Source organism: Schistocerca serialis, chromosome 6 (genome assembly GCF_023864345.2).
Source record: "Schistocerca serialis cubense isolate TAMUIC-IGC-003099 chromosome 6, iqSchSeri2.2, whole genome shotgun sequence".
Taxonomy (NCBI): Eukaryota; Metazoa; Arthropoda; class Insecta; order Orthoptera; family Acrididae; genus Schistocerca; species Schistocerca serialis.
In genome coordinates this window covers 351,512,029-351,584,117 of record NC_064643.1, presented here as the reverse complement: position 1 = coordinate 351,584,117, position 72,089 = coordinate 351,512,029, and positions in this window count along the sequence as shown.

Sequence of the window (72,089 nt, the reverse complement as noted above, 5' to 3'; positions counted from 1 at the left end):
AAAACTCCCTTATCATCGTGCGTCATCAGTTTCCATTGACTGTGACAGCTTGTCCTGCATCGTCATCAAAAAAATAGGGGTCGATGACGACGCCGACCAAAAGCTGCACCTAGCTGTGACTCGTTGAGACAGTTTGTTTTCTTTCAGTTTGTGACAATCTTTCTTTGATAATGCGAGGATTTTCTGACCCCAGATACTGCAGTTCACAAATCCATATAAATGGAAATGTGTTTCATCGCTAAAGGTGATTTTTTTTGTGAAGTTTTTGTCCTCTTATCATCCTCTCAGAAATCAGTCAACAACCCGCCTGGTGCGTCGACTGAATTTTATAGGTTTGGTAATGGAGACCATTCCGAAGAGTTCTCCAGGCTGAAGAACAATTTAAGTCCAGTTCCTGAGAACGGCGAAGAAGCTAATAGCCATAATGACACGAACAATCGCAATATTCTGGTTACTTTGGCCAAAACGATTACGCAAAGGACTTTAAAGGTTTACTATTGAACCAGTCTCAAATAACTTTTTCACAGGTCTGCAAGCTGTTGACTCATTCTGTACCTCATTGCCCTCTAAAATCGCACGAAATCACCTGACAATTGTTGCATAACTTTTTCCATTCGGATAAAACGTTTCCACGATTAACAGACGTTGTGCGCAAGTGAAATGCTTCATGGTTAGACACAGAATGTGAGAAATTCAAACTGCATCAACAGTAGGACTATTCCAGGAAATAGAAACGAATAGAAACATTGTCACCAACTGACAGCCGGCCGAAGTGGCCGAGCGGTTCTAGGCTCTACAGTGTGGAACCGTGCGACCGCTACGGTCGCAGGTTCGAATCCTGCCTCGGGCATGGATATGTGTGATGTCCTTATGTTAGTTAGGTTTAAGTAGTTCTAAGTTCTAGGGGACTGATGACCTCAGAAGCTAAGTCCCATAGTGCTCAGAGCCATTTGAACCATTTGAACCAACCGACAAATAAAAATTAGGCAGCCGCTTCAAAACCGGCACTGTTTTTGAAGTACCCTTTGAGTCAGACCTTAACAAGGGGTACGATCAGGATCCCTTGTCAGACGATTCTAAACCGTTAACTGTACTTGATCCGTGTTGGAATTTATTTAAACTTAATACAGAACCATATGGGTTGTCAACAGGTTTTACATCATTATTACAATTATTAGATACTATGTTTATGGACTTGAAGTTTAAAATCGTATACCACTACTTACAGGATCTTGTTATCTACGATAGAAATTTTTATGAGCACGTCAAACCGCTAGAAGAAATTTTTCCAAAGGTCAAGTCGGACTGGGCTTACTATTAAGGCAGAAAAAGTGACCTTTTCCTGTTTCCTGTCTAGGTAAGTTTCTTTGGGATATACACTGTTTGATCAAAAGTATGACACCTGGCTTAAAATGATTTACACTTTCGTGGCACCCTCCATCGGTAATGCTGGAATTCAATATGGTGTTGGCCCACCCTTAGTCTTGATGACAGCTTCCACTCCCGCAGGCATATGCTCAGGTGTTGTGAGGCTTCTTGGGGAGTGGCAGCCCATTCTTCACGGAGTGCTACACTGAGGAGAGGTATCGATGTCGGTCGGTGAGGCCTGGCACGAAGTCGGCGTACCAAAACATCCCAAAGGTGTTCTGTAGTATTCAGATCAGCACTCAGTGCAACCCAGTCCATTACAGGGATGTTACTGTCGTGTAACCACTCCGCCCCAGGCCATGCACAATGAACAAGTGCTCGATTGTGCTGAAAGATGCAGTCGCCATCCCCCCAATTGCTCTTCGACAGTGAGAAGCAAGAAGACGGATTAAACCTCAATGTAGGCCTGTGCTGTGATAGTGACACGTGAAACAACAGGGGTTGCAAGCCCCTCCTAGAAAGACAAGAACACAGCATAAAACCACTGGCTCCGAATTTTACTATTGGCACTACATACGCTGTCAGATGACGTTCACCGGGCATTTGCCATACTCATAACCTGCCATCGGATCGCCATATTGTGTACTGTGATTCGTCACTCCACAAAACTTTTTTTCCACTGTTCAGTCATCCAACATTTACTCTCCTCACACCAAGCGAGGCATCTTTTGGCATTTACTGGCGTGTTGGGTGGCTTATGAGCAGGCACTCGACCGTGAAATCCAAGTTTTCTTACCTCCCGCCTGACTGTCATAGTACTTGCAGTGGATCCTGATGCAATTTGGAATTCCTGTGTGATGGTCCGGAGAGATCTCTGTCTATTACACATCACGCGACGACAGGTATTCTCTGCCAGTCGACAGACGAGGATGGCCTGTACTCTTTTCTGCTCTAGGTTGTGAGCGTGTGGGTGCTATTCTGTCATTCTGCGCAACGGATTAATCTGAGATGTACCCTTTAGCCTGTGGCTCCTGCAAGATGCAATTTCCACCCCCACACTACTACAGAAGTCACACAGACGCTCCTAACGTTCTAAAGAGAAATATCTGAAAAACTTTCAGCAATAAATATCTTCTGGAGTCGTCGGCTGTAAGGAAATGACACAAAAATTCACAAAATTTCTTATGTAACTAGTGGGATAATTCGGTACTGAGGTAGAGCTAGTTAGTGTAAGAAACACAAGAAACTAACGAAAATTATTATTTATTTGCTAAAATTCTGATAAATCACAATGGCACTTTTAGTTATGAATTTAACATGTTATTTCTGGCTTCTTTTCGGAATGTGAAGTTACCTCTCAAGAATATTATTCGCTAATGAAATTTCTATACAAAGTTTAAGATTGTTATTGACTTGGCAGAATGGCTGAGAGCCGCGCCTACTCAACTCGAATAATTATCCGTTACGATGTTGCTAGGTGCGGTCGAGGCAGTCGCATGTGAAATGGAGTGAAGTGTACTGTTGTGGAGGAAATATGGGGCTCGCAAGATCTGTAGCGCACAATACCGTAAGCTGCGATGACTGCTATCTGCGCCGCTCGCTGCTGACAAATAAGATAACTCTCGTTCTATCTGGATTGACCTTTGCCAATCAAACTCTCCCTACGCATTGAAGTCAAGGACTCCTATTCGCCCCTAGTCTAACTATTGGCGTGGTACACCGGTCAGATAACCAGTCCACCGCGATGCCACTCAAAAATTCGCTTGCAGGCATTTAACTATTACTCTGTCCATTGACACCGCACAATAAGTGTGGCGGCCAACACAGTGAACAACGCTTAATCGCAAGGACTCAGTATAGAGTCGCATTCTGACTCGCTCTCGACAGAGGTGGTCTCCCAGTGAAGTACTGAGGAGAGATTTGTTCCTCGCTCTTTTAGTACACGTACGAGTGCACACGCTCTCGTTACATGTTCTCGCTCCAAGAGCGACAATGGAACGGGACCTCTCCACGCCAAACGTGAAGGAGTATATCTTTCGGTCTCTTCCATTACTCCTTCAGCTCAAGGCGTCAGAAATATCATTTGCCAATCAGCATAGCTCTTCTAAAACGGGAGAATGACGTTTCGTTTAAGGTGACCAATCCGGAAATCTATAGCATCGGCGTTTGGCGTTTGCTGTCTCCCTGTAAAAATCTCTGAAACTGCGTGCTATATTTGTAAAGAATGGGTAGGCTGGGCGCTCCCCCAATGTAGCGGAATTTACTTCTAAGCCGAACACGGTGTCGTCCTTTCACTCGGGCAAACGCTCTCTGCTCTACGGGCGATCACCGGCTAATGTAGATAGGTTGGGACTGGTCTCCTGGCATGCACTTGCTCTCCCGAACTAAAAGCTCCTGTGACCGTCGTGTCTGGAATGTGTGTGTGTACGCCAGCCACGAGTATTTCAACCGCGGTGCGCTTGCTTATTATTTGCATATCGTTTACATGAATTCCTAAAATATTGGCTTTATCTTATCGAGTTTGGGTTCGAATAAAGCGTCTTGATGTGCGGAATATGATTGTGAGGGCGGAATATGTAAGCAATGAAGGTCAGGAGACCACGACGTCTTACAACGTGTCCCTCCATGTTTCCACTGCACAATCACATCGGAAGCAGTGGACCTAGGGATGTTTAGCAGTGTGGAAATCTCCCATACAGCCGTATGACACAAGTGACACCCAATCACCTTAACACGTTCGAAGTCATGTGAGTTCCACGGACCGCCCAATTATGCTCTCTGATGATGTCTTAATGACTACTCAGGTATGGAGTACCTCGCAGTAGGTGGCAGCATAATGCACCTAATATGAAAAACGTATGTTTTAGGGCGTGTTCGGCTACTTTTGATCTCATAGATTACAGTTTCTGCTCAAGAAGTTAGGACTGTTGCTAGACACACACCCTCGATGACAAAATGTCGTACAGCTAAGGATGTTTATCCAAAATTACACATATAGGGTCGTTCGTTGTAACATGTTGGGAAAGAAGAATCAGATACTTGAGTGGGGCTTGCACCAGCGATCCACTTATGAGCATCTTAAGAACGCCTTGGCTACCTCACCCTTTTCGATGACTCCTAAGTTCAACAGGGCGTTTGACGGTTGATGGATGCTTCGTTTTCCGACTTGGTACCGATATTGCACCAGCAGTGTGAAAAGACACTCTATGGTTTACGCTGGCAAAACAGTCAACTCTACAATTCTGCCACGAGTGAAAATTTCGCACAAAATACTAAAAAAACATTACGGCCCTCACTTGTTCACTTTTTTTTTTGTCTTTGGTCCCAGTAGGAAAGTTATAACAGGTAATGTTCCAGAAAATCTGTTTTAATGGGTGGGAGAGACACACTATTAATAACACGTACAACCCCAATCAGTCTACGTCTTTGTGATTAGAAATCTGTGTGCTGCTCTAATCGTTCAGGAAGATCAAACGTGTTCGGACCAAATGTTAGGCTACACAAAGTATGATTTTTCTCACGGCGATACACGACAGCCGCAAGACCACTACCGCGTGGATGATGTTTGCCTTTTACCCGAGAGTCTCTCTCTCCAACATATGATCGATTGACGGCCTGTTGGCGGAAGTTATTATATCAAAGCAATTGGCGGAGCAGTGGAAGAAAACCAACAGGTAATTGAAATGTTCATATAATCGAGAAGAGAAACGATACTATAGCAGCCAGCTTTCGACCATCTTAAAATGGAGAATGGGTCTATGTTCCAAATTAGGGCAAGAAGAGTAGAGACGCAGACAAGATTTCGATTAAACTGTTTGCTTGGATTCGGAGTGAAGCCAGAATTCTTGATTTCCACACTTCCTTTACCCTGTTAGTGACGGACTCTCAGCAGCAGCTGGCTTCTACACATTCCCCATGTTAAGCCACGGCACGTTCATCACTTATTGCCTTATCTACCTGGTCATAACTTTTAAGTAGGGTGTTGCAAACGTGGGCTAGTCCTTTATTTTCTATCCTGTAATTACAAACATATTTTCATGTGTGTTGGAGATCTTTTCTTATAACGTATGAGTCGTACAGGCAGGCTTAACTAGTGCTCTGTGTGAATCTGAGGAGCTGAATAGTAGAATTATCCTATGCCGTGAGTGTTCGGGTTCCGGCGTAGGAGGATGTGCCATATCTTCCGATACATTTTCAAATTCCCACTCGTCACACAACCACAGCGATGCTCTAACCATGTTGCACCGCAGCCTGCTGCCGATCAGCTAACTCAGCCGTCAGCACAGCATGAGAGAAAGAAGTTGTATTCAACGCCGTGCAGTGAGTATTCACCAGCAATAAGAAGTACCGTACCGGGCCGAAAGCGAAGAACTGGTCAGACAGCAACCATTCGGAATCATGCCTCTGGCCAGTGTATACACTACTGGCCATTAAAATTGCTACACCACGGATGCGAAATTTAACCGACAGAAAGAAGATGCTGTGATATGCAAATGATTAGCTTTTCAGAGTATTCACACAAGGTTGGCGCCGGTGGTGACACCTACAACGTGCTGACATGAGGAAAGTTTCCAACCGATTTATCATACGCCAACAGCAGTTGGCCGGCCTTGCCTGGGGAAACATTGTTGTGATGCCTCGTGTAAGGAGGAGAAATGTGTACCATCACGTTTCTGACTTTGATAAAGCTCGGATTGTAGCCTATCGCGATTGCTGTTTATCGTATCACGACACTGCAGCTCGCGTTGGTCGAGATCCAATGACTGTTTACAGAATGTGGAATCGGTGGGTTCCGGAGGGTAATACGGAACGCCGTGCTGGATTCCAATGGCCTCGTATCACTAGCAGTCGAGATGAAAGGCATCTTATCCGCATGGCTGTAACGGATCGTGCAGCCACGTCTCGATCCCTGAGTCAAAGACGACGTTTGGAGTAGCATGGACTATCAGCTCGGAGACCATGGCTGTGGTTACCCTTGACGCTGCATCACAGACAGGAGCGCCTGCGTTGGTGTACTCAACAACGAACCTGGGTGCACGAATGGCAAAACGTCATTTTTTCGGATGAATCAAGGTTCTGTTTACAGCATCATGACGGTCGCATCCGTGTTTGGCGACATCGCGGTGAACGCACATTGGAAGCGTATGTTCGTCGTCACCATACTGGCGTATCACCTGGCGTGATGGTATGGGGTGCTATTGGTTACACGTCTCGGTCACCTCTTGTTCGCATTGACGGCACTTTGAACAGTGGACGTTACGTTTCAGATGTGTTACGACCCGTGGCTCTACCCTTCATTCGATCCCTGCGAAACCATACATTTCAGCAGGATAATGCACGACTGCATGTTGCAGGTCCTGTACGGACCTTTCTGGATACAGAAAATGTTCGACTGCTGCCCTTGCCAGCACATTTTCCAGATCTCTCAGCAATTGAAAACGTCTGGTCAATCGTGTCCGAGCAACTGGCTCGTGACAATACGCCAGTCACTACTCTTGATGAAATGTGGTATCGTGTTGAAGCTGCATGGGCAGCTATACCTGTAAACGCCATCCAAGCTCTGTTTGACTCAATGCCCAGGCGTACCAAGGCCGTTGTTACGGCCAGAGATGGTTGTTCTGGGTACTGATTTCTCAGGAACTATGCTCCCAAACTCCGTGAAAATGTAATCACATGTCAGTTCTAGTGTAATATATTTGTCCAATGAATACCCGTTTATCATCTGCATTTCTTCTTGGTGTAGCAATTTGGATGGCCAGTAGTGTATATACATTTCTCCGATTGTCACACATTCTTAAGAAAAGCTCTCGTATGGTCTCGGACTGCGGGGGCCTTTTCGGCCAAGTAGTGGAATTTTAAACACTATACTACAGCTCCGTTCTTCCATCTCGCTGCACTGCGGTTGCTCTGCAACGTGCATACCACTTTTATTTTGAGCACCGTACTGTATTCTCGCCGTCGTAAACTGTGGCCCGCGCCAGAAATAGACACCAGCCGATCCGGATAACAATTAGTGGACATTAATATGGGGTTTGTTCACCCTTCACCTTTATGGCTCTGCTGGGGAAACTTTTAAAGAGTCGTCCGAATTACGGAAGAAGAGCAGCTTATTCTTCCTCAAAGGTCGAAACCAGAGTGGATAGTGATGTTGGACGCTGGGGGTCTGCATCTAAGTCGACGTTCTAGCTCACACAAAAGGTGTTTCATAAAGTTCAGGTCGGTATTGTGGGAGGGATAGCCCATCCCATTAGCATTGTCGTTCACAAACTATTGTCTCAGAAGTGCTGCTTTATGAAACGTTGCGTTGTCACGAGGATACAAATAATGATCGTCTCCGCACTGTTCGTCTACTTTGTCAGTAAAAAATGCCGTAAAATGTGTTCACATCCTTCGGCATTCATCATTTTCTTAAGTGCCATAAGGTGACGCACAGTTATTGTTGTAGCAAGATTACTGGCAGCATTTTCCAACTCATAATTGATTTCTTCCGCTGATTTAATGCGATTTTTTACAGCTACCGTCTTCAATGCCCAGCGCTCCTTATCCGTCAGTACTTCAGATCCACTTGGTCTTGGTTTAGCTGTGGGTGTTCTTTCGCGTGGCCACTTCACAATCACATCAACAGCTGTTGACCTGGATGGAATTAGAAGAGATGAAATACTCCTGATGTATTTGTTACTCATGTGACTTCAAATGTCTAGTCCACTTTCGGACTCACTAAGCACTTGCGACCAGCCAATCATATTTTTACTGGTTCTGTTTTATGACAATCAATCTCGTGTGATATCTTGTGGTCAGTTCCGCATCGTATACAGATGTACGAATACTTGTTATCATATCATATCACACAGGAGTGTAAAATAAGTATTATTAAAGTATTCAACAACTGTATGTGCAGGTTAACCAACTGGCAGTTTGTACATGAATCTTTAACAGAATAGTTTTTGCCGAGGTCTTCTTTGTTCAGACCTGTATTTGTTGCTTATTCGGATACCGGAAGCGCAGAACACATTTCGAATTATTATTTTAAGAGATTTATTAAAACTTTGTAAACATTTTGGTTTCACCAACAAAACTTATTTTACTACAACAATAAAAGCTCCCGTATAGTTACTCAATCTTCAATATATGAGAGTTTAACGGCGGTCCCCATTTTATGCGTTTATCCCAGCTACCCACTTCCTTTCTTCTTGCAAGTAAAGTTCTTTCTGTTTCACTATCAATAATACACAGGTGTTAGCCAGCGAACATAAGCACCACACTGTACCCTGTAGTGTGATATTTAATTTCGTCGTCAAGAAGTTCCGGTATTCTTTTTTAGCAACCTGAGTCTACAAAACATTAACAGAGAAAAATACCAAATACACTTTCAAGTGACTTATTAGTGTTAGTGTAATGGCTCCCAGTGAGAATTATGGGGATTTTAGAAATTTCACACTCACCCGCGAGCAGATACACACACAGATAGACAATATCAGATGCTTAAGTAGAGTTACTTATATGATAACATGGAACTGTGTCGGTATCCTCGTTAAAAACTCTTCATCTTAAAGTATCATTCATGATTTTGAACTACGTTTACAAGGACATCAAACAATGAAATAACTTCAGCTGATTTCCACATAAAAACAATTACCATCAATTTATAACTACACAAAGAAACTGATACACTTGCCTAATATCGTGTAGGGACCCCGCGAGCACGCAGAAGTCCTGCAATACGAAGTGGCATGGACTCGATTAATGTCTGAAGTAGTGCTGGAGGGAATTGATACTTGAATCCAGCACGGCTGTCCATAAATCCATAGGAGTACGAGGGGGTGGAGATCTCTCATGAACAGCATGTTACAAGGCATCTCACATACGCTCGGTAACGTTAACGTCTGAGGAGTTTAGTGGCCAGCTGAAGTATTTTAACTCAGAAGAGGGTTCGTGGAGCCACTCTGTAGCAATTCTTGACATGTGGGGTATCGCATTGTCCTGTTGGAACTGCCCGAGTCCGTCGGAAAACACAATGGACATTAATGGATGCAGATGATCAGACAAGAACCTTACGTAAGCGTCAGCTGCCAGACTCGTATCTAGACGTAACAGGGGTCCTTATCACTCCAACTGTACACGCCCCACACCATTACAGAGCCGCCACCACCTTGAACAGTTCCCTGATGACGAGCAGGGTCCATGGACTCATGAAGTGGTCTCCATACTCGTACAGTTCCATCCGCTCGATATAATCTGAAACGAGTTTCTTCCGACCAGGCAACATGTTTCCAGTCATCAACAGTCCAACGTCCGATTTGACGGGCCCAGGTGACGCGTAAAGCTTCGTGCCGTGCAGTCACCAATGGTACGCGAGTGGGTTTTCGGCCCTGACGCCAATGTCGGTGATGTTTCGTTCAATGGTTCGAACATTGACACTTGTTGATCTCCCAGCATTGAAATCTGCAGCAATTTGCGTCTCGGTTGCACTTCCGTGACATTAAACGATTGTCTTCAGCAGTCGTTGGTCTTGTTCTTGCAGGATCTTTTTCCGGTCGCAGCGATACCGGAGATTTGACATTTTACCGGATTTCTGATATTCACGGTTCACTCGTGGAAAGGTCGTATGGGTAAATTCCCACGTTATCACTACCTCGTAGAAGCTGTGTCTCACCGCTCGTGCGCCGACTATAACATCACCCTCAAACTCACTTAAATCTTGATAATTGCCCTTATAGCAGCAGTAACCGATCCAACAACTGCGCCAGACGCTTGTCTTATACAGGCGTTACCCGTTATCATATCTCTATATTTGATGACGAATGCTTACACCAGTTTCTTTGACGCTTCAGTGCACATATATGAAACTTCCTGACTGTTTCTGAAAACAACAAATATATTGCTAGCTGCAGGCATCTGAATCCTTATACTAACAATGGCTCTAAAAGAAACAAATATTACGTTTTTACATACAAAATTCAATTCATTCGTTTGAATTTGAATCCTTGTGCCACATACATATAAGACGAATTTCATAATCACAACTAGGAATTTTCAGTCCCGCAACGCTAAAGGGAAAGTTTTGAACAATAGATAAGAAAGCGGCACGGCGAAGTCAGTAATTGACGCCGCAGCACGGATTAGCACTAAAGTCAAAGTTTGCTTTCAGTTGGAGGCACGTGCGCTGAACCTGCTGCGGATCGAGTGAAAAACCCCCTCCCACTACTTGCCGACTTTTCCATTACCGCTCACCAACGCAAATTTATTTATCTAGTTCAGTTAGCCGGAGGCGGGTGTTCGCAAGCCCTACAGCAACGTAATGATGCTAGTCCATCACCTTCCGGCCATCAGCACACAGCCGAAATGTTTTCAGAACGTTTACGGAATACCTGAAAATGCAGTTCTAAAGTTAAGCCATTGTATCTGCAGCATTCATAAAAACTGCTTACTTCAGTGTATCCATTTTGGTTGACGAACTGCGACTATGATTTAAACTGGCAATTTATCTGGTAATAAATGTGCAACCAGTCACTTTTCTTAGTTTTTTGTTACGATCTATGCAACCATAAAAAATGTTTCGAGTGACTACAGGCTCATAATCAGGTGGAGGTATTTCAGGAACTTTATGCTGTGGACCAAGTGCAGCTAGATGCATTGATGATGCTACTGGCGGAAATGACGGAAACTTTGTAATCGGTGACGAAGCGTTTATGAAGCCGAAAGTCTGTTATGTTTGAGATTCTTACAGTGCACTGCCCTGGGTTATTCATATCAAATCTGTTCCTATAATGCACATTGCCAAGCTATGTACACAAATATACATACACATCATTTATCTTCACTTGGTTTTACACTGATTCACAGAAATTGAACACATGATGTTTCTACATAGAATATGGTATTGATAGACACTACTCTTTACTACATCATGGGTCCTTGGAATGAGATACATTGTATTGCAGGACAGATATTACTAGTACAGATATTATACTAAGGAACGTTTTTATATTGGCAATATGAATGTAATATGCGTTCAAAGTTATACAATAGGTAAACAAACTGAGCGGAATATTTAATACGTAATTTAAAAAAATATTTTAAGTTACAGAATACCATAGTTGTTACACGAGAAGAAGATCACGAAATACTTCATCCAGCTAGTAATCGCACGACACAGGAAACTATTCTTTCTTCTAAGCGATCTGCAATAGATCTCACCTTAAGAAACTATGTATTCTACCAAGATAACTAACCGGATTGTAAATACTTTTGGTAGCAAACTTGCCAAATAATTGTGTGTACGTAGTATATCATTCACATTTTGAGGGCCTACAAAACTTTTACCTTTGTCTCTGAAACAATAAGCGCTGAACGACGGAATTTAAATTCTCCTGACACACTTAATTAACATCGCAATTATACACGATTACTCTGTAATTCACGGCTAAGTGTTTCGCAAAGGATTCACAGAATCGCTCCGATTTATTGGTCGTTCCACTCACATAAGAAGCTAGACAAAAAACAACACCAAAATCTTTATGTACTAATTCTAATTTCTCTCGTGTTATTGCGGTTCTAATATCATCCTTGTACAGGGGCGACAACAAAAACTACAAATCAACTGACGTCTTTCAACATTTCCGATGTCCTCCATCAATTATGTCAGGTAAAGTTCTCTCTGTGCTGAGCAACATTACAGAAGAGGTCGAACAACCGTAGCGCTGGCAGCCTCCTTAGTAGACTTCTTGAGTCTTGTAAGGATTGTGTCAATAACGCAACATTTGTTTCAGCTTTGTAACAACATTTGATGTTTCCCAGTTACGTAGTTTACATTTGTAAGCCCTTGGATTTTCATTAGATCTACAATTCTCAAATTACTTTTACTCATTAATTTCTCTAAAATTGATGAAATTTTCTTAGTAATCACGTTGAAAACATCATATATTTTATTGTTTAGGGTGAACTGTTTCGTTTTGCTACTTGAGGAAATATTTTCAACATCATTTTGCACTTCGCTTTGCTCTTCCGAGGAGTTTACTAGACACCAGCATTACTTGCTACAAATCTGAGAGAAATGTCCTGATTGTCCGCTAAATAGTTTATATATATTAGAAGTAACAGAAGGTCTACATCACTTTCTTTGCGGAATCACACTCATCAGTTCCGTTTCAGTACGTGACATCCCGTCAGTTACTGCAAACTGTGACCTCTCAGATGGGCAGTCACGAATTCAGTCGCAAAACTGAGACGATAGTCCATAGGAAAGCAATGTGGTTGGAAGCCGCTTATGAGAAAAAGCTTTTCTAGAAATCTATAAATACGGGATGAGTTTGAGATCGCCTGTACGCATTACGTTGTGCGAATAAAGTGACAGCTCTCTCTCACAAGAGAGACACTTTCCGAATCGATGTTTGTTTGATGTCAATAGGTAATATATTTCGGGGTGTTTCATAACGTTGGAACAAAGTATTCGTGCCCATGTCTTGCAACATGTCGATGTTAATTAAAATTATCTGTAACTCAGGCGATTATGTTTTACTTTCGGATGTATTGCGTGGTTTGTGCCACTTTCTATTCGTCTCCTTCGCCATAAACACTGGAATACTCCTCACCAGGTCTTAGGAAAATTAACTACAGTGTGTTTAAAATTAGTTTCGTCTCTGGACATTTAAGTGCGGAACGAGTGGAGGGAAGTGTAGTTGCCAGCGTTTGCTGGGCGCGTCAGCAGCTGACTGCGTGAACAGAAAGCCGCGTAAGCTGACCGATCTGCGTTCTTTCTCAGACGACTGTAAAGAAACTATCAGCTAAAAACATCTTATTCTAGCACATATTGTAGGTTAATTCGTCAGCTTCATGATGAACTGAATATCATCTCGTTAGTGCTCATGCCTATTGCGGTATTTCGATATTACCGCAGGAAATTCTTAAAGTTTGCAGCGAAAAATAAAGGTCGCTATGAACTTACACTTCGCGCGTACTAGGTCATATGTTCCCTCATATGAAATGTAGAAACATACTGAATTATTATTTCAACTTTGAGGGATCTGTCTGCAGTCTCGAGGAAATTGAATGTATGTACACCACTCGGTCAGGAAAGCACACGCCAGCGGGAAAGTCCGAAAGAAATAGTTATAAATCCCACTTATCAAATAAACCGTTCGAGGTACCGAAACAAGATTTTGCCAAATGGTAGCAGCACTCAAAAGGCCGAGTATTTTGCCCTATGATTAATATGCGAAGCTTTCATATCCGCCGCTATAATCGAGCAACTATAGAATTCTTTTTTGAGCTAAATAATTTAAATTTGAAGGACCATCGATGGCTGCTGAAATGAGAACTGCTGTGAGTTTTGTGACACTATAAGTGAAGTTACGCTTTTACTTCATTCTGAGAATGGGCTGTTTCATAAACTACTGACCTGACTTGCCTTGTTTAATAACACACTATTTCATGATTCCGTCGCATTTTCAACTGCCTTAGGATGTTAGTGAGATGAAAGTTTGTTAACTGTGCTCTGTTTTGAGAAAAGAAGCATATTTTAACATGGCAACAAGAGAAGTTATGTGTTACTCAAAACTCGTGATAGCCCCACGTGAATCCATCTCTCCTCAACTACCTTCTTGGTATGGCTAACATCTCGAGACCGGTCCTGTGGTGCAACTTTTCAAATGGCTTCTTTTTTCAGCACTTTAGTCTCACTGAACGTGTTCTCAGTCGGATTTAGATTAGCGTGACATGGACTAAGCCTGATTAAACTATGTCCTTTAGCGCAGGCCAATTTGTCGACCTGGTACCTTGGGTTCTTTGGGTTGTACAGCACTTGAAGTTCCGTTAACTTCGCCTTATATATACTACGTCCTACTTTATCCAGTGGAACAGTTCTTTGTACCCAGAGTCAAATATCCGCGTTCAGCCACTGGATTGTTGTAGCTTTATCCATCACAACAGAGTGGTATGACACAATGTCCATTATTATTGTAGAATTGAGAGGAATATTTTGCAGCAGAACATTATTTTAAAAGCCATAGAATGTGTTCCTGATTGTCCAGTTTCATTGTGGATCTTGTGTTTTCAGACGTGGTGCACTGTTTTTATTCATAAAAATGCTACACAAAACGCTTGTTAACAATGCCTGATGACGGTACAACACTTCAGCGCCACAAAATACCACGTTCCAACGAGAGGTGACGAACGTAGTTGCATCTATTATGCGACACCACGTGGTAATGATTATCAACGGTGTGGCAACAGAGGCGCTTTACCTTCAGAAGCGCTGGTGGCGCAGTAGGGAAAGCCTGCTCGCCATTGGTGTTACCTGAGCAACGGTATCACGTCCCCTCTACTGAGCCAAACGTCAAAAGTCGCAACTAATTTTAAACGCACTATAAGCCGCTGCACTCCGAAGTTGTTCGCCTACTCAAGAAAAACATTGCCTGTAGAAACATAGTTGTCCTGACAGAACCATAATACACTCGTGACAACGCATTGGAACGAGTCTGGTGATGCTGAGACAGTTTAGTTACTTCCTGAAATGACAGGACATTATATGGCAAGATTTACTCGATATTCTAAATGAATTCCACTTTGGTGTTTACCCGACATGGTTTTGGTGTTTACAGACGGGGGAGATAACTTTTATGCAGAAATTATAACTAATCTTGTTCTTTACATTGCGAACTATCCATGTCATCCAACAGAAAGGCAATGAGGAGGCCGATGAACGATTTCTCCATGAAAATGTCGACTCACTGTACGGAGTAAGAGCCAGTAGCTCTAAGTTACAAACTGGCGGAGAAGTAACATTTTACTGCCTCTGTGACAAACCTACTAACAGCTACATCGAAATTAGGACAGCTTTAGCAATTTAGTCATCATAAGACAATTCGCTGCGTTCAGTAACCAGTAGATCTTGAGGTAAGAAACATGAAATACTGTGGAACTGCTACTGAAAATATACAAATCTGTTTATGGAATCGTGTCACTGAATACTCTGTTAACTGTTTTTCATTCAGCAACTACTATCACAGCCACATTGTCATATTTACGTTTTGATCACTAAACCTATTCGAATATCACAAAAGACTTCACGTTGCACGGTATTATGATGAGACACCAATTGTATTAGTGTAGAGCATATTAGTAGCGTTTCCTGTTAGACTATTTAACAAAACAAACAGAATTATCAGAGAAATTGTCAACAATATATTCCACCTTGTTGTCGAAAAACATCTGATGATGCGCATGTAGCTGTTCGACACCACTTATGTAGCCATCTCTCTCTCTCTCTCTCTCTCTCTGTTTTTTGTCATGAGTCTTCTGACTGGTTTGATGAGGCCTGCCACGAATTCCCCTCCTGTGCTAACCTCTTCATCTCAGAGCAGCACTTGCAACCTACGTATTCAATTATTTGCTGGTTGTATTCCAATCACTGTCTTCCTCTACAGTTATTGCCCCCTACAGCTCCCTCTAGTACAATCGAAGCCATTCCCTCATGTCTTAACAGATATCCTATCACCGTGTCCCTTCTCCTTATGAGTGTTTTCCACATATTCCTTTCCTCTCCAATTCTGCACAGAACCTCCTCATTCCTTACCTTATCAGTCCACCTAATTTTCAACATTCGTCTGTAGCACCGTACCGCAAATGCTTCGATTCTCTTCTGTTCCGGTTTTCCCACAGTCAATGTTTCACTACCATACTGGGCTGTACTCCAGACGTACATTCTCAGAAATGTCTTCCTCAAATTAAGGCTGATATTGGATATTAGTAGACTTCTCTTCACCAGGAGTGCCTTTTTTTCATAGCTAGTCTCCTTTTGATGTCCTCCTTGCTCCGTCCGTCATTGGTTATTATACTGCACAGGTATCAGAATTCCTTAACTTCATCTACTTTGTGACTATCAATCCTGATGTTAAGTATCTCACTGTTGTCATTTCTACTACCTCTCGTTACCTTCGTCTTTCTTCGATTTACTCTCGATTCATACTGTGTACTCATTAGACTGTTCACTCCGCTTAGCAGATCATGTAATTCTTCTTCACTTTCACTCAGATAGCAACGTCATCAGCGAATCGTATCATTGATATCCTTTCACCTTGAATTTTAACTCCACTATTGAACTTTTATTTTAATCATTGCTTCCTCGATGTACAGATTGAAAGTAGGGGGGGAAAGGCTACATCCTTGTCTTACACCCTTTTCAATATGAGTACTTCATTCTTGGTCGTCCACTCTCATTATTCCCTCTTGACTATTGTACATACTGTATATGATCCATCTCTCCATATAGGTTACCCCTACTTTCTTAAGAATATCGAACATCTTGCACCATTTTTCATTGGTGAACGCTTTTTCCAGTTCGACGAAACCTATGAACGTGTCTTGATTTATCTTTAGTCTTGCTTCCATTATTAAGCACAACGTCAGAATTGCCTCTCTTGTGCCTTTACCTTTTCTAAAGCCAAACTGATCGTCATCTAGCGCATCCTCAATTTTCTTTTCCATTTTTCTTTGTATTATTCTTGTAAACAACTTGGATGCATGAGCTGTTAATCTGATTGTGCGGTAATTCCTGCTCGTGTCAGCTCTTGCTGTCTTCAGAATTGTGTGGATGATGCTTTTCCGGGAGTCAGATGATATGTTGCCAGACTCATACATTCTACATTCCAACGCGAATAGTTGATTTATTGCCGCTTCCCCCAATGATTTAAGAAATTCTGATGGAATGTTATCGATCCCTTCTACCTTATTTGACCTTAAGTCCTACAAAGCTCTTTTAAATTCTGACTCTAATACTGGATCCCTTATCTCTTCTAAATGGGCTCCTGTTTCTTTTTCTATCACATCAAACTAATCTTCTCCCTCATAGGGGCTTTCAATGTATTCTTTCCACCTATCCGCTCTCCCCTTTGCATTTAACAGTGGAATTCCCGCTGCACTCTTAATTTTACCCTCCTTGCTTTAAATGTCACAGAATGTTGTTTTGACTTTCCTGTATGCTGAATCTGTCCTTCCGACAATAATTTCTTTTTCGATGTCTTCACATTTTTCCTGCAGCCATTTCGTCTTAGCTTCCATGCACTTCCTATTTATTTAATTCCTCAGCGACTTGTATTTCTGTATTACTGAGTTTCTCGGAACATTTTTGTATTTCCTCCTTTCATCAATCAACTGAAATACTTCTTCTGCTACCCATGGTTTCTTCACAGTTGCCTTGTTTGTACCAATGGTATCTCGTCATTCCCTAGTACTTCTGTATCCCACTTTTTTGCGTATTGATTCTTCCTGACTAATGTCTTTAACTTCTGACTACTCTTTATGACTGTAATATTGTGATCTGAGCTTATATCTGCTCCTGGGTACGCCTTACAACCCAGTATGTGATTTCGGAATCTCTGTCTGACCATGATGTAATCTATCTGAAATCTTCCCATAACACCTGGCCTTTTCCAAGTACTCCTCCTCTTGTGATTCTTGACCAGGATATTCGCTGTCACTAGTTGAAACTTGTTACAGAAGTCTTTCTCCTTTATCATTCCTTGTCCCAAAGCCATATTCTCCTGTAACATTTTCCTCTACTCCTTCCCCTACAACTGCATTCCAGTCTACCATGACTATTAGACTTTCATCACACTGTATTGCCCCTTCAATATCCTCATACACTCTCTCTATCTCTTCATCTTCAGCTTGCGACGTCGACATGTATACCTGAACTATCGTTATCAGTCTTGGTTTGCTGTCACTGAACTGTTAACAGAAACACACTCTCCGCCCTACCTTCCTATTCGTAATGAATCCTACTCCCGTTATACTATCTTATGCTGCTGTTGGTATTACCCTATACTCATCTGACCAAAAATTCTTGTCTTTATTCCACTTCAGTTCCCTGACTCGTACTATATCTACAGCCTTTGCATTTACCTTTTCAGATTTTCTAGTTTCCCTACACATTCAAGCTTCTGACATTCCACGCTCCGACTCGTAGAACGTTATCGTTCCGTAGATTATTCATCGTGGTCACATCCGCCGTTCCCTCCCGGAGATCCCAGTTGAGGATCAATCCGTAATCTTTTCCAATGGAGAGAGCATCATGACACTTCCTCAATTACAGGCTACATATCCTGTGGATACACGGTACGTGTCTTTAATGCAGTGGTTTCCATTGCCTTCTGCATCCACATGCCGTTGATCATTGCAGACTCTTCCTTCCCACTTCTAGGACAAGAGAGTGCTCTGAACCTCTGTTCGTTCCTTTGCCCTCTTTGGCAAGGCCGTTGTCAGAATGAGGGTGACTTCTTATGCCGGAAGTCTTCAGCTGCCAGTGATGATTATTTATCAAAATTTAAGCAGCGGTTGGATTCGAACCAGGGACCGAAAACGTTCTGATTATGAATGAAAGACGCAACCCCTTCTTTTGTTTTATTATCAGAAAGACTTGGTACTACCATGACACTTCAGCAGACCATAGTCAAATCATCATGTAATATAAGTTGCAAAATGGAGAAAAAATTAATTATGATAATCGAATACTAAAAAAAGAAAGGAATAAATTAAAAAAAGGAAATACAGAACGTAGCCGAAAAACCACCACCAAGCTCACATGATATATAGGAACTGTTATTTTTATATGGGTTTTTTAGTATTTTTTTATTTTGCGTTTTTTATTTATTTTTATAGTTTGTAATAAAGTCCACAAGTAGAAGGAAAACGAAACCAGAGTACATTCGAAATAGCAAACTAAGAAAAATTCCAATTTTATTACAAGGATTGTCGACGCTCATGTGTATCTGTACTTCATCTGTACACATTTTACAGTAGAACTGGAGCGACGCGGAGTCAATACACAAAACAAAACGAACAGGAAAACCAGGAGATGACAACCCGAAGCAAATCAGATGGGAACAAACATAATAAGAAAAACACTTACCAGAAAAATTAAATTAACGAACACCTTGCCGAAGAAAAACAAGATTCAACATGTTGGCGAAGAGGTCTCGATATCGAGGCATTCTCGATATCGAGGCATTCGCAAGCATGTCGAAAAGGCAGTGATTATGTACTGCATGAAGTTCATGTGATCTTCCACCTCGCCTTCTATAACATAATGAACGAAGTGTCCCAGCAACAACAGAACAGTATGGGTTTTCGACCGTGGAGAGAAGGAAGATCTGGGCACAATATGACGTCCGTAGTGTATGCAGTCTCAGAGTAAGGAAGGCCAATTGGGTCCTGATCCAAGACCAGTTTGCCACAGGACCTCCACAAGTAAAATAATGTCGTATCGTATCTGGAGACCCACAACGACTACATAAATCCGTGCCACTAAGCCAATACGGAAAAGTCGCTCGTTCTTTGGAATCAAGTTATTTACTACCTTATACCACGAGTAAGCTACGTGCATCGGCAGAATCGGAAGACTGATATTGAACTAAACTGTCGTCCAGGTTGTATGCGGCGATTCTCTTTCAACGAGGTTCGGACAGGAGACTGCTTCCAATCGAGGCTTTAGGAATGTCGTGGTGAGGGCAGGTCTCCATAAGATGTAAGCCTCTAAATAGCTCACCGCAAGATAGAAATCATAAATGTGTTTTAACTTATAATTTATTGGACCACCATCAACAGGGGGTTGAAGACTAGCAGGACAGACACAGAGAAATTAATGAGACTTGAATGTGTGGGTATCTTGAGTCATCGTCGAAACAGTACGCCGTACATATAGCACCTGCGGCTTCATCCGTATATCAGTGAAGCCCAACCCCGAGAAGAACGAGGCTTCGTAATCACCTCATACCGTAAGCGGAACATATCTCTCTTCCGTAAGAAATGACCAGACAGTTGTTGTAGTTTCTTCGCTATCATCGAGGGAAGGGGATAAACTTGGGCCACGTAATAAGACATATGTATCCAGTATTCGGACTTTCTAGAGCATAATAAGAGAACGCCTTTCATGCTCTAGCATTGCTTCCTGATTTTGTTCGTAACGGACTTCCAGTTGAACGTCACCATTTTGAGTGGTCAACGATCAGTGATGATACCGAGAGACGTATGTCGATGCACCGTAGTAGCCCTTGGTAAAACCGCGGCATCAAAGCCTAGCAAGGGAAGAAGCTTGCATTTACCTTCATTAAGTTTTTCACCTGAACTCCGACAAAAATCATCTATTACAGCCTTCAGTCGAGGTAGCTCAGCAGGTTTGCGAAGTAGAACCATCACGTCATCCGCGTATGCACGAACAGTTATCGTTTGTCCTGAAATCGTCCAACCCTTCAGCTGGGATGCTAGCATCCGAAGTAGGGGCTCCAGGAACAACACAAGCAAAGTCATTGATAGCGGGCTTCCTTGAGGCACTCCCCTACGGATATTTACTGGGGACGTTAGTTGGCCATTAACAACCACTGAAGCCGCAATACCCGTAAACAGATTTGACAGCACTCGTCATGTGCCAGTAGTGAAACCAACTGCCTCTAGAACCCGCGGCAGAAAGTCGTGATTGACACGAACAAATGCATTATCGAAGTCTAGAAAAGCAAGGGCACAGGGAACGGACGTACAGCGTAAACTCAAATCACGTCACGACACTCGACTATAGGGTAAGAATGGTACGACCAGGTACGCAGCTCCGATGTTTTGCCACAATTTTCTCCATCAGAGCAGACATCCTACTATTAACTGCCCTCGCCACAGTCTTATAATCAAAGTTTAACCAAGTCATTGGGCGAAAGCTATCTGGACACGCACGTAAAATTCCTTGGGAAGTACATCTAGATTCGGGGACTTTTGAGAAGGGGATCTCACAATATGTTTGTAAACTTCCTCAGGCTAAAAGGCATCTAAGAGCGTTGCATTATGTTCAGATGTAATTGCCGTATCCAAGATGCTGACAAGTGGGTCGTAAAAGGTTTCATTGTACTCATCGATGTTACAGATGTCTACATAGTACTGGTGTAAGATTCGTACTATATCAGCTTGCGCCATTACGTTACGTTCATCATTTGTCGTGAGAGAATGAATACAAGCGCGTCGGCGACGGATCTGATGCCGAAGCAAATGATATAAGGAAATCAGTTCTTCCGTCACTAATGAACGCGGCTCCGATTGGATTTTCAAACCTTTGATTTATATTCTCTTCAAGGTCAACAATCTTGCTTTTACACTCCTAACATCCGCAATTCTCATTGGGGCGTGATCCGAAGCAATATAAAGTTCACGCAGGATGGCATAGTAATATTCATAAGTTCTCCGAAAGTCTCGCGCTTTGGCAGCACAGAAAAGTATGAAAGTTTGCCTGAGCCTCGGTTTTGCTAGCTGTGTGCACCATTCAAGGGTGGAAGAGTATTTCCCAGAAGACCGTAAATTAGGCTCTCATGCGACTCGCATCACGTCATCGAGAGAGGAATCAGCTAGGTGAGCGACGTTTCACATCCACGTAGGGCGAAACGATTCGACTGGTTTCCGTTCAAGATTGAGAGTTGTGGCCACAGCACAGTGATCTGTAAACGAAGCTGGGATGACTTCAACGTTAAGAATATTATCGCTCAGGCAGTCTGGTAAGTAGAAGCTATCTAACCTCCTCCTAATAGTCGCAGTAAAGTGTGTAAATTTAACTAATATCGGGTATTTACATATCCAGACGTCTTTTGGGCGTAAGATTGGACCAATTCATGTAATTCACAGAGAAAGTAAAATTCTATGTACCGACTTGACAGAAAATCCTAGGAAGTTCTGGTCTTACGTTAAATCAGTAAGTGGCTCGAAACAGCATATCCAGACATTCTGGGATGATGATGGCATTCAAACACAGAATGACAAGCTTAAAGCTGAAATACTAAACACCTTTTTCCAAAGCTGTTTCACAGAGGAAGACCCAACTGCAGTTCCTTCTCTAAATCCTCGCACAAACGCAAAACCGGCTGACATCGAAATAAGTGTCCAAGGAATAGAAAAGCAACTGAAATCACTCAACAGAGGGAGGTCCACAGGACCTGACGGGATACCAATTCGATTCTACACAGAGTACGCGAAAGAACTTGCGCCCCTTCCAACAACCGCGTACCGCAAGTCTCTAGAGGAACGGAAGGTTCCAAATGATTGGAAAAGAGCACAGGTAGTCCCAGTCTTCAAGAAGGGTCGTGGAGCAGATGCGCAAAACTATAGACCTGTATCTATGACGTCGATCTGTTGTAGAATTTTAGAACATGTTTTTTGCTCGCGTGTCATGTAATTTCTGGAAACGCAGAATCTGCTCTGTAGGAATCAACATGGATTCCGGAAACAGCGATCGTGTGAGACCCAACTCGCTTTATTTGCTTATGAGACCCAGAAAATATTAGATACAGTCTCCCAAGTACATGCCATTTTCCTTGACTTCCGGAAGGCGTTCGGTACAATTCCGCACTGTCACCTGATAAACAAAGTAAGAGCCTACGGAATATCAGACCAGCTGTGTGGCTTGATTGAAGACTTTTTAGCAAACAGAACACAGCATGTTGTTCTCAATTGAGAGACGTCTACCACGTTAAAGTAACCTCTGCCGTGTCACAGGAGAATGTTATGGGACCGTTGCTTTTCACAATATATACAGGGTGAGTCACCTAACGTTACCGCTGGATATATTTCTTAAACCACATCAAATACTGACGAGCTGATTCCACAGACCGAACGTGAGGAGAGGGGCTATTGTAATTTTTTAATACAAACCATAGAAAAATGCACGGAAGTATGTTTTTTATCACAAACCTACGTTTTTTAAAATGGAACCACGTTAGGTTTGTTAGCACATCTGAACATATAAACAAATACGCAATCAGTGCCGTCTGTTGCATTGTAAAATGTTAATTACATCCGGAGATATTGTAACCTAAAGTTACCGCTTGAAACCTCCGACGTTCACTTGCGTGTTGTAACAAACACGGGCCACGGTCGGCGAGCAGCATCTGCAGGGACATGTTTACGATGACGACCGTGTTTACGAATGTGGCTGTAGTGCACTGTTGTGGTTTGGTCTAGCTGTCGCAGTGTCCGCATGTAGCGCTTGCTGCTATTGTTATTCTGCATTCGTCTCCGCACGCAGACCAACTGTAGTACACCGTGTTACCAGACGTCTGTGATAGTGTAGTGTTGTAGGAACTGTGACCATGGTGTATTCGAACTCTGAAAAGGCAGAGATGATACTCATCTATGGCGAGTGTCGACGAAATGCCGTTGAAGCCTGCAGGGTGTTTGCAGAACGGTACCCGGACAGAGAGCATCCAACGTGCCGCACATTGCAAAACATCTACCGCCAACTGTATGCAACAGGTATGGTCTAGCGCGCAAACGGGTCCCTAACAGGCCCATCACAGGAAAAACGGGTGCAGTTGGTGTGTTAGCTGCTGTTGCCATGAACCCACACGTGAGTACACGGGACATTGCGAGAGCCGGTGGAATGAGTCAAAGTAGTGTCATGCGCATTCTGCATCGTCACCGCTTTCACCCGTTTCATGTGTCACTACATCAGCAATTACATGGTGATGACTTTAATCATCGAGTGGAATTCTGTCAATGGGCATTAACAGAGAATGCGTTGCAGTTCTACCTGTTTACCGATGAAGCGGGTTTCACAAACCACGGGGCAGTGAATCTACGGAACATGCATTACTGGCCCATGGACAATCCTCGCTGGCTCAGACAGGTAGAGCGACAGCGACCGTGGACTGTAAATGTATGGTGCGGAATCATTGGCGTCCACCTCATTGGTCCTCATTTCAATTCATGGGCCCAAACAGCTGCAACATACATCGCGTTTCTACAGAATGATCTGCCAACGTTGCTCGAAAATGTCCCACTGGAAACGCGTCGACGTATGTGGTATCAGCATGATGGTGCACCTGCACATTCCGCAATTAACACTAGGCTGACCCTTGACAGGATGTTCGACGGTCGTTTCATAGGACGTGGAGGACGCATAAATTGGCCAGCCCGTTCTCCTGATCTTACACCTCTGGACGTCTTTCTGTGGGGTACGTTAAAGGAGAATGTATACCGTGATGTGCTTACAACCCCAGTGGATATGAAACAACGTATTGTGGCAGCCTGCGGCGACATTACACCAGATGTACTGCGGCGTGTACGACATTTATTACGCCAGAGATTGCAATTGTGTGCAGCAAATGATGGCCACCACATCGAACATCTATTGGCCTGACATGTCGGGACACACTCTATTCCACTCCGTAACTGAAAACGGAAACCACGTGTGTACGTGTACCTCACCCCTCATGGTAATGTACATGTGCGTCAGTGAAAAAGACCAATAAAAAGGTGTTAGCATGGGGACGTAATGGGCTGCTCCAGTCTCTTCTGTACCTAAGGTCCATCACCGTTCCCTTTGGACCCCTACGTAATTCGGTGCTCTCAGATACCCTCGATCGAACAGCGGAGGAGTGGTACTCAAGAGTCAACTTTAGGTTACAATATCTCCGGATGTAATTAACATTTTTCAATGCAACAAACGGCACTGATTAGGTATTTGTTTATATGTTCAGATGTGCTAACAAAGCTAACGTGGTTCCATTTAAGAAAACGTAGGCTTGTGATTAAAAACATACTTCCGTGCATTTTTTTATGGTTTGTATTAACCAATTACACTAGCCCCCCTCCTCACGTTCGGTCGGTGGAATCGATTCGTCAGTATTTGATGTGGTTTACGAATTATATCCAGCGGTAATGTTAGGTGACTCACCCTGTATAAATGACCTAGTAGATAGTGTCGGAAGTTCCATGCGGCTTTTCGGGGATGATGCTGTAGCATACAGAGAAGTTGTGTCATTAGAAAGTTGCAGCGAAATGCCGGAAGGTCTGCAGCGGATAGGCACTTGGTGCAGGGAGTGGCAACTGACCCTTAACATAGACAAATGTGATGTATTGCGAATACATAGAAAGAAGGATCCTTTATTGTATGATTATATGATAGCGGAACAAACACTGGTAGCAGTTACTTCTGTAAAATATCTGGGAGTATGCGTGCGGAACGATTTGAAGTGGAATGATCATATAAAATTATTTGTTGGTAAGGCGGGTGCCAGGTTGAGATTCATTGGGAGAGTCCTTAGAAAATGTAGTCCAAAGGAGGTGGCTTACAAAACACTCATCAGTGTACCAGATCGAGTTGACAGAGGAGGTAGAGAAGATAGAAAGAAGAGCGGCGCGTTTCGTCACAGGGTTATTTGGTAAGCGTGATACCGTTAAGGAGATGTTGAGCAAACTCAAGTTTCAGAGTCTGCAGGAGAGGCGCTCTGCATCGCGGTGTAGCTTGCTGTCCAGGTTTCGAGAGGGTGCGTTTCTGGATGAGGTATCGAATATGTTGCTTCTCCCTACTTATTATATCTCCCAAGGAGATCACGAATGTAAAATCAGAGATATTCGAGCGTGGACAGAGGCTTTCCGGCAGTCGTTCTTCCCGCGAACCACACGCGACTGGATCAGGAAATGGAGGTAATGACAGTGGCACGTAAAGTGCCCTCCGCCACACACCGTTCGGTGGCTTACAGAGTATAAATGTAGATGTAGATGTAGAAATTAGAATTAGGAGACTGATCTGCAGGACCCAACACACAGTTAAAATCACCACCCAACAGAATACCCGGAGGACTCTGACGTAACAGATAAACAATACGCTCTTTATAAAAACGGAACGATCCACTGCGTGACCATTGCCAGAAGTGGCATATAAAAGAACCAAAGGTAAGATTAAAAAGTTGACAACCTACGACCCTGCCAGAATCCAGTATTTCCATCACAGCAATAGGAATGCCTTCGCGGAAGAAAAAGGCGGGACTCGCAGAATATTCGGATATTACATTACAGATCATACGAAAACCAGGTAAGGAGAAATTAATAAATAACACCTCCTGTAAGAAGACTATGTCCGCACACGAATCAGAAATGAACTGACGCTGCGAAGCCAATCGCAATTCTGATTCCACACCATCAACGTTTAAGGAAAGCAATGTGTAGGCTTGGGTCACTGATCGTAGCTAGACAGGGATGTGCGGAACCTCCGAGTAGAATTAGATAGCTGAGTCGAGGTTCATTGCGGAATCCACAGATGAATCAGACATCGGAGGACCAGAACCCCCGTCATCGTAACCTTTTTTCTTAGATTTCTTACGTGCCACCGCACAGTCAGGTTGTATAAGCCGTTTCTGTCGGCTAAGTGGTATGGCGGCTTCTGCAGCAGAGGTGTGAGAGGGGTCATTGACACAGCTTCCTGCCCCTCAGAACTAGGGTCATGTAATGCAGTTCCAGTCACGAAGGCGGAAGCATTCTGTGGAACTGCCTATGCCACAGGTGATACTTGGTCGCTAATTTTATTCTCATCTGGAGTTGCTGTAGTCGGCAAATGCCGGAAATCGTCGGTGGCTGAGGAGGACATCGTCTCTGACTATAACGGTGGACACAAAGACGTATGGGAAGGGGCAGGGGGGGGGGGACTCCACTCCCTCTCCATACACAGGCAGCTGAGAAGGAGCCACTTCGCGAGCAGGAGGGATGCCGGAGACTACTTCTACGTCACTCATCGAACCACGCACTGAAGGTATGGTACCATCGAGTGGAGCAGGGGGACAATCGATGCGGAAGAGGTTAGCACAGAAGGCACAGCCAAATCCTCACCATCACCATCCTGAGTTCGACGTCACTCGTTTGTCGCCGTTACAGGTTCTATTCTGGAGTCAATAGGATTCTGAACCTGTCGTGGAGGTAAAGGCGGAAATTCATTGACACGTTCATAAGAACAGACTGTTTGTTCATTATAATCCGAAGCAGAAGTAGGTCCCACGGCGGGAGTGGAAGGAACAAGAGCAGCAGCCGTCAATTTGGGACGCTGCACTAATGCAGGCTTTAATACAAAAACCCTCTGCGTACAATTAGACCGAACGTGTCCACTTTCATTACATAGGAAGCAAGTTCCCTCTTGACCAGTATACCTAACACGGACGGGGTAACTAAACACTTGTAAATGTGATGGAATATTGCGTTTGACATGCATTTCCACGGAACGAGTTCCACTATAACACTGTAATCTGTGTTGAGTAGACCAGTGTTCAAGACGGACGTTTTACACGTTACCATAAGGAGTCAATATGTCCTTCAGAAAGTTGTCATCAACTTCCGGCGGGAGGTTGAACACTCGAACACTGGTATATTCGATTTTAGCATCTGTGAGGGACACCATACTAACGGAATTATCGCGATGCTTGAACGAGACTTGAGAACCACATCACGACAGTAATCTTTCAACTTGAAGGGGATCCATAAATTTAACGTGAAACACATACTCGTCTGCATCAAAATAAGCTGTGTGGACTTTATTAGAGTTCACATAAATTGCATCTACAAGCCAATCGTGGATTTCTAGAGACCCGGGCTGCACGTATCGCGTAGTTTTATCGAAAGTAAAGCTCACAGTACCTTTTCGTGGAACACACGTGGAAATCATTGTAGCCATAGCAGAGCTGCCAACGCCGCTGCATGTAGATGAACACAAACAGACAGTAAAGGCGGAGTGGAGGAGCTACGACTCACTCAGAAAACAGAACAACACTAACGAGGAAAACTCCACACAAGCCACGCTGCGCCAGGTGAAATAAACAAGAACCTTCCAGCTCGGCGCTCGAAGCGGAACCTGCCCCTAGACCAGTTGCTTATTCTGCATGAAACCACCTTTAAAGCACAATTACCCGAACAAAACAAATAAAAGGAAAAAAGAAAACAAAAACTAACTTCCTTGTCGGTTGATCGATGATGGGCGAGAAAGTTAAGAACATGTGGTTGAAAGATTAGAAAACGTACAATAGGCATTTTTTCCAACCAAACTCCTTGGTGCTGTATTCCAGGACGCATTTGTTACGCTGCGACTGCAAGGCATTTCATTTGTTGCCAATAAATGTCAACTGAGAAGGATACATCTCTTTGAAGCAAATCGTAACACAAAACACCATCTTTGTGCCACCAGATGTTTATTAATAACAATACTTTTGTGGACGTATGCAGGTCATCAGTTGAGATAATGTTTGTTATGGCATACCCACTATTTTCTCGTTACGAAGTTATCATACGGTACTTCAAATTGCCATCAGGCCATACTGATTTGGTTTTATTGAGCCCTCCATTAGTCTATTGCGGCAAATGCCAGGATCATTCCTTTGAAGCGGCACAGATTATTTCCTTCCCCATCCTTCCTAGTTTGAGATCCGGCTTAGCGTCTAATCTAGTATTCAACGATTATGGCTATTGAACGAAAGTGTCACATGAAGCTTAATTGATTGTCACACTTCCATTTGTCGGATACACTGTCATTGACCATAGTAGTAAATCACAGAAACGTCCTTCATCAATACCTGTTTGTTGTGCTGAATATGGTGATTAATCTATCTCAAACGATGGTACTTGAAACGATACAACTTCATTTTCTCTGTAGCACTCACTCCATACCGGGCACAGGTGTTTCGAATTGCCTCCGCTGCTTTCACACTTTCATTAAACACAAACAGAGCATACAGTCAAAATGTTAGACTTTGCTCTGTTTTAGTCTCTGTTTTATAATGCATAAACGAAGCTCCTCATAACGTAAAAATTGAGAAATATTCAAGTTGTCATAGCACGAGCCATACTACAAACTTTTTTCGAGCTTTCGTCTTCAGTGAATTTATTTCTAGTGTATTATTCCGCCGGAAAAGTCGCTAGTACCGTTTTTTTTACTTGATTTCACGACCCTTGGGAATAATAAATATTCAGTAGACCACCAGCCGCAGACTCTCCGAGTTTAATCTCGTGTTTTGTAAGTGTGTATTCAATTAGTCAGTAGCGCAGTAGTTACTCAGCCATTAGTTTTGAAACTAGTGATCATTGTAATAAGATAGTTACCTGCTGAGTTGGATGTCAGCTATTGCTGTGACGCATCTTCAGTGCATCAAGTTACGTCTTTACCTTTTCCTGTGTTTTATTAATAGCATACAGGATGATTTTTTCACCGTGTAGAAACTCTAGGGACTGATTGATGAGAGGATATGGAACAAAAAAGGCCTAACGAATTTGTGTGTAAATTCACGTTTTCCATGCTAGAGACTATTTATTCAATCACATATTATTACAGAGGCTGCGGTTTAATACGTGCTGTACCACGCCAAAGTTACAGTATGTGTTGAAAATGGTTTCCATGTGCCTCAACACAAGCGTGTACGAGCTGCAGCATGTTCTGTCTCACCCGTTCACATTGGCCAAGCTACATCCGAACATTGTCAAAGGCAGCGTGAATAAGCAGCTCCAGTGCTTCCACTTCTGGAATGGGCTCTGCATACACGATACTTTTGAAATGGTCCCATAACCAGAAATCGCACGGGTTGAGATCCGGTGAACGAGTAGACCGTCGTTCGATCCATCGACCAGGGAAGACACGATTCAGCAGCCACATAACCTTTCGAATCATCAGTGACACTTCTTCCAGAGGGGAGGCAACGTCACACGCAAAAAAGCCTATAGTTCATGTCTGTTTGGTGACTTGGACGGAAGACTGGTCCCAAAATATGATCGCCACTTATCCTGGCCCACACATTCCGGCAGCACCGTGACTGATAATTCGCTGTCACCATACCATGGGGCTCTGCTTAATATCCCATAGAAGATCAGTGTGGAAGTCAACGATTGCACTCTGCATAAACATGGCCTTATCTGTGTATAGAAATGATGACACAAATCCTAAAATTGTTGAAGCCTGGTGGAGAAACCAATAACAAAACTGTTCCCTACATACATTCTGTAGGTCGTAAGCCCTGCACACGCTGTGAGTGATACGGGTAGTATCATCGTCGTGGAGAATGTTCCACACGGTCGTCCGGCGTGTCCTGTACTGATGGCCCAACTGCCTGCTGCAGACACTGTGGTCGGCTTCCACAGTGTTAATAACATTTTCCTCCAAGTGTTGTGTCCGAACATTTCAGGTATGTCCTTGATGGCTTTCTGATTCCTGGAAAGATTCTGTCTGAGGCAAACGGCGAAATACTGTTGCAAACATTGATTATTATGGTTGTTGTCGGCGGGAATTGGTCTCCTGACACAACCTTGTTGCCTGCCGCCCGTTGCCATTTGCCTTTCCGTAAGTAAGCACCATTCCGGCAAGCTCTCCATACGAATACGGAACCATTGTAAAACGCTTTATCAGATCCACTGCAATGGGAGTCAGCAAAACAAGTGAATCGGATACAACAATACCAATTACTATGGCAGGAGAAGGCGCTATGACTTCACTTACGAGGAAGAGTACCTCCCTCTAGGAGTAACTCATGCATACTGTAACTGCGGCTGCATGGTACAGCGTGTGTTAGACCGCAATCTCTGTAACAAAATATGACTGAATAAGTGGTCTCTAGTATGGAAACCATCCATTTCCGGACCTCTTTTGTTCTGTATCAGATGGTTCAAATGGCTCTGAGCACTATGGGACTTAACTTCTAAGGTCATCAGTCCCCTAGAACTTAGAACTACTTAAACTTAACTAACCTAAGGACAACACACACATTCATGCCCGAGGCAGGATTCGAACCTTGTAGCGTAGCGGTCGCGCGGTTCGAGACTGTAGCGCCTTGAACCGCTCGGCCACCTCGGCAGGCTGTTCTGTATCCTCTCATAGATAAATCCCTAGAGTTTGTACATGGTGGAAGAAAATCACCATGTATTTACGTTTAATTGCTAGCCTGGTTTGGCGTTTAGGAAGTTTATTCTCGCATTTCTTGTTAGCTGTAAGTGTAAATTCAAGCAGTCTGTAGCTCAGCTGTCATTTGTTCAGAACAGCCAGCTACATAATTCATTGCGGTATCAGCGTACCTTGGTTATACTTCAGGAGGGTAACATGTTGCTTAACTAGATTTCTGCCAGGTTTAGCTGTTTATTCTTCAGTTAGTCTTACTACAATGGATAGAATATGTGCCTGCTGTGTGCAGACGCAGGAGGATCTGGTCGCAGTTCACAAACATTTGAATGTGGTTTTGGATGTGATCGGTTGCCTCCAGGATACCGCCACATGGTGTAGCGGTGGTGGAGATTGTGGAACGTCGCATGGGACACATCAGGTGGCGTTTGTTTCGCCCATGGACTTCTAGTGTACCCGACACTGTGGACCCGGAGGTCATCTGCGCTGACCTTAGGCCCTGTGCAAATCTGATAAATTGATTCTGGCAGGAAAAGCATAGGAAGTATTGTTTCAATTGTAATGATTATTTTCTTTAAAAAAATTTCTTTCAGAACAAAATTATTATTGGGGCAATTCTTGAACAAATTAATTACAGTTAAGATACATTACATTATCTGATGTGCGCAATGCAGCTTCATTACCTTATTTAACAATATACCTCGTCCCGAAACTTGACCAGAGACCCATGTCGACGCCCGCCGACTCCTCACACACACAACTCCGACTGTCTCTCGCGCGCTACTAGCACGAACGAACTACATGCTCTCGCGACTCGCTACGTACAACAACTGTCTCACGACTTACAACTCGGAACTGAACTCTCGCGCGGTCAAGCGCAGACTAGCAACGATAAATAACTCTCTGGTCAGAGATTCTGTCATGCCTCGCCATCGCTGGCACTGAACACATGAATACATACGCGTTTCATAACCCTCCACTGGGGGGGGGGCAAAAATTTGGCAGCGATGGTGAGTCATTTGGACTTGCCATGAGCAACAAATTTTTTCTTATCTAATTAACTTTTACAATTCACAGAATATACAGATGTAATAAATAGACAATAACAAAAAATATATACAATGAGTACGGAACGTATCAGCAAATCAGAAAAATGTATATACAGATCATATTGATAAATGACAAAAGTGCACACTTACTGACGTTCAGCACAAAAACATATTATCACATGACATAAGTGCACATGCACTGAAAAATTCGTCAAAGTTTCCTCAACAAATCTCACTGACAAATGACATAAGTGCATGTGCACTGTAGTTCAGAACATATCAGCAAATCAAAAATGTATATACAATATAAAAGACAAGAGTGCACATATACTGTACATCAGAATATATCAACAAATCGAAAAAAAAATGTCTTTAGCATTTTCTCAACAAATAAACATAATGGCAAAAAATCATGTTGACAAGTGACATAAGTGCACTTGCACTGGAGTTCAGCAAATCGAAAAAATGTATAGGCCATAAATATAAATGATGTTAGCAAAAAAGACTTTCACTATGTTACAAGAATTAGGATAGGAAAGGGAAGGAATGCACCATGGTTGTAGCACTTTAGGTTGCACGCAGCTGCTCTGAAAGTCCATATCTTTCCACAGAAGTACAACTCCAAGTGACAATCTGAAGTTCTTTTCCCAGAAGTATTTATCAGCGTAGCCAAGACACTGAAATGTCGTAGCAATATTCCATGTTTTCTTTTTGGCAGTACATTAGGTACACCAAACCATTAAGTACACCAAACAGTGGGACCATAATAACGTCTCCATCGCTCACGGTGGTGGACAGCATCTCGTGTCAACACCACGCTCTTACAAGGCACACCAACGTAGAATTAGTGCAAAAACCAAATATAGTGCTCCATGATCATGAGGATGGACAGGACAAATGGATATTGCAGTAATTCAGGGTAGTTAGGTCAGTAGGTGAAGGACATTAAGTCACATACTTGTCTTCATTGAGAACTACATTAGTCTAACAGCTGATTTAAGTAATTGGTGGTACTCATCGCCCAGTTACTGAACATTTCTGTACCATGTATGAAGTATTACAGAATAATGTTCATAAATCATCTGATTATAGAGAACATTGGCACTTATTGGCCAGTTATAAAACATCAAAAGTCATTATTGAAAACAGGAGCTAATGAATGGCGTGTATTAACATAATTCATTTAGTTATACTAATTATTGGCACTCATTGGCCAGTTACAAAACATCAAAAGTCATCATTGAAAACAGGAGCTAATGAATGGCATAGTATTAACATAATTCATTTAGTTATACTAATTATTGGCACTCATTGGCCAGCAAGTATTGAATAGTACAAAACATTTTTAATTATTGGCAGTCATTGACCAGTTACAAAACATGAGAAGTCATCATTGAAAACAGGAGCTAATGAATGGCATAGTATTAACATAATTCATTTAGTTATACTAATTATTGGCGCTCATTGGCCAGCAAGTATTGAATAGTACAAAACATTTTTAATTATTGGCAGTCATTGGCCAGTTACAAAACATGAGAAGTCATCATTGAAAACATGAGCTAATGAATGGCATAGTATTAACATAATTCATTTAGTTATACTAATTATTGGCACTCATTGGCCAGCAAGTATTGAATAGCACAAAACATTTTTAATTATTCAAGTAACATATACCATATTCAAAATGTAACACACTGTAACTATTACTCAACGTCTGTGACTAAAAAAAAAAAAAAATCATTCAGTATTATTCAGAACTCTCTTAAATGGGTAGCATTATTTGGAACTGGTAATACATCTTTTTGTTAGCAATGCATTGCTTGGGGCAATTATAGGGGAAAGCAAGAAGAGAAAAAGAAAAAATTTGCTTCTGGTTTGTTCCTGTAAATGAAAATGTGTAACGTCATTCATCATGAGTCAGCGGTAACAAGGTTATGAAATAAGTAGAGTATATGTAATGACATAGATTTAATGAACAACTGCTTCGTATTCTGAAAGAAAAAATTAGTTAAGACTGCTATTCCACGATGTGTATTGTATATTCTTGTTAATGTTTGTTAATCCTGATCCGTTTGCTCTTCCTCACTAGGTCTGCATCCTCTTTCGATCATTCCGAAGGTGAAATTCCCATTTCTGTTGAATTTATTTCTTTCACGCATAATTTCTTTCTGAAATTGATGAACAGAGATTAATGTCTTGCATTTAAATCATATGCTCATTAAATAATGACTGGTTTATGGTAACATAATTTGAGCATACAGCATACCATGACAGAAAACGTAATATGTCAAAGACATTGACAGTGTTCAGATGCAAAAATGTACAGAATATCACAATGCAGCAGCAAAAAAAAAAAAAAAAAAAAAAAAAAAAAAAAAAAAAAAAAAAAAAAAAAAACAGTCACGATGTTGAGATATCATAGGGCAAAAAATGTCAAAGTCAACTGGTGTGTGTTATATCTTAACTATATCACAGTCCGTACAAACAAAACATGAAAACAATCGTACATACAAAAGAAAAAAAAATGGAAAATGTGCACGGTCTGATGTGTAACGACAAGAAAAGCGACCTGCTAACCTTACCTTGCCGGGCACTTGTCAAGAAAAAATACGACAATCATCAGTAAATAGTCACATAAATATAACTGCAGAAGTGGTCATAAAATGTGTAAGTTCATCTGGAAAAATGTGCACGATCTGATGTGTAACGACAAGAAGAGCGACCTGCTAACCTTACTTTGCCGGGCACTTGTCAAGAAAAAATACGATAGTCATCAATAAGTAGTCATGTGAGTATAATTGCATAAGTAGTCATAAAATGTGTAAATGGTATCATAGCATGTTAAATCATAAAGTGTCTTCATTCAATAAAGGGTTTAATGTTAAAGACATGGTGGTTGCCTTTACATTTTCTGGTTCTCAGAGTTTCGACGTGTACAACATTGGGGTGAGGAATGCTGCGAATCCGATATGGACCTGTGTATAGAAGTTCAAATTTACTGCACTTACCTTTTATTCTGCTGGATAAATAGTGTGTACGTACTAATACCTTCTGTCCCACGTGAAAGTCTCGGCGTGTTCAAACCTGTTTTTGCTGTCTTCTCCGGCGCTCTGCGGCACGTTTGATGTTGTTCAGCGCAATGTCAATTATTTCGTGGTGTCGTAATCGACGAGATGTAGGAAAATTTACTAATTCGGTAATTTTGTGTGGTGGTTCAACGTTTTTCAGTATAACAGACGGAGATAGCATAGTGGATTCATTTGGAATGGAATTAATTACATCTTGGAATGAGAATATGTGTTTGTCCCAATCAATATGTCTTTTGTGGCAGTATATTCTACACAATTTACCAATTTCTTTCATTAATCGTTCACAGGGGTTCGAAGAAGCATGGTACTTGGATATATAGATCGGAGAAATGTTTCTAGCTCGTAACATACGTGTCCATATAGCAGAACGAAATTGTGATCCATTATCGGAAATTACTTTCAACACATGCCCTACATGAAATAGAAAATGTTTTACAAATGCTTTCGAAACAGTTTTAGCAGTAGCTTTGCGTAACGGAGTGAAAGTAACAAATTTTGAAGTGAGTTCAACAGCGACAAATATGTAGCAAAAACCTCTATTAGTTCTGGGAATCGGACCAAAAATGTCTACAGCGGCCATATGTCTTAATTTAACAGGTACAATGGGATATAATGGAGGAATATGTGAAGTGGTGTCTGACTTAGCTTTCTGGCAAATTTTACATGACGCTAAATTCGTCGTATACGTTTCTCCATGTTAGCAAAATAACAGTTCTGTCTCAGTATAAGAAAACATTTTCTAGCTCCGTAATGTGCATAACTTAAATGAGTGTACCTGATTAATTTGTTAACCAGTTCGTCAGGAATGCATAATAACCAATTGTTGCTGTCAGAATCAGAGCGGCGAAACAGAATGTCATTGCGTACAATGTAATGGTTTCTAATGGTAACATTATTCTTATCTTGCCAAAGGTGTTTAATTTCTTTCCACACGTTGTCTTTATTTTGCTCTTTTCCTATGTCCTGTAATGACGATGAAATAAAATTTTCAAATGCAACTTGCTGAATGTACATGACGCTGAAATTTGCTTTGCAGAAGTTGGTTGCGACGTCTTGCTGATTGTTGCTGAGAGAACGGGATAGTGCGTCAGCTATAATATTTTGTGTGCCGGGAATGTGAACAATTGTAAAATTAAATTCCTGTAAATAAAGTTTCCATCTGCTTAATCTGTCGTGAGTGAATTTAGCCGAAAGTAAGAATTGTATCGCTCTGTGATCTGTGTAAACGGTGGTATGTCTGCCATATAGAAAATGCCTGAATCTCGTAAAAACCCAAACAACACATAACGTTTCCAGTTCTGTAACAGAATAATTTCGTTCAGCTGGTGACAGAATGCGGCTTGCAAATGCGATGTTTTTAATTGCTGTAGAGGTATCTACTTCAATTTCCTGAAAAATACGTACCCCTAAAGCGGTGTTGGAACTGTCGTTGGCAATGGAAAAATTTATGGTAAGATCTGGGTGCGATAAAAGTGGTGCATTCAACAAAGCATGTTTCAGGTTCGTGAATTCAGAATATGCTTGCTTATCCCAGGACCAAATAGTGTTTTTACCTGTTAATTGCCATAATCTAGATGTGTCTAAAGCAGAGTTATGAATAAATTTACGAAAAAAGTTAATTAAGCCCATAAAACTGCGTAGTTGTTTCTTCGTCGTAGGAACAGTAATGTCACGTACAGCTTGAACTTTTTCCGGATCAAGCGCAATGCCTTCTGCTGAAATTACGTGTCCAAGAAATGTTATAGAAGTTTTGCCAAAGTGCGATTTACTAAGATTAACTGTGAGTCCTTGTGCACGAAAAGTTTGCAACAGTCGTTCAAGAATCAGATTGTGTTCAGTCCAGTTAGCTTCTGCGATAAGAATGTCGTCTACGTACGTCGTAATTCTGTCCTTAAGTTCTGTCGGAAGTATTGTGTTCAAACTGCGAATAAAAGCTGCAGAAGAAATAGTTAAGCCGAATGGTAATTTACAAAATTGATAACAGTCACCAAAACAGAGATGTGCTGTATACTTTCTGCAATTCGGATGGAGCTGAATTTGCCAAAATCCCGATTTCAAATCTAATGTAGAATAAATAGCAGTACCGTGAAATTTCTGTAGAAGTTCCTCTAATGTCTGTGGTCGATCTGTTTCATTAATAATTATGTCATTGATGTGACGTGAATCGAGTACGAGGCGAAGTGAGCCATCATTTTTCTTAACAATATGTAGCTGGTTTATGTACGGACTAACTGCCGGTTCTATAATTCCTTGGTCGAGCATATCCTGCAATTCTTTCTTAACCTGTTCTCTATGAATATACGGAATGGGATAATGCTTGGCTTTAAATGTGTCATGCTGTTTGACTTGAAATTCATACATAAAGCCGGACATAGTACCAGGAATGTTGTCAAAAACTGGAGCTTGCTGTAAAAGATTATTGTATAGTTGCGTGCGTTCGTCGTCTGTATTTGCACTGCTTTGTTTAACTTTATCAGAAATCATTTGCATTACGTCGTAGTCAGCTTCGTCTGGAGTGTTATAGTTATGTACGTACGTATCCGTGAACAATGTGGAATTACAGTCTATGTTACGTGATACGGAAATGACCTCTGTACGAGTAATTGTTTGTTCTTCCGCAGATAGTGAGTGCTGAAATTCTATAGCAAATTGTATATTTTCATCCTTCAGCATTAAATAGGAATTCTGAAAATCGATAACTGCGTCGTGTTGTACCAGAAAATTCGTACCTAAAATAACGTCTGTTGTCAATAAAAGAACAATCCAAAAATTTGAGTGAAATGTGTGACCTGCAATACAAAATGATAAACGTGTCTGTAATTTAACGTCTACTCCTTTATTCGATACTGCTCCTTTTACTATCGTTTTGCCTAATGGTAATGTAGGATAGGTGTTCTCTTTGTTACACTCGTTGAAAGTCTCTTCATTTATTACTGACATAGGTGATCCGCAATCGATTACTGCTGAAAATTTCGAAGATCCAATTTTAATTTCGATGACAGGATATGAAATGGATTTCTGAACAACTGGTCTCTCCTGCAAAAGAGTATCTCTGATATCGTCAAAGTAAATACATTTTCGTGAACAACATTCTGCGTGTCTAAAGTAGTGCTTGTGTTACTGAAAGATGCGATCTGTACTGTATCCAGTCAAATTCTATCTGACGTGTTATTATTATCAAGACGATTCTGTGGCATTTCGACTATTAGAACTGTCCAATTATTTCTTCCAGACATATTACGCTCTGGATGATACCTACTATATGGTTCATTCATCAGAATATCTTGTTGCTGATCATTTTGCTGCTGGTAGGACCGACTGTTATTAAACGTATGTTGGTAATTATGCTCATTGTTTTTACGTCTGTCGTGATAGTCATTCCTATACGGTGCATTGCGATAGGAATTGAAATACTGTCTTCTCTGTACGTAGTTATTTCCTTGCTGCCGTGCGTTACTATTTGTTGTACCAGGGACTATACGTCCACGCGGCGGAACATTAAAGTTAGGTTGACCTTGTGCATTACATCGTTGGTTACGTATGCTAACCGGTTGACTATCATGCTGTTGCGGTGGAAAACTTCTATTGTTACCAAAATGTGGTTCCTGTTGCTGATAATTTTGACGATATTGATAGATAGAATTTGGTCTGCTATTAAAATTCTGGTGGTTGTCGTTCCTAAAGCGTCTGTTACCTTTCCTATTGAAATTACGTGTCTGATCATAATTGCTGTACTTTTGCTGGCCTTGGTTGTTATGTGAAAAATTTTTGATTACGAAGGAATAATCTGATTGCTGCACTTCTAAAAGCTGCAGCAGATCCCTGAATGCCGAAATATTTTCTTTTTGCTGACCTGTTAAAAGTGACACTCTTAATGACCGCGGTAATTTAGAGATACATAATTTAATGAGTGCATATTCACTATATGGTTCACTTAAGTACTGGTTTTGTTGCGTCACACTGGGAAAATTGGAGTTCTCATAATTTGGCAAACTAATTAGTTGATCTTTAATTCCGTGCTGTGTCGTCTTCGACCAGTAGGCTGACAGAAAAGCATTCTGAAATTCTTTTACCGAGTAACATTGCCTCGCGATCGGTCTCATACGAGTTGCCGGCTCGCCTTCCAAAAAACTGCAAATAAATGCAAGTTTGTGCGTTACGGGCCAAGTCGGTGGAAAAGCAAAGCTAAATTGTTGTATCCAATCTAGCAGATGAATCTGTGTTCTGTCATTTTTAAACACTTTAAATTTTCTCACTGACAGAAAATGTTTGTAATCAAAATTATCGTCTCTGTATGTTGAAACAGGTTCATGATTGTAAGAGAATCTATTTGTCTGTGTCGGTTCGGCATCTGAGTCGTATACTTGCTGTTGATTACCTAAATTATACGCACTGCGTGAGTCTGACAAATGTTCTCAAAGTGGCGTCTGTTGTGATATGTTATTAAGTGAAATATTTTTCATCTCTGTTACTTCTTGCTGTAGACATGACAATTTTCTACGTATAGTGTTATTAGATGAATCGATCTCATTAACTGTCTGCTGTAAATTTTGAAATTCAGGTGTTTGATTAAATGAAACCGGTGAGATATCGTCTGATTTGCTGTTATTATTACTTTCAAAAACGTCAATACGACTGGCCAATTCATCATATTTTTCAGTCAGTATTTTTACCTGATGATCAGTTTTAGTGTCAGAGGCATTAATCTGTTTTTGCAATTTACGTGTAGTTTCGTTCAGTTTTTTAACGTCAGCTCTGACGACATCGGAATCCTGTGTTAGTTCTAATTGTTCGAGTCTGTCGGTCACTGTTTGAAAATCTACTGAGTGTTTATCTGTTTTTGATTTAAGGTCAGAAATCTCATCATGTAATTCAGTGTTCAACTGTTCGATGGTATTAATTTTGTCTGATACTGTAGCAATATTGTTGTCTACATATGTTTTTGCCTTCGCAAACATTTTACGTTTGTCTTCTTGTCTCTGAGCAGTGATTGTTTCGATGACTTGACTTTTGACTTTATTTTGATCCTGAATAAATTTGCGGAAACGCGTATCACTGTTTTGTATGTGAAGATTAAAACGTTCGTCAATCTGTGTGTTCTGTTGGTCGAATTTCGTGTCTATCTTTGCATCCATTGTCCGCGAAAGTTCTGCTGTCATTGCTTTAAACTCGTCCCATAATTGTGTAGCTTTTTCAGAGCATTGTTTAGCGACTCCGCTAATTTCGTCTCTAAGTGCTTCTGTTGCAGCTGTTTGCATTTCCCTTAATTCCTGAGCAACAGATCTAATTTCTTCGCTACTTTTTCTTGAACAAGCCTCAATTTCCTCGCGCAACTTTTCCTTAGCATCATGACAGTGTGCGGCAACGGCTCTAATCTGTTCACTAGGCTGTCTGGAATTGTTGTCTAATTTTTCATTTAAGTGTTGTTTGAGTTTTTCATTATCTTGTTTGTTATCTTCACTCTGTTGTCTGACCTGTTCACTAAGTTGTTTGAAATTTTCTTTAAATTGTTTGTTATCTTCACTTTGTTGTTTGGAATTGTTATCAAATCTTTCATTAAACTGCTTAGTCATTTGTAGCAACAATGCCATAATTGGATCTGACCCAAAATCAGCATTCCTATTCTCGGTGCTGTTTAGTGCCGTACCTGCGATTGTCGCGTTCTGTGTGACCATTTGGTCATTCTGTAATTTACAAAATTTTTGCCACTCAAATGTACACTGTCTGTCACTATTTCGGAATTAAATAAATCTGTCCTACTTTGTGTAGCCTGTTCATTTTCATTAGACAAATTTGTGTGTTCGTCACGTGAATTTAGTAAACCGGCTGTGTTAAGCTGGGCAGCACTCATTACAATAGAGCGCCCCATGTCATCAATTGTCGTCAAATTAACAGAGGAGACAATTGAGTTCGTTTGATCATCATTAAGATAAAAATCATCATTAGTGGTTGGAATGCACTGATTGTCAGTGAACGCAGGATTGTCATCAGTACACTGCGTATCACAAGTACTATCGGTGAAGTTGTTTAAGTCGGTAATTTCATTCATTATACTTCGCGATACACGATTCACAGTCTTTCGCGGCATTTTTACAATAGTCACAATTATTCACAAGTGAAATAAGCACAATGCAAAAAGCAACAATCACAAATACAACAGAGCAACGAATTGCCGATGATCTGAGGAAAGAAAGTCACAAAATTAGTAAAAGCGTTGCGCCAAATGCTAGTTATATTAAGTAAATAAGAGCAAATATCTGACTACTTTTCAGAAGATTCTCAACGAAATACGATCCTGGACCGGATGTCGCCAAGTGTAACTTCCCCAGAGAATTTTGAAATGACAATAATTAAATGTTAATGGGAATAGAGCCAAGTGTAACCTTCCCACAAAAATGAAAGATAATTTTTAAATGTGAATATTTATTCTGCTAAGTGTAACCTTCCCGTAATTATTATTAAATGATATGAATAGAATGAAAATGCAGTTATACCCACATGTTAGGTTCCCACAGTAATAAAATTCAATGATAATAAAAATGTGCAAAAATGTTAAGTCCCTACAAAATTAACGTTACGATCAACCTGATACATTTTACAAGGTCATCTGCGCTGACCTTAGGCCCTGTGCAAATCTGATAAATTGATTCTGGCAGGAAAAGCATAGGAAGTATTGTTTCAATTGTAATGATTATTTTCTTAAAAAAAATTTCTTTCAGAACAAAATTATTATTGGGGCAATTCTTGAACAAATTAATTACAGTTAAGATACATTACATTATCTGATGTGCGCAATGCAGCTTCATTACCTTATTTAACAATATACCTCGTCCCGAAACTTGACCAGAGACCCATGTCGACGCCCGCCGACTCCTCACACACAACTCCGACTGTCTCTCGCGCGCTACTAGCAAGAACGAACTACATGCTCTCGCGACTCGCTACGTACAACAACTGTCTCACGACTTACAACTCGGAACTGAACTCTCGCGCGGTCAAGCGCAGACTAGCAACGATAAATAACTCTCTGGTCAGAGATTCTGTCATGCCTCGCCATCGCTGGCACTGAACACATGAATACATACGCGTTTCATTACGAAAGTTAATGAATCAGAGAAGAGAGATAAGAGAATGTCTCTTCTAGAAAGAGAGATGAGCTGTTGTCAGCAACGCACTTAGACAATGAACTACATCATTTAGTTACTGAATGATGGTCATAGATGAATTATGGGCAAAGTTTAAGAGATTTTAATGTGCCTAGTAAGTGGATTGAGGACGGAAAGGCCCACCATGGTTTAATAACGAAATTCGGAACATGCTGAAGAAGCAAAGGCTGTCTCACTCTCGGTTCAAAAGAGGACGCACAAATGGCGACAAGCAAAGAGTAGTAGAGATTCGTGCGTCTGTGGCTTATGCGCGATGCGTACAACAGCTACCACCGTCATACCTTCGCCAAGGATCTGGTGGAGAACCCGAAAAATATCTCTGGTGCAGAGTAACAACTGGAAGAGTTGAGAACAGATAAGTCGCCAGGTCCAGATGGACAAAGAGTACTCTAAGTCACTGGCTCCTTTCTTAGTTTGAATTTATCGCGGATCTCTCGGCATGCGCAAAATGCCAAGCGAAGGAAGAATGGACCCAAAAATTACAAACGAATATCCTGAACGTCGGTTTGCTGCTGAATTATAGAGCATATCTTGTGTTCGAGTATAATAAATTTCCTAGAGACCGAAAAACTCATGCCCAGGAATCAGCACGGCTTTAGAAAGCTTGCCTATTGTTACATAATATACCGCGGATTGAGGATGAAGGGCAACAGGCAATTCTACATTTCTAGATTTCCAAAAAGCACTGTAGACTGATACCTAAGGTGCATGTATACGGAATAGGCTCCCAGATACATGATTGGGTCGAAGATTTTTAAGTAATAGAACACAGTATGCTGCCCGCGACGGCAAATGTTCATCGGAAAGAAGGGTAACGTCAGGAGTGCCCCAGGATAGGACCGTTGCTATTTTGTGTATACTTAAATGATTTGGCTATCAAGGTGTGCAGCAATCTACTGTTGTTCGCTGATGATCCTGTGGTGTACACGAAGGTGTCGGAGATAATGGACTGTAAGTTCATAAAAGATGATTGGCAGCTGACTTTTTATGTTGAAAAATATAAGTTAATGCGGATGAGTAGGAAAAACAAACCCATAATGCTCGGATACAGCGTTATCAATGTCCTGCCTGACACAGTCACGTCGTTTAAATATCTGAGTGTAACGTTGCGAAGCGATATGAAATGAAACGAGCACGTGCGTATTGTGGTAGGGAAGGCGAATGTTCGACTTCGGCTTACTGGGAGAGTATTAAGAAAGTGTGGTTCATCTGTAAGGAGACCGTATATACGACGCTAGTGTGACCTATTCTTGAGTACTGCTCGAGTGTTTGGGATCCACACCAGGTCGGATTGGAAGAAGACATCGAAGCTGTTCAGAGGCGACCTGCTAGGTTTGTTACCGGTAGGTGTTACGGATATGCTTCGGGAGCTCAAGTGGGAATATTTGCGGGGAAGACGATATTAATTTCGAAAAAGCACTACTGAAAAGGTTTAGAAAACCGGCATATGAAGCTGACTGCGGAACGACCCTAAAACCGCCAACACACACCACGAACTTAAGATACAAGAAATTAGGGGTCATGCGGAGGCATATAGATAGTCGTTTTTCTCTCGCTCTAATCTGCGACTGAAACAGGAAAAGAGACGACTAGTTGTGGTAGATAGTACCCTCCAGTATGCACTTTACGATAGTTGCGGAGTATGTGTACTGAAGTAGATGCAACAAATAAGTTCACAGTTAAAAATGCTTGTAGCAATATGCCATACAAAATCTCCAAGGAGCACGCTGAAACATAGTATTATATCATATGCAATGTTATACTTGCTAATTCTCGCGCAGATACGTCCGCTTGAGATCATAGGCTCTGTGCCCGATGCGTCGCGATCACTTGGGCTGGTGCCAGACAGTATCAAGCGGTCGCTGGCTGATGGCGCTGAAATTGGTCTTACCATGACAGACACGCACGAGTCTTTTCGCAAATATGTTTCTGCAAGATTTTTCTGTTACTGGCTGGATATAAAATGAATGAAATTGTCTCTGACTTAATGTCAAACTGATGCTTTTAGCTGTCAAATGGTATACAGCTTTAAAAAAAAAGAAGACTCTTTGATATCGTGACTTCACGTTCCCCATCAAGACTTTGCCTACTGGATTAAGAATAGGTTATTGACAACAGCTCAAGTGGAAGTCAACACTTATCGTACCGTGTGATGGGTGTCCCATTATGACAAAAGCATGATGCTACCACATGTCAGATTTGGTGGTTGGGTGGACTGAGGCTAGTTTGTGATGTTTAAGGTTTGGGTTCAGTTACCGCTAGGGGTACCAGTTTTCAACAGCCACGAAAGTATTCTCTTCACCTTGCTCATACTGTGGCATCAAGCAGTCAGGCCTGCAAGATGAGTGGTCTGCCAAGCGAGTGGATTCATTCTTAATTTTATCGAGTAACATGAACTCTCGTACTCACAATTTAAGTTACAAGTTATCCTCCTATATGATTAATACGCAACGGAAACACGCATCTGACTTTCAGTAATTTACAGAACTCTGACTGTACACTACGCACTGGCAATACCACATTTTCTTTTTGTCATTTATTTAACGGCTTTTATTAACACGTGGCCATCCCACTGAATACGAATGGCGCACACATTATAAATTCGGGACATTATGACAACATACAATTCAATGAAAAAGGCCACCAATCTCTTTCTTTTCACTATCTGATTTATTCCGAAACACACAAATTCTACAACCTACAACAATATCACATGAGAAATTCCGCCCAGTGGGCATGGCTTTACATTAGTGAATCTCTATATTATGGTCTCGTAATTTATTTAAGGCTACAGTGCACTTTCTGGATAGGATGGTGGATCTTTTATTATACCTCACACTTCGACTCTCACAATCATCATCACGAAACTTTCCTCCAGATCGAGCGATACAGAAGGAACAAGCATAACCCACAAATCTTTTGAAACTACCTTGCTACTCCCCCATGCGAACCACACATACCCAAATTACATGACATACACCACACAACAATATGAAATACTACACAAAGAAAGGTTACAACATTATCACTTTCAGCTTTCCCTCTTCAATCAATATTTATCCCAGTTTCACACGACACTGCCCAACTTTGTAATTCTACTTTCCTACCGTGAACTCTGGAGATAAATGCACGTCTTCCTGTGCAATGCAAGCCAAGTGGCGTTGCTGGATAGACGGCCGACTCACCTTGATTCTCTCTCAGAGTTTAAATCTAGCGTCACACGGAATCATATCATGCAGTTTAATATTAAGCACACACGCGAGTCCTCAACTGATACCATGGACGAGTACTTCTCTTTATCTTTTGTCTCATACACAGTTTGAGACTCACACAGTACTCACCACGTGGAAGTACTCGTCTCTAATTTCAAGTCCTGCACACGCCATTTCTTAAATATTTCAACTTATGGTACACACGCTATTTCTTAAATATTTCAACTTATTGTACACACGCTAGTAATTCAGCTTAACTTAAGCACACGGAAGTATTTCAACTTATTGTTACACGTGGTTTCATTGTGACCGTTGGTCACTTCTGAAGATTCCTACAATCCCATTAATATTACCTGCCTGACATTTAATTCTCTCCACAAAAGTTCCTGAAATAGAGAAATTATTATTTCAAACTACTCTTAAATATTCCACATGCATACCATGTCTCCACTCTTTCATCATTACGAAGCACAACTAAAAGAAGTCTTAACAGCACAAGATTCAGCGGCAGAGTGTTGAAATATGGCCGTTCTCGAGGTGCTCTCTCACCTCTGTCGAAGTGGGGGGAGCACCTTCTTACCGTATTGGTCAGCCACATTTCAGGCGCTCAAAGCTCTGGTAAATTACATCTCTTTGGTCCCACCAAAGGTGGCCAAAGGATCGACTCAAAGATGACCATATATTCACATTCACTATCTGCGGTTAGCAGACGACCATACATTCATTCATTTCACAGATCTCACCAAACTGGATGTAGGGATTTATTTTGTGGGAGTGCACATGTGATCAATTAAATAAATAAATTGTCATTCTTTCCCACACTGGTATCCGGCTTCACTGTATTAATTGAAATTGAGTTATTTTACAAAAAAAATGTGTTGTTCTGACAAAAATAATGAAGTATGTTGTACCTATTTTCAATGTCGGGCGGTACTGTACCCTTTCATGTTCACTACTGCCTGGAACGGAGTTGGATTATTTGCAGAAAGTTTGTCTCTAGTAAACTTTCTTACACTAGTAATGTTATTTTAGTTCAGGAACCAGTTGTCATAGGACCTTCATTTCGTATTTTAAGTGATCTTGAGATTTTTAAGACATTGACATGGGACTGGGATTCGAGCTCCGATTCCAATTTTTCTCTGGATTTGAAACCTCCGAGATGAAATGAAGTGAAATGTCGTGTGGCTAGGCCCTCCTATCGGATAGAAGGTTCGCCTGGTGCAAGTCTTTTGAGTTGACGCCACTTCAGTGACTTGCGTATCGTTGAGGATGAGATGATGATGATTAGGACAACGCAACACCTAGTCCCTGAGCGGAGAAAATCTCTGACGCAGCCGGGAATCGAAACCGGGCCCATCGGCATGACATTCCGTCGCACTGACGACTCAGCTACCCAGGCAGTCCCTTCCAGAGGATAGTTCCCTATTATTTCGTTGTTTCCTCGTAGTCCCCAACTCCTCCATGCCTCTACGAATAGCACGATCCAAACTGTTAGAGAATTTGATTGTTGTCACATATTCGTCTGGGGTCAACAACGACGAGTCCGAGGCAGCGCAGAACTAAACGTAGCGTTACCTCTAGCCAGACATGTGCACATCTCGCTATTAGTGAGGAAACAATAAATATTTCATGTCTATTCATAACTATAAGACAACAGCGATGTTTATTTTGTGGTTTTAGGGCGCACAACTACAGTGGTCATTAGCGCCCAGACTAAGTTATGAATGCACTGCGAGGCACAAGGTTAAAACAGCAACTAAAAAGGCAAGGGCAAGGGATTAAAAGAAAACAGCATAATAAAATGCCCTTAGACAGGTGTGTCAAGTGGATAAAACGAAGAACGCGAGCAGCTGCTCCTGGGTCATCCGCTAAAATTTCATCCAGCTATGGTGCCGGTTTCGAATCAATGCTAGGCAACAATCATTTGTAATATCGTTTCAAGTTCCAGTATCATACTGTTGGTCAACATATTTAATAACTCACATCTGACTGTCCTTAGTTAACAATTGATATGGGTACTGGGTTGAACTCCCCGTCCATCACCACTTCATGGAATATTACGTTTGTGCATTACACTTTACTACATATGTTTCGTAGTTACTTCTCAGCGGCAATATAAGCTACATGTGGTTCCCGCTGCCGAGCTAAATGTATCAGTTTATTTCCTGGTTCGGACATTTGCCTTTGTAAACTGATACTGGTGAACACTTCGACATTTTACGTCTCTTTATGCCTAGGCAAGACCCGATCTGACATGCAAGCTTTGTTAGGTTAATAGGGGGTTGAAATTCAGATCATGAACAATACATCTACATCTACGTGTATACTCTGCAAAGCACATTCAAGTGCCTGGCAGAGGGTTCATAGAACCACCTTCACAGTTCTCTCTTATTCCAATCTCGCATAGCGCGCGGAAAGAATGAACACCTATATCTTTCCGCATGAGCTCTGATTTCCCTTATTTTATCGTGGTTATCGTTCCTCCCTATGTAGGTCGGCGTCAACAAAATATTTTCGCATTCGGAGGAGACAGTTTGTGATTGGAATTTTGTGAGAAGATTCCGTCGCAACGAAAAACGTCTTGCTTTTGATGATGTCCAACCCATAATCCTGTATCATTTTTGTGACACTCTCTCCCATATTTCACGATAACACAAAACGTGCTTCCTTTCTTTGAACTTTTTCGATGTACTCCGTCAGTTGTATCTGGTAAGGATCCCACACCACGCAGCAGTATTCTAAAAGAGGACGGACAAGCGTAGTGTAGGCAGTTTCGTTAGTAGGTCTGTTACATTTGCTAAATGTCAGGACAATAAAACGCAGTCTTTGGTTATCCTTCCCCACAACATTCTCTGTGTGTTCCTTCCAATTTAAGTTGTTCGTAATTGTAATACCTAGGTATTTAGTTGAATTTACGGCTTTTAGATTGGACTGATGTATCGTGTAACCGAAGGTTAACGAGTTCCTTTTAGCACTCATGTGGATGACCTCACACTTTTCATTATTTAGAGTCAACTGCCGCTTTTCGCACCATTTCGATATTTCTTCTAAATCGTTTTGCAGTTTGTTTGGATCTTCTGATGACTTTATTAGTCGATAAAAGACAGCGTCATCTGCAAACAACCGAATCTACATCTACATCTAAATGACTACTCTGCAATTCACATTTAAGTGCTTGGCAGAGGGTTCGTCGAACCACAATCATACTATCTCTCTACCATTCCACTCCCGAACAGCGCGCGGGAAAAACGAACACCTAAACCTTTCTGTTCGAGCTCTGATTTCTCTTACTTTATTTTGATGATCATTCCTACCTATGTAGGTTGGGCTCAACAAAATATTTTCGCATTCGGAAGAGAAAGTTGGTGACTGAAATTTCGTAAATAGATCTCGCCGCGACGAAAAACGTCTTTGCTGTAATGACTTCCATCCCAATTCGCGTATCATATCTGCCACACTCTCTCCCCTACTACGTGATAATACAAAACGAGCTGCCCTTTTATGCACCCTTTCGATGTCCTCCGTCAATCCCACCTGGTAAGGTTCCTACAACGCGCAGCAATATTCTAACAGAGGACGAACGAGTGTAGTGTAAGCTGCCTCTTTAGTGGACTTGTTGCATCTTCTAAGTGTCCTGCCAATGAAACGCAACCTTTGGCTTGCCTTCCCCACAATATTATCTATGTGGTCTTTCCAACTGAAGTTGTTCGTAATTTTAACACCCAGGTACTTAGTTGAATTGACAGCCTTGAGAATTGTACTATTTATCGAGTAATCGAATTCCAACGGATTTCTTTTGGAACTCATGTGGATCACCTCACACTATTCGTTATTTAGCGTCAACTGCCACCTGCCACACCATGCAGCAATCCTTTCTAAATCGCTTTGCAACTGATACTGGTCTTCGGATGACCTTACTAGACGGTAAATTACAGCATCATCTGCGAACAACCTAAGAGAACTGCTCAGATTGTCACCCAGGTCATTTATATAGATCAGGAACGGCAGAGGTCCCAGGACGCTTCCATGGGGAACACCTGATATCACTTCAGTTTTACTCGATGATTTGCCGTCTGTAACTACGAACTGCGACCTTCCTGACAGGAAATCACGAATCCAGTCGTACAACTGAGACGATATCCCATAGGCCCGCAGCTTGATTAGAAGTCGCTTGTGAGGAACGGTGTCAAAAGCTGTCCGGAAATCCAGAAATACGGAATCAACCTGAGATCCCCCGTCGATAGCGGCCATAACTTCGTGCGAATAAAGAGCTAGCTGCGTTGCACAAGAACGATGTTTTCTGAAACCATGCTAATTACGTATCAATAGATCGTTCCCTTCGAGGTGATTCATAATGTTTGAATACAGTATATGCTCCAAAACCCTACTGCAAACCGACGTCAATGATATAGGTCTGTAGTTAGATGGATTACTCCTACTACCCGTCTTAAACACTGGTGCGACCTGCGCAATTTTCCAATCTGTAGCTACAGATCAATCGGTGAGCGAGCGGTTGTATATGAGTGCTAAGTAGGGAGCTATTGTATCAGCGTAATCTGAAAGGAACCTAATCGGTATACAGTCTGGACCTGAAGACGTGCCCGTATCAAGCGATTTGAGTTGCTTCGCAACCCCTAAGGTATCTACTTCTAAGAAACTCATGCTAGCAGCTGTTCGTGTTTCAAATTCTGGTATATTCCATTCATCTTCCCTGGTGAAGGAATTTCGGAAAACTGCGTTCAATAACTCCGCTTTAGCGGCACAGTCGTCGGTAACAGTACCATCGGCACTGCGCAGCGAAGGTATTGACTGCGTCTTGCCGCTTGTGTACTTTACATACGACCAGAATTTCTTCGGATTTTCTACCAAATTTCGAGACAATGTTTCGTTGTGGAACCTATTAAAGGTATCTCGCACTGAAGTCCTTGCAAAATTTCGCGCTTCGGTAAATTTTAGCCAATCTTCGGTATTTCGCGTTCTTCTGAACTTCGCATGCTTTTTCCGTTGCCTCTGTAACAGAGTTCGGACCTGTTTTGTGTACCACGGGGGATCAGTTCCATCTCTTACCAATTTATGAGGTATGAATCTCTCAATTTCTGTTGCTACTATATCTTTGAATTTGAGCCACATCTCGTCTACATTTGCATAGTCAGTTCGGAAGGAATGGAGATTGTCTCTTACGAAGGCTTCTAGTGACACTTTATCCGCTTTTTTAAATAAAATTATTTTGCGTTTGTTTCTGGTGGATTTGGAAGAAACGGTATTGAGCCTAGCTATAACGACCTTGTGATCACTAATCCCTGTATCAGTCATGGTGCTCTCTATCAGCTCTGGATTGTTTGCGGCTAAGAGGTCAAGTGTGTTTTCGCAACCATAAACATTCCGCGTGGGTTCGTGGACTAACTGCTCGAAATAATTTTCGGAGAAAGCATTTAGGACAATCTTGGAAGATGTTTTCTGCCTACCACCGGTTTTGAGCAGGTATTTTTGCCAACATATCGAGGGAAGGTTGAAGTCCGCACCAACTATAACCGTATGAGTGGGGTATTTATTTGTTACGAGACTCAGATTTTCTCTGAACTCTTCCGCAACTGTATCATCGAAGTCTGGGGGTCGGTAGAAGGAGCCAATTATTAACTTAGTTCGGCTGTTAAGTATAACCTCCACTTATACCAATTCGCACGGAGTATCTACTTCGACTTCACTACAAGATAAACCACTACTGACAGACACAAACACTCCACCACCAATTCTGCCTAATCTATCTTTCCTGAACACCGTCTGAGACTTCGTAAAAATTTCTGCAGACCTTATATCAGGCTTTAGCCAGCTTTCTGTACCTATAACGATTTCAGCTTCTGTGCTTTCTATTAGCGCTTGAAGCTCAGGGACTTTCCCAGCACAACTACAACAATTTACAACTACAATTCCGACTGTTCCTTGACCCAAGCACGTCCTGTATTTGACATGCACCCTTTGAGATTGTAGCCCACCCCGTACTTTCCCGAGGCCTTCTAACCTAAAAAACCGCCCAGTCCACGCCACACAGCCTCCGCTCCCCTTGTAGCCGCCAGCTGAGTGTAGTGAATTCCTGACCTATTCAGCGGAACCCGAAACCCCACCACCCTATGGCGCAAGTCAAGGAATCTGCAGCCAACACGATCGCAAAAACGTCTGAGCGTCTGATTCAGACCCACCACCTGCAGCTGGCTGCACCCTGTGCTCTTCATGGCATCCAGAAGGACCCTTTCCACATCAGGAATGACTCCACCCAGAATGCACACGGAGTTCACACGGGATTTCTTCCCCTCCTTAGCCGCCATATCCCTAAGGGGCCCCATTACGCGCCTAACATTGGAGCTCCCAACTACCAATAAGCCCACCCTCTGTGATTGCCCGGACCTTGAAGACTGAGAATCATCCTCTGAAACAAAGCAGGCAGCTGCGTCTGGCTCAGCCAGAGACAGTGCCTGAAACCTGTTTGTCAGATGCACCGGGCCGGCTTTCTGATCAGCCTCCGGGGACGTCTTTCGCTGCCTGCCAGGCCTTGGAACGACCTCCCAATCAACCATAGGCGAGGGCTCAGCCCATTGCGGGCAGCAACCGGGACAATCACAGCGGCAGACCGATCTGGGGACAGACGGGACGAGGTTGACATCCCCGTGACACCCAAGTCCGGCTCCCCACAGTGGTGCCCATTGGCAACAGCCTCAAGCGGCGAGACCGAAGTCAGCGCCGCTTGCAGCTGTGAGCGAAGGGATGCCAACTCAGCCCTCATCCGAACACAGCAATTACAGTCCCTGTCCATTCTAATCGATGTTGAACAACAGTTACTGAAACACGAGTCAGTGCCTAGATAACGCAAGGGAAACACGCAAAGAATGTATTAACTAACTTGTACAAATGCCTAACGACTGCGCTACAATCTGCCTGAATTTACGATTACAGTAACTAAAACTCGAAATTACACCTCCTATTCGAAACTCACACGCAATTTAAGTAAGAATCTACGAAGCAAACACTAAAGCGCGATGCTACAACTCTCAAATACTATAATACGCCTGAAATTTATGAATTAAACAAAGCAAGTACCCAAAAACACGCAAAGAAATTAAGAATTAAACTATGTAACAAATAAGTAAGCTAGGGGTATACGACTTGCTGCTGCAGCTTCTTATCCAACGGCGGCAGGCTATTGAGTTTGTCTTCCAATTCGTTTATATAGATAAGGAATAGCAAAGGGCCTATAACACTATCTTGGGGAACGCCAGTAATCACTTCTGTTTTATTCGATGCCTTTCCGTCAATTACTACGAACTGTGACCTCTCTAACAGGATATCACAAATTCAGTCACATAACTGAGACGATATTCCATAAGTACGCAGTTCCACTACGAGCCGCTTGTGTGGTACAGTGTTAAAAGCCTTCCGGAAATCCAGAAATACGGAATCGATCTGAAATCCTTTGTCAATAGCACTCATCACTTCATGTTAATGACGTGCTAGTTGTGTTTCACAGGAACGATGTTTCCTAAACCCATGTTGACTGTATGTCAATAGACCGTTTCACTCCTACTACCTTTCTTGAATATTGGTCTGTCTTATGCATTTTTCCAGTCGTTGGGTACGGATCTTTGGTCGAGCGAACGGTTGTATATGTTTGTTAAGTACTCCGAAAGGAATCTAATTAGTATACAGTCTGGACCAGAAGACTTGATTTTATTGAGTGATTTAAGTTGCTTCACTACTCCGAGGATATTTACTTCTACGTTACTTATGTTGGCAGCTGTTCTCGATTCGAATTCTGGAATATTTACTTCGTCTTCTTTTGTGAAGGCATTTCGGAAGGCTGTGTTTAGTAACTCTGCTATGGCAGCACTGTCTTTGATAGTGTCTCCATTGCTATCGTGCAGAGAATGCATTGATTGTTTCTTGCCGCTAACATACTTCACATACGATGACAATCTCTTTGGATTTTCTGTCAGGTTTCGAGACAAAGTTTCGTTGTGGAAACTGTTATAGCCATGTCATTTAATGAGTGTGATAAGACCTCTACAGTGTGACTTTTTATAATGGAGCTCAATTCACAAGCTTTAAGGATTATTTCGTGTCTAATAAAGTGTTTTCTAATATTGTTGGATGATGGTATTATATACCATGCAATATTGTTTCTAACATATTTGTAATATTTTTACACCGAATTTCCATTGTCTGAAACGCATAATGATCTTGACTTGGAGCATAAGTTGCATAGATATAAGGTCTGCTGCCAACATATGCACGTACATTAGTTAATTCTTTAAGTGCTTCATTATCTTTCTTATTAACAATTTCATTAATATAAGATTCAGGACATAATGCTGATAATAATTGTGGTTTATAAACATTACTCTTATGTGAATTACAAGAAACATGTAATTTTTCAATATTACACACACAGTATATACAATTGACAAAAATAATTTCTGTAATTGGAAACTTATATTTTACACAACATATATCTGGTATTATAGACAAATATCGCATAAAATGATCATATCTTCTAAAGTCTTCTAATTTCCAGTCAAAAGACCATTGAAAATTATTATCATTGGGATATATATCATAAGTTGTTTTTTCAATAACTTGCCGAATGCGTGAATTAAAAACACATTTAGGCCACGTTAATTCAAAAGAATATACATCAGGTCGAGATGTAGTTCTATAATTCAATGGATTTATACTTCGTATATCATTTGTACATTTGAAAGAAATATGTTTCAAACGTTCTTTTATTTGTGATTCAGTGATAGTTCTATTTGATTCTTCATCTGAGTGTGTAATAATATCATCAGATTCGTCTGAATCCCATTCTAACATTGCCCTTGCGTCTGATATAGATGGAAGAGAATCACTCGCATTGGTGTCCAAAGTTTCTACAGCTTCAAAGGATGGATTATGTGACATCTCTAGAAATAAAATTAATAAATAAGTTAAGTATAGTAATAAATACCTGTTAGTGCTGTTACATAACATAAAGACTACTTGCCAGAAGAGATGGAGATCAAATTACTCCCTGATAGTAGTATTGAACATCTGCCGTCTACTGCAGTCCTTTTATACCTAAATCTGTTTGGATAGCCTTGACTGATCACTTGCCAACAGCAACCCACGACCTCCCCCCCCCCCCCCCCTGCGGTTTCTGGCGTCAGCAAGTGCGCTTTGCGCTTTCTTCGAACACTTGCTGACGTAGGTTTGCCTTCCCTTAATCTAGGTTCTGAGATAGGTCGTAGGGTCAGTATTGCCTCACGTGTTCCAACATTTCTACAGAATCCAAACTGATCTTCCCCGAGGTCGGCTTCTACCAGTTTTTCCATTCGTCTGTAAAGCATTCGTGTTAGTATTTTGCAGCAGTGGCATATTAAACCGATAGTTCGGTAATTTTTGCATCTGTCAACACCTGTTTTCTTTGGGATTGGAATTACTAAATTCTTCTTGAAGTATGAGGGAATTTCGCTTGTCTCATACATCGTGGTCACCAGATGATAGGGGTTTGTTAGGCCTGGCTCTCCCAAGGCTCTCAGTAGTTCTAATGGAATGTTGTCTACTCCCGGGGCCTTGTTTCGACTTAGGTCTTTCAGTGCTCTGCCAAACTCTTCACGCAGTATCATACCTCCCATTTCATCTTCATCTACCTCCTCTTCCATTTCCATAATATTGTCCTCAAGAACATTTCCCCTGTATAGATCCTCTATATGCTCCTTCCACCTTTCTGCTTTCCCTTCTTTGCTTAGAACTGGGTTTCCATCTGAGCTCTTGATATTCATGCAAGTGGTTCTCTTTTCTCCAAAGGTCTCTTTAATTTTCCTGTAGGCAGTATCTATCTTACCCCTCGTGAGATTATATCCTTACATTTGTCCTCTAGCCATCCCTGCTTAGCCATTTTGCACTTCCTGGCGATCTCATATTTGAGACGTTTATATTCCTTTTTGCCTGCTTCACTTACTGCATTTTTGTATTTTCTCCTTTCATCAATTAAATTCAGTATCTAGTTGATCCTCTGCTGCCTTCACTATTTCATTCCTCAAAGCTACCCATTCTTCTTCTACTGTATTTCGTTCCCCCATTCCTGTCAATTGTTCCCTTATGCTCTTCCTGAATCTCTGTACAACCTCTGGTTTTGTCAGTTTAACCATGTCCCATCTCCTTAAATTCCCACTTTTTTGCAGTTGCTGCAGTTTTAATCTACAGTTCATAACCAATAGATTGTGGTCAGAGTCCACATCTGCCCCTGGAAATGTCTTACAATTTAAAATCTGGTTCCTAAAACTCTGTCTAACCATTATATAGCCTATCTGAAACCTTTTAGTATCTCCAGGGTTCTTCCATGTACACAACCTTCTTTCATGATTCTTCAACCAAGTGTTAGCTGTGATTAAGTTATGCTCTGTGCAAAATGCTACCAGGCGGCTTCCTCTTTCATTTCTTAGCCCCAATTGATATTCACCTACTACGTTTCCTTTTCTTCCTTTTCCTACTGTCGAATTCCAGTCACCCATGACTATTAAATTTTCGTCTCCCTTCACTACCAGAATAATTTCTTTTATCTCCTCATACATTTCATCACTTTCCTCATCATCTGCAGAGCTAGTTGGCATATAAACTTGTACTACTGTAGTAGGCGTGGGGTTCGTGTCTATCTTGGCCACAATAATTTGTTCACTATGCTGTTTGTAGTAGCTGACCCACACTCCTATTTTTTAAATCATTATTAAACCTACTCCTGTATTACCCCTATTTGATTTTGTATTTATAACCCTGTATTCACCTGACCAAAAGTCTTGTTCCTCCTGCCACCGAACTTCACTAATTACCACTATATCTAACTGTAACCTATTCATTTCCCTTTTTAAATTTTCTACCCTACCTGCTTGATTAAGGGATCTGACATTTCACGCTCCAGTCTGTAGAATGCCAGTTTTCTTTCTCTTGATAACGACGTCCTCTTGAGTAGTCCCCTCCCGGAGATCCGAATGGGGGACTATTTTACCTCCGGAATATTTTACCCAAGAGGATGCCATCATCATTTAATCATACAGTAAAGCTGCATGCCCTTGGGAAAAATTACGGCTGTAGTTTCCCCTTGCTTTCAGTCGTTCGCAGTACCAGTACAGCAAGGCTGTTTTGGTTAGTGTTACAGGGACAGATCAGTCAATCATCCAGACTGTTGCCCCTGCAACTACTGAAAAGGCTGCTGCCCCTCTTCAGGAACCACACGTTTGCCTGGCCTGTCAACAGATACCCCACCATTGTGGTTGCACCTACAGTACGGCTATCTGTATCATTGAGGCACGTAAGCCTCCCCACCAACGGTAAGGTCCATGGTTAAAGGGGAGGGGGGGGCTACTAATAGTAGAGAGCTATTACTTCTATTGTAACCTCTCTGGACAATTTTTATGACAATATTATTTATGAATGCTAATGATCATTGAGCTAAGTGTAACCTTTCCGGAGAATTTTTAAAAAGACAATATTTAATAGAAATGGGAGCCAAGCGTAACCTCCCTAGCAATTAAATTTAATGACAATAAAAATGTGAAATTCGCAATCTGACTCTGGTGTAAACTCACACAAAAAATATAATACCAGATAATTCAGTGCTAAGAAAATCTCAGTGATAATGATAACTCAATTAAACCGAAATATCGGTCTTTGGCCCCGTGCAAAAAATCATAATTAATTTCTTAGCTCAGTATAACTGCATGTCAAGTTTCTGCTCTTATTGTTGGCCACGGCTTGGAGGAAATGCATTGCAAATAATTTTTTTTTTTTTTGAAATTTAACTGAAACTTTTCTTTAAAGGAAATGGAAGGAGATCGTTGGTTCAATTAAAAGGTTCTTTTGTAAAAATTGCTTTGAAATCAAAATTATTATTGGGGCGATTATTGCACAAAATAGTTACAGTTAATTTACATTATTAGCTGAGCGCATTTAAATTTAATATACCTCGTCCTGTATCTTGACCAGAATGCCATGTCGCCGCTCGCCGACTCCTCACACACAACTGCACTCGACTGCTACTACCGACATACAGCACTGCTCACAGACTGCCCACTGACAGACTGCTCACACGACGACTACAGACCGACTACTGGACGCAACTGAACTGAGCTACTGCTACCGACAGACTGCACTGCACGACGACTACCGACAGAGTGCTGCTCGCAACTCTCGCGCGGTCAAGCGCAGACTAACCACGATAAAAGGCTCTCTGGTCAAAGATTTTATCATGCCTCACCATCGCTGCTACGTTACATACGTGTTTCATAACCCTCCACTGGGGGGGCAAAAATTTGGCAGCGATGGTGAGTCATTTGGACTTGCCATCGCAAGAAATTTTTACAAGTTACAGAATATTCAAATGTAGTACATAAATTAAATGTGGTGCACACGCACCGAGTACAAAACATTTCAGACAAAGACAAGATATGAGTACAAAACATAGTAGCAAATCAGAAAACTGTATATACAAATTATTTGACAGATAACAGAGTACATACGCACTGAAAAAATTCTGTAGCGTTTTCAGATCAAATAAACAGAATGGCAGAAAATCATGTTGACAAGTGACATGAGTGCACATGCATTGCAGTTTAGAACATATCAGCAAATGACGAAATGTATATGCAATGAGTAACAAATGATATAAGTGCATACAGAATGAGTACAAATCATATTGAAAATGAGAAAAGTGCACAGGCACTGAAGTTCAGTAGAAAACATATTAACACATAACCTAAGTGCACATGCACCGTAGTTCAGAACATATCATTAAAAATAAAAATGTATATACAATATAAAAGACAAGAGTGCACATATATTGTACTTCAGAACAAATCGAAAAAATGTCTTTAGCATTTTCACAACAAATAAACATAATGGTAAAAAAAATCATGTCGACAAGTGCCATAAGTGTACTCGCACTGGAGTTCAGCGAATCGAAAAAAAATGTATAACTCATGAACATAAATGATGTTAGCAAAAAAATGATTTTCAGTATTAGGATAGGAAAGGGAAGGATTGCATCATGGTTGTAGCACTTTAGATTGCACACAGCTGTTCTGAAAGTCCATATCTTTCCACAGAAGTACAACACCAAGTGACACAATTTGAAGTTCTTTTCCCATCAGAATTTATCAGCGTAGCCAAGACACTGAACTGTCGTAGTAATGTTCCATGTTTTCATTTTGGCAGTACACTAGGTACACCAAACAGTGGGACCATAATAACGTCTTCATCGCTCACGGTGGTGGACAGCATGTCGTGTCAACAACACGCTCTTACAAGGCACACCAACGTAGAATTAGTGCAAAAACCAAATATAGTGCTCCATGATCATGAGGATGGACAGGACAAATCGACATTGCAGTAATTCAAGGTAGTTAGCTCATAAGGTGAAGGACATTAAGTCACATAATATTGAGAATTACAGTAGTAGTTTGCGGCATACATAGCCTAGTTATTGAACATTTCTGTACCATGTATTTAGTATTACAGGATAATGTTCATAAAATTAAATTATTGGCATCATGGGTAATCGTATTACAATAAACAGTGACAGTCCTTGGCCAGTTACAGAGCATATTTAGTATGACAGAATAATGTTCATCAGAACTCTTCATTGAAAAGGAGAGTCAATTATTGGCCTAGCATAATACATTGAGTTATACAAATTATTGGCACTCATTGGCCAGTGACCAAAACATGAAAAGTCAATATTGAAAACAAGAGCTAATTAATGGCATAACTAATAACATAATTCATTTAGTAACATTAATTATTGGCATTCAGTGGCCAGTAATAGGACATGAAAAATCATCATTGAAAACAGGAGCTAATTAATGGCATAATTAATAACGTAATTCATTTAGTGACTTAATTATTGGCACTCAGTGGCCAGTAATAGAACATGAAAAATCATCATTAAAAACAGGAGCTAATTAATGGCATAACTAATAACATAATTCATTTAGTGACATTAACTATTGGCACTCAGTGGCCAGCAAGTATTGAATAGAATAAAACATTGTTCATCATTCAGTATTATTCAGATCATTAAGAAGTCATTATTAAAATCAGTTAATTGCAGTCATAGCATTAATAATCACGGGCATTATAAGTAGTCTCATTACAATAAACAGTGGCAGTTATTAGCCAGTTACAAAGCATTATTTTATATATATATATATATATATATATATATATATATATATACATGTATTTTGTCTCATTAAGAAGTCATTACTCAAGTGACATACTATCCAGAGCTAATCAGTATTATTCAGAATTATCATAAACTAGTGACATTATGTGGGACTGGTAATACATTTTTTTTTTGTTAGCAATGCATTGCGTTGGGATCGATAATTAATTGCTGAGGCATAACAATATTTGCTTTTGACCTATTGCTGCAAATGAGGACAGGTAACGTCATTTGTCATGAGTCAGCTATAGCAAGGTTATGTAACAAGGCAGTATATGTGATCACATTTATAAATGATAGACACAAATGGGTAAAAAAGAAAATAAAAATGCAAGTACTAGAACAGGTATAATAAGTAACAGGTTTAGTAAGTATCATGAAAAGCTTCTCCTGAAAAAAAAAAATGGGTTATTGACCTGAAAGAAGAAACACATACTATGCTGAAAAGTAGTAAACTTCGAATTAACAGGTAGTGAAATGTGTATAAAATGTGTTCCATAGCTGTCCTTTCCAAAACTTTCCGTCATCCTACTATGCGATATAACACCTGCTGTCAAAGCAAACTGCAACAAATACTTAAATAACTACATAGCAAAAATACATAACTTCAACATTATCCTCATCTGTAAAGAAAAAACTTCATTATCAATCACTTCATTACCCATATTATCATAACTTCATTATTATCATCACCTATAAAAAAAACTTCATTATTCATAACAGCATATCCTTCATCATTATTCATCAGCATTCATTATCATCTGCAAAAAAAATCACTTCATTACTCATTACACAACTATTCCTTATCTCTAGCATGTTTCATCACTAAAACTAAGATGTGTAGTTCTGTCTGACAGCCTGCATCAATCGCCTTGTATTCTGAAAGAAAAATTAGTTAAGACTGCTATTCTACGATGAGTATAGTATGTTCTTGTTAATGCTTGTTAATCCTGATCCATTTCCTCTTCCTCATAAAGTTATTGCATCTTCTTTCGTTTATTCCGTAGGTGAAATTCCCATTTCTGTTGAATTTATTTCTTACACGCATCATTTCTTTCTGAAATTGATGAACAAAGATTAATGTCTTGCATTTAAATCCTATACCCACTAAATAATGACTGGTTTATGGTGACATAATTAACCATACAGCATAACATGACCGACAACGTAATATGTCAAAGACATTGACAGTGTTCAGATGCAAAAATATGCACAGAATAATACAATGCAGCAGCAAAACAGAAAAATGTAAAACAGTCACGATGTTGAGATATCATAGGGCAAAAAACAAAAATGTCAAAGTCAACTGGTGTGTGTTATATCTTAACTATTTCACAGTGCATACGAACAAAACTGTAATACAATCATATACACACAAAAAAATGGAAAATGTGCACGGTCTGATGTGTAACGACAAGAAAAGCGACCTGCTAACCTTACCTTGTCGGGCACTTGCCAAGAAAAAATACGATAATCATCAGTAATTAGTCATGTGAATATAATTGCATTAGTAAATGGCATCATAGTGTGTTGAATCATACAGTGTCTTCATTCAATAAAGGGTTTAATATTTGACCAATGGTGGTTGCCTTTCGATTTTCTGGTTCTTAAAGTTTCGACGTGTACAACATTGGGATGAGGACTGCTGCGAATCCGATATGGACCTGTGTATAGAAGTTTAAATTTACTGCACTTACCTTTTAATTTGCTGGATAAATAGTGTGTACGCACTAATATCTTCTGTCCAACGTGAAAGTCGCGGCGTGTACAAACCTGTTTTTGCTGTCTTCTCCGGCGCTCTGCGGCACGTTTGATGTTGTTCAGCGCAATGTCAATTATTTCGTGGTGTCTTAGTCGACGACATTTAGGGAAGTTTACTAATTCTTTAATTTTGTTTGGTGGTTCAACGTTTTTCAGTATAACAGACGGAGATAGCATAGTGGATTCATTTGGAATGAAATTAATTACATCTTGGAATGAGAGTACGTGTGTATCCCAATCAATATGTCGTTTGTGGCAGTATATTCGGCACAGCTTACCAATTTCTTTCATTAACCGTTCACAAGGGTTCGAAGAAGCATGGTACTTGGATATATAAATCGGAGAAATGTTTCTAGCTCGTACCATGCGTGTCCGTATGCCAGAACGAAATTGAGATCCATTGTCAGAAATTACTTTCATCATATGCCCTACATGAAATAGAAAATGTTTTACAAATGCTTTCGAAACAGTTTTAGCAGTAGCTCTGTGTAACGGAGTGAAAGTAACAAATTTTGAAGTGAGCTCAACAGCGACAAAGATGTAGCAAAAACCTCTGTTAGTTCTCGGAATCGGACCAAAAATGTCTACTGCGGCCATATGTCTTAATTTAACAGGTACAATGGGATATAAAGGAGGAATATGTGAAGTGGTGTCTGATTTAGCTTTCTGGCAAATTTTACAAGACGCTAAAACTCGTCGTATACGTTTCTCCATGTTGGTAAAATAACAGTTCTGTCTCAGTATAAGAAAACATTTTCGTGCTCCGTAATGTGCGTAACTTAAATGAGTGTACCAGATTAATTTGTTAACCAGTTCGTCAGGAATGCATAATAACCAATTGTTGCTGTCAGAATCAGAGCGGCGAAACAGAATGTCATTGCGTACAGTGTAATGGTTTCTAATCGTAACATTATTCCTATCTTGCCAAAGGTGTTTAATTTCTTTCCACACGTTGTCTTTATTTTGTTCTTGTGCTATGTCCTGTAATGACGATGAAATAAAATTTTCAAATGCAACTTGTTGAATGTACATGACACTGAAATTTGCTTTGCAGAAGTTGGTTGCTACGTCTTGCTGATTGTTGCTCAGAGAACGCGATAGTGCGTCTGCTATAACATTCTGTGTGCCGGGAATGTGGACAATCGTAAAGTTAAATTCTTGTAAATAAAGTTTCCATCAACTTAATCTGTTGTGAGTGAATTTAGCCGAAAGTAAAAATTGTATCGCTCTGTGGTCTGTGTAGACGGTGGTATGTCTGCCATACAGAAAGCGCCTAAATCTCGTGAAAGCCCATTCAACACATAATGTTTCCAGTTCTGTAACGGAATAATTTCGTTCAGCAGGTGACAGAATGCGGCTTGCAAATGCGATGTTTTTAATTACTATTGAACCATCTTCTTCTATTTCCTGAAAAATATGTAACCCTAAAGTGGTGCTGGAACCGTCGGTGGCAATGGAAAAATTTCTAGTAAGATCTGGGTGCGATAAAAGTGGTGCATTCAACAGAGCATGTTTCAGGTTCGTGAATTCAGAATGTGCTTGCTTATCCCAAAACCAAATACTGTTTTTACCTGTTAATTGGCATAATCTGGGTGTGTCTAAAGCAGAGTGATGAATAAATTTACGAAAAAAGTTAATTAAGCCCAAAAAAACTGCGTAATTGCTTCTTCGTCGTAGGAACAGTAGTGTCACGTAGAGCTTGAAGTTTTTCCGGATCAGGTGCAATGCCTTCTGCTGAAATTACGTGTCCCAGAAATTTTATAGAAGTTTTGCCAAAGTGCGATTTACTGAGGTTAACTGTGAGTCCTTGTGCATGGAAAGTTTGCAACAGTTGTTCTAAAATCACACTGTGTTCAGACCAGTTAGCTTCTGCAATAAGAATATCGTCTACATACGTCGTAATTCTGTCTTTAAGTTCTGTCGGAAGTATTGTGTTCAAACCGCGAATAAAAGCTGCAGAAGAAATAGTTAAGCCGAACGGTAATTTACAAAATTGATAACAGTCGCCAAAACAAAGAAAAGCTGTATATTTTCTGCAATTCGGATGAAGTTGAATTTGCCAAAATCCCGATTTCAAATCTAGTGTAGAATAAATAGCAGTACCGTGAAATTTCTGTAGAAGTTCCTCTAGTGTCTGTGGTCGATCTGTTTCATTAGTAATTATGTTATTAATGTGACGTGAATCAAGTACAAGGCGAAGTGAGCCATCTTTTTTCTTAACAATATGTAGCGGGTTTATGTACGGACTAACTGCCGGTTCAATAATTCCTTAATCAAGCATATCCTGCAATTCTTTTTTAACCTGTTGTCTGTGAATATATGGAATGGGATAATGCTTTGCTTTGAATGTGTCGTGCTGTTTGACTTGAAATTCATACATAAAACCGGACATAGTACCAGGAATGTTGTCAAAAACTGGAGCTTGCTGTAAAAGAATTTTGTGTAAGTGCGTTCGTTCGTCGTCTGTAGTTGCACTGCTTTGTCTAACTTTATCGGAAATCATCTGCATTACGTCGTAGTCAGCTTCGTCTGGAGTATTACAGTCATGTACGTACGTATCCGTGAACAATGTGGGATTACAGTCTATGCTACGTTACACGGAAATGACCTCTGTGCGATTAATTGTTTGTTCTTCCGCAGATAGTGAGTGCTGAAATTCTAAAGCAAGTTGTACATTTTCATCCTTTAACATTAAATAAGAATTTTGAAAATCAATAACTGCGTCGTGTTGTACCAGAAAATTAGTACCTAAAATTACGTCTGTTGTCAATAAAGGAACAATCCAAAAATTAGAGTGAAAAGTGTGACCTGCGATACAAAATGATAAATGCGTCTGTAATTTAACGTCTACTCCTTTACTCGACACTGCTCCTTTTACTTTCATTTTGCCTAATGGTAATGTAGGATACGTATTCTCTTTGTCGCACTCGTTGAAAGTTTCTTCATTTATTACTGATATCGGTGAGCCGGAATCAATTACTGCTGAAAATTTCGATGAACCAATTTTAATTTCGACAACAGGATGTGAAATGGATTTCCGAACGACTGGTCTTTCCTGCAAAAGAGTGTCTCTGATGTCGTCAAAGGTAATTACATTTTCGTGAACAACATTTTGCGTGTCAAAGGTAGTGCTTGTGTTATTGGAAGATGCGTCCTGTGCAGTATCTAGTCCGATTCTATCTGACGTGTTATTATTATTAGGAGGATTCTGTGGCATTTCTACTATTTGAACTGTTCTATTACTTCTTCCAGACGTGTTACGCTCTGGATGATACCTACTGTCGGGTTCATTCATGAGAATATGTTCTTGTTGATTACTTTGTTGCTGGTAAGACCGACTGTTATAAACGTATGTTGGTAATTATGCTCATTGTTTTTACGTCTGTCGTGAAAGTCATTCCTATACGGTGTATTGCGCTAGGAATTGAAATACTATCTTCTCTGTACGTAGTTGTTTCCTTGCTGCCGTGCGTTATTATTTGTTGGATGTGGGACTATACGTGCACGCGGCTGAACATTAAAGCCTGGTTGACCTTGTGCATTACATTGTTGGTTACGTATGCTAATCGGTTGACTTTCATGCTGTTGCGGTGGAAAACTTCTATTGTTACCAAAATGTGGTTCCTGTTGCTGATGATTTTGACGATATTGATAATCAGAATTCTGTCTGTGATTTAAGTTCTGGTAGTCATCGTTCCTAAAGCGTTTGTTACTTTCCCCATTGAAATTACGTCCCTGATCATAATTACTGTAAGTTTGTTGACCTTGGTTATTATAAAAAAAGTTTTTGTTTACAAAAGAATAATCAGATTGTTGTACTTCCAAGAGCTGGAACAAATCTCTGAATGCTGAAATATTTTCTTTTTGCTGACCTGTTAAAAGTGACACTTTTAATTACCGTGGTAATTTAGAGATACATAATTGAATAAGTGCAGATTCACTGTACGGTTCACTTAAGTACTGGTTTTGTTGGACCATATGCTCAAAAAATTGCGTGACACTGGGAAAATTTGTGTTCTCATAATTTGGTAAGCTAATTAACTGGTCTTTAATTCCGCGCTGTGTCGTCTTCGACCAATACGCTGACAGAAATGCATTCTGGAATTCTTCTACCGAATAGCATTGTCTCGCGATCGGTCTTATACGAGTTGCCGGTTCGCCTTCCAAAAAACTGCAAATAAATTCAAGTTTATGCGTAACGGGCCAAGTCGGTGGAAGAGCAAAGCTACATTGTTGAATCCAATCCAGTGGGTGAATCTGCGTTCTATCATTTTTAAAAACTTTAAACTTTCTCACTGACAGAAAATGTTTGTAATCGAAATTATCATCTCTGTGTGATGGAACAGGTTCAGGATCGTAAGAGAATCTATTGAACTGTGGTTGTTCAGAATCTAAGTTCCGTTCTCTCTGTAGATTACCCAAATTATACGCGTTGCGCGAGTCTGACAGATGTTCGCAAAGTGGCGTCTGCTGTGACGTGTTATTAACTGAAATACTTTTCATCTCTGTTACTTCTTGTTGTAAACTCGATAACTTTCTACGCAACGTGTTATTGGACGAATCGATCTCATTAATTGTCTGCTGTAAATTTTGAAATTCAGGTGTTTCGTTAAATGAAACCGGTCCATTATCGTCTGACTTATTGTCATTACTACTTTATATAACGTCAATACGACTGGCCAATTCATCACATTTTTCAGTCTGTATTTTTACCTGCTCATCAGTTTTAGTGTCAGAGGCATTAATCTGTTTTTGCAACTTACGTGTAGTTTCGCTCAGTTGTTTAACATCAGCTTTGATGACATCGCAATCCTGTGTTAGTTCTAATTGTTCGAATCTGTCTGTCACTGTTTGAATATTTACTGTGTGTGTATCTGTTTTTGATTTAAGATCAGAAATTTTATCACGTAATTCTGCGTTCAACTGTTCTATGGTATTAATTTTGTCGGATACTGTAGTAATATTATTGTCTACATACATCTTCGCTTTCCATGACTTGACGTTTGACTTTATTTTGATCCTGAATAAATTTGCGGAAACGCGTATCACTGTTTTGTATGTGGAGATTAAAGCGTTCGTCAATCTGAGTGTTCTGTTGGTCGAATTTCGCGTCGATCTTTTCATCCATTGTGCGCGAAAGTTCTGCTGTCATTGCTTTAAACTCGTCGCGTAATTGTGTAGCTTTTTCAGAGCATTGCTTAGCGACTCCGTTAATTTCCGCTCTAAGTGTTTCTGTTGCAGCTGTTTGTAATTCCCTTAATTCCTGAGCAACAGACTTAATTTCTTCGCTACTTTTTTTTGAACAAGCCTCAATTTCCACGCGTAACTGTTCCTTAGTGTCATGGCACTGCGCGGCAACGGCTCTAATTTGTTCACTAAGCTGTCTCGAATTGTCGTCTAATTTTTCATTAAGCTGTTTGTTCTGTTCCCTAAGTTGTTTGAAATCTTCACTCTGTTGTCTGACCTGTTCACTAAGTTGTTTGAGATCTTCACTACTGTTGTCTAATTTTTCATTTAACTGTTCATTCTGTTCACTAAGTTGTTGTTTGAGATCTTCTTTAAGTTGTTTGGAATTGTTATCTAGTTTTTCATTAAATTGTTTAAAAAAATCCCATAATTTGATCCAACCCAAAATTAGCATTTCTATTCTCTGTGCTGTTTGATGGTGGATCTGGAATTGTCTCGCTTTCTGTAAACATTTGGTTATTCTGAGATTTACGAAAAGGTTTGCCAGTCGAATGTTCACTGTCGGTCACTATTTCGGAATTAAATAAATCCGTCCTACTTTGTGTGATCTGTTCATTTTCATTAGGCAAATTTGTCTGTTCGTCACGTGAATTTAGTAAATCGGTTGTGTTAAGCTGGGCAGCGCTCATTACAATAGTGCGCCCCGCGTCATCAATTGTCGTTAAATCAACACAAGACACAATCGAGTTCGTTTGTTCATCATTAAGGTCTACATCATTATTAATTGTTGGAACGCACTGATTGTCAGTGAACGCAGGATTGTCATCATTACACTGCGTGTCACAATTACTATCGGTCACGTTGTTTAAGTCGGTAATTTCGTTCATAATACCTCGCGATACACTATTCACAGTCTTTCGCAGCATTTTCACAATAGTCACAATTATTCACAAAAGAAATAAGCACAATGCAAAAAGCAACACACAAATACAACAGAGCAACGAATTGCCGTTGATCTGTAGAAAGAAGGTCACAAGATTAGTAAAAGCGTTGCGCCAAATTCTAATTATACTTAAGCAAATAAGAGTAGATATCTGACTGTTTTTCAAAAGACTCTCAACGAAATTCGATCCTGGCAGGGTCGCCAAGTGTAGCCTCTCTGGAGAATTTTTATGACAATATTATTTATGAATGCTAATGATCATTGAGCTAAGTGTAACCTTTCCGGAGAATTTTTAAAAAGACAATATTTAATAGAAATGGGAGCCAAGTGTAACATCCCTAGGAATTAAATTTAATGACAATAAAAATGTGAAATTTGCAATCTGACTCTGGTGTAAACTCCCACAAAAAATATAATACCAGATAATTCAGTGCTAAGAAAATCTCAGTGATAATGATAACTCAATTAAACCGAAATATCGGTCTTTGACCCTGTGCAAAAAATCATAATTAATTTCTTACCTCAGTATAACTGCATGTCAAGTTTCTGCTCTTATTGTTGGCCACGGCTTGGAGGAAATGCATTGCAAATAATATTTTTTTTTTTTTAAATTTAACTGAAACTTTTCTTTAAAGGAAATGGAAGGAGATCGTTGGTTCAATTAAAAGGTTCTTTTGTAAAAATTGCTTTGAAATCAAAATTATTATTGGGGCGATTATTGCACAAAATAGTTACAGTTAATTTACATTATTAGCTGAGCGCATTTAAATTTAATATACCTCGTCCTGTATCTTGACCAGAATGCCATGTCGCCGCTCGCCGACTCCTCACACACAACTGCACTCGACTGCTACTACCGACATACAGCACTGCTCACAGACTGCCCACTGACAGACTGCTCGCACGACGACTACAGACCGACTACTGGACGCAACTGAACTGAGCTACTGCTACCGACAGACTGCACTGCACGACGACTACCGACAGAGTGCTGCTCGCAACTCTCGCGCGGTCAAGCGCAGACTAACCACGATAAAAGGCTCTCTGGTCAAAGATTTTATCATGCCTCACCATCGCTGCTACGTTACATACGTGTTTCATTATATTATGTATTTTAGATTGTGATTAATTTAATGACATGCACATGCACTAGGAGAATCAACGACTGACACATGAGGTATATGTAACATGCGATTTAACACGAGTATGCTAATTTGTAAATATTTGTGTAATTTGGCATATGGTAATGTTACCATCTCTGTTCAAAACTCAGTGTCATAATATTTGGCACTAGATACAATACCTTTTGAAGAAGACCGTTTTAAAACTGTCGAAACAACGGCAATGTTTAATAAACCGGTATTCAACTACTGGTTGACTGATATTTCCAACCCATTGAAACTCTTGTATGCATAATTGTTCAAGCGTAGCAATGTTCGAAATCTTTGAATAAGAGTGTTTTACCTTTCAGTTGTGTTTCCCTAGCCACCACTAACCAGCAGCACCCCACCCTACACACCAGAGATGATCAACGTTTCTTCACAACGGGCCGGAAAACTTACAAAACGACGACCACGGGTCGCATTCGTCGTTAGGTACAGGCTCTGATATAAAGGATGCGAAACTAAGTTCAGCATTCCGTGGGTGAGTAACATTCAATGCATGAATAACAAGGACAACCAACACGTTTATTTACTAAAACGGCTATCAAAGAAGGCGATGTTAGCCCGAAGATAGTTATATTAGAACTAGTGCGCACATATCTGAGTTTCACAAACTAAGAAGGTAAAAGAGGCTATTGATATTTGTGAAAGTGACCTTTGGCTTTCTAGGTATCATCGTTATTTGGTTTAGCATCGGAGCGTCGATTAGAGAGAATTGGTTTCAAATATCTGTCTGTCTCGTTCGATAAACTGATTCCAGATCCTTCACTTTCAAAAATGTTTTCTCATAGACGTAAATTGTTCCATACACTGATGCCATATCAGTGGAAAATTTCTTCTGTTTCTCAAGTCCATCATCAAGTAAGCAGCGGTAAAATTCAGGAAGTTTTCCTTGTCTGTGCTTCTCTTTTAACGCTTTGAACAAGTGAGTTACTTGCAAATCTATAAGCTCCAACTGTAGTTAAACTGGCACATTATTAAGCTTACAATAAAACATACTCTGGAACAGAACAACGTTGACCTCAGTTCTGTCAAAATCTGAAAAATCTCACCATGAATTGCTTCTTCAAGTCATGAACAACTTTATCGGTAAACCAAGGTGGCTAACTTCTGGTATTGTAAAACCAAACTTCTTGAAACTAAAATGCAAAAAGCTTTCTTTATCCAGTTGTTCTTCGAAGTATGACAGCTTTCTCCGAAATCCTTTGATGATTCTGAAAAAATCAGAGAAGAGACGGCCGTATTCCTGAAATTTCAAGTTCAGTTCATTGAGATGTGATATGATATCGGCGAAATATGACACATTTGACACTCAGTCAGGATCTGAAAGTTGTAAATCAGGTCTATCTTATTCAGTGAGAAAAAACATCTGTTTCTTTTCTGAGCTTTTAAAAACGATACTAGACTTCAAGCCTGGAACCGTTGGTGATTCAGTGGATGTCACAAAATGAGTTTGATACAAGATAATATGGGCCAAGGGTCTGTGTACGGTGTTTATAACGATGATTTGACAGATTATGTAGGTAACATGATGTGAGAACTCGTCCATAATTTCTCGTGTATTAGGACACCGTAGTCCGTATGTCGGGATGCAGGCGACAGTCGAAATTTAGAGACGGAACTCCTGAATTGCTGAAGTAGGATCGAAGATTCTCGCAACGAGTGGTCATGTTGCTGCTCCGAATGTTCTGAAGGTGAGTCTGAGTGGTTCATCGTAGCCCAGGAGTGCCCATCATTTCAGCTTACCTGGCCCACATTCGAAGTAGGTGAGTACTTTCTGGCTGCACGCTATGTGTTTAACACTATTTAACAGCGACTGAGAGAAATCAAAAGAGCGACAGAACAGTGTCATTTGGTTGAGGTTTCAGATTGAAAAAAATCCATTTCCCGTAACTGAAAAAAAACTGAATTTTACTTTTTTTGCCGGTTGCGAGACAGATGTTCACTTCATGGGCACCTTTGATACCTGGTTTAGGAAGCGTGCGGCCCGTAGTCTGCAGGTTGGACAACTCTGTCACGGACACAATTCGCTACAAAAGCTCCATTGCCAGAGTTTATGGCTACTTGTAGCCCTACTAACATCAGTAACACGCAGATACGTCTCGTGTTCCATATCACTTATGAAGCAAACCCAATTACCGTTGGTGGGCTGGATGAACTGACTCCCGTGGGCAATAGTTTGGTGTACACCACCGTGCTGTACACCACACGAGCCCTTCGTCCCCAGGCCACAAAGAACATTTATTGCCAACGAAAGCCCAAGACGCCCTGACAACCTTTCCCAAGACTATATGTGAACGGAGGTACTCGAGTTGCAGTGCTTAACTTCTGTCAGATAACGACACACAGCCGTTCCCATCGATGTGAGTTTGAGTTGTATTCTTGAGTCCTGACTGGTAATTGCACGAAGTCTGATTCAGCCAAGAAGGAATGTAGTCTGTCACCCATAATCTGACTAATTTAATCTCAGTCACTCGATAGATTCAACAACCTTATGATAATATTTTCATGTATCTGTTAGGGAAGAGCACTGTGACCATTTTTCTTTCATTTCTTACATTCATTGATTTGAAAAATTTTATTACTTTAGTTTCACACTGGTTAGAGGACGTCATTATGCTCTAGCGACTAACAGTCTTACTAATGTGAAACAACAAATAATCAGCATGCACAGACAGGTATCTCGCTCTCAGTACGTATGGCTGTGCTGCTGTTCACTACGGAAACTTAACAGTGCCAAGGCCCTTGAAAAGAAACTTAATCAGAACAGGTGTCAGTCTAAATCATTATAATATTTAGGAGTACGTGGGGATGATAAGTGCAACGATGACTGGTACAGTAGTAAGCAAATCAAAGGAAATAATTCATAAAATACTGTGAAAAGGCATTTTATCTGAGAAAGGGAACGCTTGCTCTAGGCCAGTGGTATTGTACCTAGTCCCTAGCGCTCACTAGCAGGAATCGCAGGTTTCATAGTGAGAGGTAAGCGACAGGGGCTTAACAAACGTTTTCAAGTTTTCATGAAATTTTGACATAAAGAATTTCTTTGGAAATTAACATTATATGCTTTAATTTCCTGTAAGTCTGCTCTTTAAATTCTATACTGTAAACATGCTTCCCTCATTTATAAGTCACCGTTACTGTAGAATCGGTAGGCGGTTAGAATATTTCATTACTAATAGAGATACAAACATGGACCGCAGCTCGGTGCTCGTCGGCATGGATCGGCGATAATGAAACAAAGACA